General features: G+C 35.2%; 1 protein-coding gene, 1 long non-coding RNA gene and 1 pseudogene across 2 annotated transcripts; all 3 read left to right on the top strand.

Annotated features, from left to right (window-relative positions):
- The first annotated feature begins 32,435 nt into the window (after positions 1 to 32,435).
- On the top strand, positions 32,436 to 33,839 carry LOC128241021 (uncharacterized; annotated as a pseudogene).
- An 8,233-nt stretch (positions 33,840 to 42,072) lies between these two features.
- Positions 42,073 to 71,531, top strand: LOC128239988 (neurogenic locus notch homolog protein 1-like). The gene is made up of 10 exons (XM_052956469.1): positions 42,073 to 42,127; positions 50,335 to 50,370; positions 51,455 to 51,493; positions 54,247 to 54,264; positions 61,385 to 61,465; positions 63,305 to 63,322; positions 63,680 to 63,760; positions 67,885 to 67,995; positions 71,042 to 71,209; positions 71,428 to 71,531. Coding segments are annotated over exons 1-10 (570 nt in total). The 5' UTR covers positions 42,073 to 42,111; the 3' UTR covers positions 71,430 to 71,531.
- Positions 57,406 to 59,652, top strand: LOC128239991 (uncharacterized). Its single transcript, XR_008261988.1, has 3 exons — positions 57,406 to 57,475; positions 58,623 to 58,829; positions 59,328 to 59,652. It is a non-coding gene; the product is annotated as an uncharacterized LOC128239991 (long non-coding RNA).
- Positions 71,532 to 72,089: the final 558 nt, after the last annotated feature.

Genomic DNA, 72,089 nt, shown 5'->3' with positions numbered 1-72,089 from the left:
ACAGTGTGGAAGGGGTCTTAGTTAGATTAGTACATAATTTTAATAAATAAATTTTGTTTGCATAGAATGTCGTAACGTTTGTCGAGCCATAATTTATAGCTTGAATCAAACTATTTACGCACTTGATGGAAGAGAAGCTCTAGTCGCCAAGGTAGATCACTACAAATCAAATTGCATTTTTCAGTTCTTCCTACCACCTATGGTAAGTTTTGCTTCTTTGTGTTAATATAATTTAAAGAAAGTTCATCACTGGTTCATTCCAACTTACAGTTTTAAACACCGCTAATTAGTTTAAATGACACAGCTTGGTTATCTGTCAGCGAGTATGCAGTCCATCAATCAAAAATCCGCATAGTTTCGCCTGTGGAGTCCAATTACTGCCTAGTTGGTTGGATATTTTGCAGACTGCGGTCACCGCCTAACGGCTTATGAGGTGACTTTGTGCAGAGATGTATACAAATATGTGTAAAAATAGCTTTCAAAGAAGATCTTATAGATTTGAAATCAAGCCATGTTCGTTCATGTTAGCTGTTATCCATATTAGTATTTTAAAGACTGTGGTCAACACGGCCATTGGAGTGATACTGGACATCATTGTGTATGCTCCTCGGGATACATCGGAAGTAAATGTGAAAGTATGTTTAGTTTTTATTGATATTATCTAGATGGTTGAGTATTTTGTATTGCTTTCGGAACTTGAATAATACTACCTTTTCTTTGTAATAAATATAATGTTGACAACTTATATGTACGAGTATGTATACCTGAATGTCGTTTTGACAGGACATTGGACATTAAAAAATGTATGTCATGCTATGCAAATATCCAACGACATCCTGGAACATATAGAAGTTCATTTTTAAAGGAACTGGTTATTTGAAAAGGAACAGTTTCAGTTTATATATAAACTATGGTTAATTAGTGTAATGAACTCATCTCTACATTTATTGCCTTTGGCTTTGTGAATTTAGCAAAACATCCGACATTCGACATTCAAAAGATGAGTGTCGAGCGTGAACTACATTGACCATTTAAAATGAGTATCGTACTGGTATGGCATTAGACATTCAAAAACAAATGTCATTCTGGGAGGACATTGACATTCAAAAAATGTCGTGCTGATATGACATTCGACATTCAAACACAACTGTCGAGCTGGCCGCAATTTGTTAACTTCATAAATATTTTATGAATACAACAATTTCTTATAGAACAATTTTTATTTTAGTGCACACTTATTTTTTTTATTAAACAATCTTTTCTTTAGTCCATAAACATTTTTACTGAATGAATATACAAGTAAAAAAAAAAATATTTTTTTAGATAATTTCGTTCATATTTTTATTGGATAAATATATTTGGCATTGGGTGTTGTAACGTTTGTCGTGCCATATTATATCGCCGGATTTCAGTTATTGTCGCAGGTTATGGTAGAGATAAGCTCTAGTCGTCAAGGTAGATCACTTCGTATCAGATTGTATTTTTCAGTTGCTCCTATTACCCATGGTAAGTTTTGCTTCTTTAAGTTTATATAATTTAAGAATAGTTCATTATAAAAGGCACTGGTTAATTCCAAATCACAGTTTTAAACACGGTTAATAAGTGTAAATGACACAGCTTCGTGATCTCTCAGCGAGTTTGCAGTCCATCAATAAAATATCCGTAAAGTTTAATCCATTGAGTTCAATCGCTGCCTTGAACGTTGGAATTCTTGCTGACTCCGATCACCGCCGTTTGCCGTTGGAATATTTACAGACTGCGGTCACTACGGCGTATGGAGTGATACCCATCATTCTTGTGTTTGCTCCCAGGGATACACCTGAAGTAAATGTGAAAGTACGTTTAGTTTTTATTTCTATTATCTAGATGTTTGTGTTTTTTGTATTGCTTTCGAAACTTGAATAATACTACCTTTTCATTGTATTAAATATAATGATGACGACTTATATGTATTTATACCTATCAATAAGTAATCTACCATCTTTAAGGCTATTTAATCTAACAGATGATATGAGAATAAATATGATAGAATATCGAGAAAACAATTAACATGAAATAGAAGTCATAAAACAACGTATGCGCTGAATGGGTCATTTACATTAAATAATGGAAACTAGAGGTACAAGCCCAGTATACCGATATACCTCAAGTATATAGATAATAGTTGGAATGTTGTGCAAATGCAAAATTCATTATTAAAAGCACTGGCTATTTCAAAATTACATTTACAGTTTACATACAAACTAAAGTTAATTAGTGTAATGGACTCATATTCCTATCTATCAACGAGTATGCAGTCCATTGACTTAAGGTTCGTGCCAGCCTTTATATTTATTTAATAAGTCAAATATCTCAATACTAGCAATGATCATGCCTGCCAGAAAGCAACAGTTACTTCGGAGTGTTCGGTCTAGAAACTTCAAATTTGACCATCTCTACATATATTGTAGACCTTAAGCTGCCGATTGAGCCTGCTCCCCCCACGCGGGGGAAATAAATTTTGAAGGCTATGATTTTCTTAAACGCCACAAAATGAGATATGTTTACGCTCTGAGGGAGGGGGCATAAGTGAGTAACGGACTTTTAAACCACGTTACCCTAAGTAATTAGTTTTAAGTTGTATCTGTACAATTATTCCATGTATTATGATCGTTTATGAGATAAAAGTTGGTAAATCATCGTTCTTAAGTTCGATGAACTTTTTCTAATTCATAGCGCGCGAATTGGTGTAAATTACGTTACTGTTAAAAAGTATCATAAAAAGCAACGTTTCAATAGAAAGTATATGTTATACAGAGTGCTTATACAAATAAAGTCATGTTATTTTGCTTGATGAATGAGGTATAATTTATCTTAAATACGTATTAGACAATTTCATCAATAAATTCCTAATCTTTCTTATGATTGTGCAGACAACGAGTGTGTTATTTACGTTACTTTTAGTTGTATTTTGCATTATAACAATTGATGCTGGTAAATTATGAATACCCTTTAGGCAATTAATCGCTTTAGTTATACACACATTATATTCTGGTTTTATTTCTTATTTGAACCAGTTATAAAACCTACGTAACCATGATTCCGTTACTTTGACAAAATATTTGAATGCTATTGTTAAGTTTCATCTGAAAAATGGGTAAGATCAAATAGAGTTGCAATCAATTAAATGTTAAAACACAATAATATAAAAACATATGTATTTGTTCAACAGACTTTGTATGAAGGAATAAAAATAGATATTTTTAATTCATACCCAACGAATAGAAAAAGAGCGGGAAAGTTTTAGTCAAGACTTCAGGAAAACACGGTGTTGTTTTTACACGCGGTTCTATTCTTCGTATATCACACTATGGCGGGGTTAATGACGTAACAGTGTGAAATGGGCCTTTTCGTCGTATATGACAGCATGACGGGTGAAAAATCTTGGCAATGTGACAGGAATCTTTTCGTCGTATACGACAGCATGACGGGAGAAAGATCTTGGAAATAAGACAGGAATCTTTTTGCCGTATATGACAGCATGACGGGAGAAAGGTCTTGGCAATAAGACATGAATCTTTTTGTCGTATATGACAGCATGACGGGAGAAAGGTCTTGGCAATAAGACAGGAATCTTTTCGTCGTATATGACAGCATGACGGGAGAAAGGTCTTGGCAATAAGACAGGAATCTTTTTGTCGTATATGACAGCATGACGGGAGAAAGATCTTGGCAATGTGACAGGAATCTTTTTGTCGTTTATGACAGCATGACGGGAGAAAGGTCTTGGAAATAAGACAGGAAACTTTTCGTCGTATATGAAAGCATGACGGGAGAAAGGTCTTGGCAATGTGACAGGAATCTTTTTGTCGTATATGACAGCATGACGGGAGAAAGGTCTTGGCAATGGGACAGGAATCTTTACGTCGTATATGACAGCATGACGGGAGAAAGGTCTTGGCAAAAAGACAGGAATCTTTTTGTCGTATATGACAGCATGCCGGGAGAAAGGTCTTGGCAATGTGACAGGAATCTTTTTGTCGTATATGACAGCATGACGGGAGAAAGGTCTTGGCAATAAGACAGGAATATTTTTGTCGTATATGACAGCATGCCGGGAGAAAGGTCTTGGAAATAAGACAGGAATCGTTTCGTCGTATATTACAGCATGCCGGGAGAAATGTCGTGACAGTATGGAAAGGGTCTTTTCTTCGTATTTCACAGCATGCCGGGAGAAAGGTATTGACAATATGATAGGAATCTTTTTATCGTATATCACAGCATACCAGGAGAGAGGCATTAAAAGGGGTCTGTTCGTCGTACATCACAGTACGTCGGGGATAATGTCATGACAGTGTGAAAGGGTATTTTCGTCGTGTATCACAGCATGCGGGAGAAGACTTAACAGTGTGAAAGGAGTCATTTTGTCGCATTTCACACTATGTCGGGAGAAACGTCTTGACAGTGTGAAAGGGATCTTTCGTCGTATATAACAGCATTTCGGGAGAATTGTCTTGACAGTACGGTGTCATTCCGACGTATATCACATCATGCCGGGTAAAGTCTATACAATTTGGAAGGGGTCTTTTCGTGATATATCACAACATGCCGGGAGAAATGACATAATAGTGTGAAAGAGGTCTTTGCGTCATAATCACAGTTCGTCTGATGTCCTGTCGTCGTGTTTTACAGCATGATGAGAGAATAGTCGAACTTGAGAAATGGTTTTTTTCTTTGCATTTCACACCATGCAAGGAGGAAAGTCGTGAAAGTGTGATAGGAGTATTTTCGTCGTATATCACAGCATGGTCGGGAGAATTTTCGTGACAGTGTGTTAGGGGTATTTTCGTCGTATATTACACAATGTCGGGGAAATGTCATGACAGTGAGAAAGGGGTCCTTGCGTCGTAATCACAGTTCGTCTGATGTCCTGTCGTCGTGTTTTACAGCATGATGAGAGAATAGTCGAACTTGAAAAATGGTTTTTTTTCTTTGCATTTCACATCATGCAAGGAGGAAAGTCGTGACAGTGTGATAGGAGTGTTTTCGTCGTATATCACAGCATGGTCGGGAGAATTTCTGTCACAGTGTGTTAGGGGTCTTTTCGTCGTATATTACACAATGTCGGGGAAATGTCATGACAGTGTGAAAGGGGTCCTTGCGTCGAATTTCACATCATGTCCGGACAAATTTCTTCACTATACCACAAGGGTCTTTTTTACCTATATCATACCTAGGCCGGTAGAAATGTCGTGAAAGTGTGTAAGGGGTCTTTTGGTTGTATATCACAGCATGCCTGGAGAAATTTCGTAAAAGTGTGAAAGCGGTCTTTTCGTCTTATATCACAGCATGCCGGGCGAAATGACGTAACAGCTTAAAAGGAGTGTTTTCGTTGTATGTACAGGCATGCCGGGAGAAATCACGTTACAGTGTGGAAGGGTTCTTTTTGTCGTATGTCACGGCATACCAAGAGAAATGTCGTTATAGTATGACAGGTAACTTTTCGTCGTTTGCACAGCACACCAGGAGAAATATTGTAGTGACAGTGTGATAGCGGTCTTTTCGGTATATCACAACAGAAATAATGTCGTGACTCTTTTGCAGAAATATAATTGATAACAAAAGTAAAGTATCTCTTTACACTTGAGGACGACTGTTCAATAAGCAATGCAACAAGTTTACACCCTGACACATATTTGCCAAATTACGAATACATTCAGCATAAAATGCTCTACCCTACTAGAAAATCTGTGTTTGTTTTCGTGCATTTATTAATTCACATATCAGTGCAGTAAGGAGTATTTAGACGTCCGGACGTGCAAAACAAAGTATGCATATAAGTTGCAGCAATTTCAAAATACGTACGGTGCATAATTAACGTAAACAATATGCTACAAAACAGTTTCTTCGACCACTTTTCTTGTGATTTACATTTAAACAACTCGTGCTTTATGCTCGTATATATTTTATTTTACTAAGGCAGCCTCACTCACACGGATGAACCTTCTTTCATCTGCAACAACCACGGCTCGTGGGACGGAAGTTCCTGTCATTGTTTTAATGCCTGGGCAGGGGCGACTTGTTGGGGCAAGTGGGGTTTCTTTTTATCGTAAAGGAGTTGGGTTTTTTTGCCACGGCCGAAACTATCCGCTGGTGGAATTATAATTTATATTAAAGATATTTGAAATGGTGTGTATTTATTAGAATATACAATTAATTGTCATGTTTTGATAAGACTAGATAACATTTTTTTTAATTGTTGATGATCAATAAATTTGCTTTACATACATTGCCCCGGAGTCATCTCAGGTTCATAACATGTATAATGGTGACTTTTTGAACCAGTTAGAATAAGATAATTTATTGTTAAGTCAACGTGGGAAAATGTTTTACGGCTAGTAGTAAAGCGGATTTATTCAATGTGATCGTAGTATGTTAATGACGTCATTGCCATAGTTGCATCTACACCTCGCGTCTCTCGAGATTTCACTTTTAATCTCGTTGGTGAATACTTATTTGATCTGTTCAAGGCAACCAGTAAGCTTATATTATAAATGACCAGGAGACCGTTGAAATTTCACCTGTATAACCTACAACGGGGCATGTTTAATTGATTATTCAACACAACATAATAATTTTGATCTGCTTGCAAAGTTCACAGTTGGGGATTTTAAAACGTTTTCTAATCATGCATCTTGTCGTTCTAAATTAAATAAAAACAGTTCAGCGATAACCAAGCGATGGAAGTAATGAATTCACATTTAATGAATTCGTACAAAATACAACATATTGATACGATGCAGAGTTAGAAAATAATGTTATGTTTGGTTCATTGGATGCATCTTCTTTAAATGATGACATTAAAAAGGCAATTGGGAAGGCATGCTCAAATAAGGCAGCCTCTATTGACAATGTTTTATAGGAGTATTTTAAGTTATCAGTTCTACCAAACATTGGGCCATTGAATTCCTTTTTTGATCATATATTGGACATTAAGTCCTGTCGAAGTTCTTGGGCATCTGGTGTTATTATACCAATCCATAAAAGGGGTGATCAATCAGATCCAAATAATAACAGGGAAATAACTCTTGCCAGTTGGTTTTCTTTCAAATTATTCACTGTTACATTGACTGAAAAAAATCAGAGCATAACACAATACAAGGTAACGAAAAAACAAGTCCATTGTAGATAGACATAGATGAAATGAAACAGCACACTACAATGCAGATGTGACAGTGAATTCAATTTTCTTTTTGAAAGAGCATATGTTGTCGTGAATTTGCAAGTCGTTTAAATTTTTGTATGAAATTGATTGTTGTTAAGGCCGCATTACACACGTCGTTTGAAGAACCAAAATTTGTAATGGTTAGAAAAGATAAAATTTATTGAGTTTTGAGAATCAATATTTAGCAAGCATATTGTAAATATTCGTTGCAATGTAAAGCTGTGGTTAGGAGTTTAGCCATTTTTTACGAAAGAGATTTCATCAGATTTCCAATCAAAAAGCATTTACATTTTTCGGGAAAGGTCTTTATACAAAATGAATATGTTTATCAGAAAATTATCGAAACTACCCTATCAAAATGTCTTCAGGCGTTGTGGTGATTGCAGCAGTTTTTAAAAAGGTATTTGCATTTTTGTTACCAGGAAATGCATTTCATCCACCATTTGTCCTTATGTTTTTTTAATAACTTTCATATTAGAAACAATATCACCAAGAACTCTCACGATATTGTTGATACGGTAGTCTGGGAAATTTTGACACAAAAAAACAAACAAATAATGTCGCCAGACTTTTCCGAAAGAATGTGAATGTTTTTTATCCAAAATCTGATAAAACGTTCTTTTGTAAAATTTGTTTAACTCCTTACAACACCAAACCATGTCACCAAGAATGAAATATTTACTCCTAAACAAAAAGTTCCTCAAAACTATATAAAATATGGACTTTTGAAACGTTTTCATTTTTGACCTTCCCCACTTAATTGGCCTGCCCTTAAAAAGTCGTTTTTGCATCGTTGGTTAGATTCAGCAAAAACTATGTATTGTGATATCGTTCAGACTATTCTCATTATATGTCATTCCATAGAGCCAATAACAACTGGCGCACCAAAGCTGGAAACCACTACCAGTAACACCGGAACAGTGGGCGCTACATGTGAGGACCTTGATGCACTAGCATGTCAAAGGCAAACGAATGTCTATCAGGATACAACGATGGCCAAACTTGCCTGCCCCAAACCCTGCAATATGTGCTGTAAGTGACAATCATTAACAATTTTAAGGATATTAATTTTCAGAATTTTCATCTTCCAACCAGATAATGAAACACCAATCGATGGCCTTCTTACTGTTTGTTTGTATCTGAAAGTTTGAAAAAGATTTGTTCAATAACGACAAAGATGAATCCCGGACAAAAAAAACGGACGGACAGACGGACGGACAGACAGACGGACAACCCGATTCCAGTATACCCCCCCCAAACTTTGTTTTGGGGGGTATAATAAGCATATCCTAATAAGCCTAGCTTTAATATTATGAAGTATTTACTGAATCAAATAGACATATATAGGCAAATGACTGAAAAGCTACCATAATTAAAGCTGCACTATCACAGATTAAACATTTCGACAACTTTTTAATTTTTGTCTTGGAACAAGCCAATTTTTGCTACAATCCATGGAAACCAGTTAATAAGACTGCTGACAAAAAATTAGATCGCGGATTTTTATATTTAAGTTCATAAATTGATGTTTTATGCATTTTTCTTAAACCGTCAGTAAGGTTTTAAGCTCTAACATTTTCGAAAATATGAAAATCTAAGATCTGTTTTTTAGCAACAATCTTACATCAATGGGTTGCAGATATTTACGCAAAAATTTGCTCTTTCCAAGACAAAAATAAAAAAGTTGTAAAAATGGTAAATCTGTGAGAATGCAGCGTTAAGAGTATTTTTTAAACTTATAATGAAAGTCATATGCATTTATTTTACATAAGCACGAAAACTAATGTGTTATTTATTCTGAACTCCTTTATAAAAATGTAGGACAAAACATCCCATGTCATTTTTGACTAAGGGGACAAAACACGTCCAACCCATTTAGACAGGGTTGACAAAACAACCCAGATCATTTTGACATGGTGGACAAAATAACCAGGAAAATATTGGCAGTTCAAAAAGTTAAGACCCCCCTCCCATCCTACCAACACTTGAAAGATTAAAACTAATTGGCCATTATCAAGATGTGTTTTATTACCCCCAATAAACACCCTTTTTCACTTAATTTATTAGGTTTAGAAATGTTACTATGGAGATCTTTATCACAGCATAAGGAAGACACAGTGACTTTAATCATAAGGATTTGCTACAAAGCTACAGTACAATATTAAGTTCAGCATTATGATAATCCTTACTTCAAAACACTCTTCTTAAAAAGGTGTTCAAGGCCAAAATCTAATATTCATATTCATTACAGGCTGCTTTGCATGACAATTATTAATTTCAGATATTTGCTTTAAGCAATTTATTTTTAATTATAAAAACACTTTCTCATAGTTTTCATCTTCTTTTTGATATTGACATGTTAATATTAAAGGGGCCTCATTTGTTTTTAATATTTACGTTAGTCTTATATTAAAGCTGCAACCTCACAGATTGAACGTTTTGCCAACTTTTTTTTAAATTTTTGTCTTCGAACAAGCGAATTTTTGCGTAAATATCTGCAAACCAGCGATAAAAGACTGCTGACAAAATATCAGATTGCAGCTTTTCATACTTCCATCCAAAATTGATGTTTTATGCATTTTTCTTAAACTGTTAGTAGCAGTTTAAGCTGTAAAACATTAAATTTGGAATGGAAATATCAAAATCTGAAATCTAATCTTTAGTCAGCAGTCTTTTATCACATAAGCAGGTATTTACACAAAGAAATTCTAATACATAAAGTTTAAACAAAAAATAAAAAAGTTGGAAATCAATACATACACAAGTTGACTAACATATATTTTGAATAATAAACCTTAAATTACTTTCCAAAGAATGCATTTAAGGAAAAGTTACTTACTGAAAACAAGACTGTAACAATGCATGTATTTTAAAGTGAAAACGCATATATATTATGTATTTTAAAAATGTAATCCTTTATACTTTTTACTCTTTCTGTTTTTAAAAAGGATGTAACCCTAACCAAATCATTTTATTTTTGGCCCAACTTTAACACAATCAAGAATTTAGCCCCACATTCCAGAATGCAGGGCTTAAATTGTGTTATCATTTTGATCACTGACATGACATCATTGACAAAATAAGGATTCAAAAATCTTTGTTTCTGCCCAACTGACCCTATTTTTATCCTTCTGATCCTTTTTTGTTTTTGGTGTTTTGATCAATATGTGCTTTTTTAGTAAAGACCTTAATAATTCCCTGATATAGGTCAGTTTGCCAAAGAAACATGGTCCTAAAAAAACAACAGTTACCGTATGCCTACCTTTTTTGATATTTAACTGGAAACTATGAATACTTTTTTTTGGCCTAAGCAACAATTTTTGTTTGAAGCCAGTGTGCATGTGCATACTGTGTATTTTTTTACTTAATTACATTGTATTGTCTGCGAATTACCAATATCAAATCCATTGTCCTATTTAACAGGATAATGGTTTTGATATTGGTCCCATGTATTATCATTATAAAAAGTGTAGGAATTTTATTCAAGACCATTTGCAAGATGTGTCATGTTTGGTGTCAATATTATGCTTGAATGATCATATTTTATATTTGTCATTGTTAGATATTTAATTTGTATAAAAAAATGAGCAATAATAAAACCTCTAAAGTTTTTTCCTCAGTTGGTAAGAATTACACCTGTTGTTGTTGTTGGGTTAATAAAAGTCTGCTTGCCTATGGCTCCATTATGGCTTGACCCTGTCACACCCCCTAGTGTGACTGAAACATATTTGTGAGGCCAAAGGGGGATCTATCTTCATTGAATGTCAGTATTTATTTTAGCTCCACCCCTTTTACTTGACCTGGCATCGCCCCTTTCACTGAACCTGACATCTGATTGGCTGAATGAATATGCCTTTTAAAGGTTTCCTTATGACTGACAGCCCCCACCCCCCACAGAGAAAGACTGGTCATTTGAGACAATCACTATCATATTTTGAAAAGGCGGCTATATGCATGACTATGAATTGGCTTGTAATTGATTTAAGATAATGATCATTATCTGCAGTTATGCACTTAAATTCATAAAAAATTCATGTTCCTTATACTATGAAAATTTTGGAAGAAATACATGATTGTCAATTTAGAATTGAACTTAATTTCCATGTAAATGTCCTTAAATTGTATAACATGTCGAAGGCAAAATGTAGATTTTCACAGATTGATACAATTGCTAAAAGGCATGTTCATTTTTTCAAGATAATGACATTAATAGAAGGTTTCTACTTTGTGTAAGGTTTTCTGAATTTAAACATTTTTTTTTGTCTTCAAGTCTCTTAACATTACCAAATAAAAAGAACTGTCCTCCAGTTTGTATTATGTAGAATAAGATGTAATTTGGAAGTAACTGTAATTTGTTACAAAGATGGTTTAACCAAAACTTAATGAAAATCCCACATTGATTTCGTGCATAAAAGGCGAATTTCGAGCTATTGAAATTCGTGTAACAGTCCAATGACTCTATTGTTTCCTACGTATAATTCCGGGCTACAACTATTAAGAGCATATACTATCACACTCATCTGATATATTGGGGATTAAATTTATGTACCAGTACATTATCTTACAGAATGATAGTGATAGTCATTATCAAATTATTATCCTGATTAATAAGTAAGTTGTTGAGTGAAAACTATTTTTAAATTGAGACAATAAGGTGGATGACATGTTAAGTTATTGAAAGCTTTGAAGATTTTATACAAAAGTTATAAGTTGTCTCAATTTATGATTTCGAAAACCATTAAATTGGCAGGCCTAAGCATCATGAGCCACTCACAGACTTTGATGGAATTGGTAAAAGACAACAAAAAATAAATATTTACTTTCTTAGTGTTGCAATGCAAAAGATACTGGGCCTACTTTCTATCGAGTAAAACATTCTTAATATATATTTAGCTTTTTTCCATTTGCCAAATAATGGAAAATTATTTGAACTTGATTTTGAAAAATAATTATTTTTTATCCTGACTATATAATTATTTAGTCTTTAAAACAGACTCTCTTCCTTTTAAACTCTAAAATATCTTTAAAAATAAAATAAAATACATTTAAACCCATTAAGATTTAATTAATTATTTAAACAGGCCAGTCTGCACTGCCTTTTCAGTAAGGATTTTAGTCAAAATCATATCTTCGTAAGAACAAGACAGTACACCATAGGTAATTATGACCCCCCCCCCCATAATTATGCATATTATGCATATTTGTATACATGTATTAGCTAGACAATATACAACGATAAGTGTATTGTATATATTAGTGAGCAAATAAATGCATTAATAAATAAATAAATACAGATTTATACTGGTAAATAGATTTATAAATATAAATATTTTAGGAAAGATAAACATTAGATAAAAAATATTATCAAAGCCTTTTTAGCCATATTGTATTGGCTGGTGGGGTTACTCAAAATTACCGTGCATGGTCCGCTTACAACCAATTAAATATTTTCAATAGCTCTGAGAATGATTCATACAATCTTTGATATGATGTCAGTTTTTTTTACATGGCATGGCTTGACTTGATCAATATAAATTTTATATTATATGACTTGCACAATTCACATGACTTTTCATATATATCCTTTAAGTTTTGTGTGATAATAGATCTTTGATCTAAATTTGTGATTCAAAACTTAAAGATACATATATATATATATATTTACTGCTTCGGAATCACACTTTACACACAAGACATGTTAAAATAGATTATTGTACTCACTGTTTTTTAATTTAAGTTTATTCATCAAACTCTGTCACTCTAGCTGTTTCTGTATTATCAGCATCACACATCAACTAAAACAAAAAATAATAAGAATTATAACAAGAAAGGTTCAAGTAGTTAAAAAATATATGGGCTGTCATTGGACATATAATATAACAATTTACCATGATTCCATGAAATATTTTTACAAACTAGCAAACCTGAACTCCTTTGTATTTTTTTACATCTTTGTGAGATTTTGCATAAAGCATCTATCTAATTCTTTGTTAATTTACCACATTAAAATTTATTGATTAACTGTACTTTTATTTATTTTATAAATATCTTATATGTTGTGCACCAGTCAATTGTAACCCTGGCGCCCCCAGGTCCAGGGAAAAGCGGGGACTTTGACTTTAGGTCCAGCCAACCCTGGGTCTAATCCCCTCCCCTGCGGGAACGAACTGATGGTAAAACCCCGGCCAAATGCCCCTGCACACCAGAGACTCTATATAAGGCCCAATCTCAGCTAAATTTGGCTCAAAGACAAAACCACTGCGGTCACCCGGCCCTGCGTGGCCACATAGAAAGTAAAAACACGGCCCATTTCCCGACTATTCCCAGTATACCCCCAGACCGGGGGGTGTGCGTGGTTAGTAACCGTTACAATTGACTGGTGCATTGGTTATAATAACTGAGAGGCCTCAAAGATGCTCACATGACTGTGACCTTTTTGACCTTTTAGCAGATTAGAACAAAGAAAGGATTTTTAAGAAATATACTCAATGAAACAGAGTGAAACTTTATTCAGGGGCTATACACCGTATGATGAAATAGCGAAAGAAGAGAAAATTGTCGAAAACTGACATGAATTTGGTATCAATGTGTACAATGCATTGAAACTAACTAACTGAAGTACCACATAGTTTACAATTAATTGATTTTTCACATTTTTTTTCCATTAAAAAAGATTACTAGGTGGGTATACCTAGTATAATTAATTTTTATGTGTGATTGGCTAGTCGATGTTATCACTTAATGTTACCAAGCTAGGTATATATTAAATCAAATAAACAAATGTAAACTTTCATAGCAGTGGATACAACACTGGACTGCAATTTTGGCGACCACAGTTTGAACCCGGTCTCTGTTATTTTTTCTTTACATTTTGATATTTTTTTTACCAATTATGATATCAAAAGGATAAACATTTTATTGAATAATTGTCCTGTATACTGGGACTGACCCTACTGTTTGTATGGTCCATTGGTTAAAGAAAATAGATGAAAAAAGAGAAAAAAATAATTGTAAAGTGTGTGTTTAAGGTAGCACTACCCTAATGAAAACCTCCACTTGAAATGCTTCATTTTAATGTTTTATCCTTTATTGTTAAGCACATACCTACACATCTTTTGTGGGTTCATGTGAGCAGTTCAACTTCAAAGCAACCCAGAAGCTGACATACATGCCATATCCCCCGGAGGGGGAAAAATCCCCCGGAATTTCGACCCATCCCCCGGCCTCCCGGAGGGGGATGAAAATCCCCCGAAATTAAAAAAAGTGTGTTTAAAATTACGCAAAATTATCACAGGGTTTAATTATATATGCCTGTTTGCAGTTATAATGCCCTTCTTGTCTTAATTGGATTATCAACTGATGGTGTGTTTTAACAACACCAATTGGGTGACACTTAATAAGTCAGCAGGGCACATTTCATGCATTGTTTTGATTGAAACTGTCAGAATTTGCATAAGAAATGTCAATTAGACTGGTCAGATAAAAGGACGATTTTCATTGGTTAAAACTATAGGTTTTATCCAATCAGAGAGGATGTAACAAATTAAAGTGTTTAAACATGTGTCATTGTCATCAAAATGATTTATGATTTAAAGGTGACAGTACATTATTTGGTAAAGAAAAGGATTAAAATAACTAATAGACAATGCTGTTCTTTGTTATGACCCACTAATATGTTTACATACATGACATGACCTTCATCTCAAATATTGGAAAATAACAGAACTTCCAGAAGAGAAACTGAAAGTGGACAATTCGGATGAAATGACTTTTATTTATTTTAATATTATGGTGGTGATGTTTTTTATTTTTTGATGAATGCCAAAAGATGATATGTTTATGAACTTAAACAATAAATTATGCATTTGCTTTTTATCAGAAGCAAACAAATCTGACTATTTGGGAATTGAAATGAAAAATATTGATAAATCATTCCATTCTCTCTATTAGTCTGAAAGTCATCATTTATGATCATAATGAGCAGATTTTGTATCCAATTTTAGAGGAAGGTAAGTCCATTAAATTGTTTCTGAAACATATTTTTCTGTGAAGTATTCTATTTTGCAAGTGAGTGCTTTTATTATGCAATATGGCTGTGTCTCATTAAAATATAGATGAAGTGCTGGAAAAAGGGGTAGACAAGGTAAATTGGCACGTGTGTCATGCCCGTAATGCTACATGGCGATGATGAAAATTCTCTGGTATGTGACCCAAATCCCCTTAAATTCTGGACATAATCCCCTCGGGAGTCTTTCAAAATTATGGCAATTTGTTTTTTTGTACTTGCGTCTTAAAATACTCTGAAATTTTGTCAAATTAGACCTGCTAAAAAAAAACCCTGAATACTACCAAAATCCCCCTGAATTTTCAGACTTTTGAACATTAATCCCCCTGAATGGTCTCAAGAAAATATGGCATGTTTGGAAGCATCTTTTTATTTTCCATTTCATTAGCTTACATTTTTCAACAGTAGTTTTATTAGAAAATAGTTATTTTCTTATACCGAAGGTAAAACATACTGTTGTTTTTTTTTGCATAATGTTCCTAAAAGTTTAAAGATATTTCATATTGATAAGGAACAGGTGTTGAGTATTTTTTTAACTTGTTGATTTCGCTGTAAAATGACATTCACAAGCTAAATCTTAGTAGACCAAAGAATTGTACGTTTACGGATTTTTGTATCGTTTTTGATATGGCAAATCCTTCACATACAAATTGTTTAGTATCAAAAGTGGGTAGTTATTCCGATCGGGATTCTGGGTTAAAGCATTTAACATCTCAAAAAGATCATAAAACAAGAAATATTACCAGATTATGTAATTTTATATCAGTTCCATACATAAAAATGTCATATCCTATGAATAATTATGAGTTTGACGTTTATTTTTCATTTCTTGCTGTCAAAACATAGCGATATATACATGAAGGGCACCTGCAAGGCTTCAGGGCACAATTTTTAAACAATTGGAACATTTCGGCCATGGCTGAGTTGTTACGATTGTATTTACGAGGTCTATCTAGAAGCTTGTCAGTGGTGGCCGAGTTATTACGATTGGGTCGAGTTGTTCCGCTTGGCATAATTGTTGTCTGTGTCAGTCAACTTTTGTTTTATTGGAAAGGTAAATAATGTGTTTTAATGCAAAATAACTTTTCACTTACATGGTAAAGTATGAATATAAACCTTTATGATCAATTTAAACCATAAAATACTTCACTTAATACAATTTCAATATTTTTCAAAACACCCCCGGTTTTTGCACAAGCCCGTTTAGACGTTACTGGCTAAGGTCACAAATCCGAACACTTTCTGATGTTTTTTACAATTATCTTGGAGAGTTTATGTTGTAGTAAGTTAAACTTTCGTATGAAACATCTTTGGTTCATGTGAAAACAGCTGTCAAAGTACAGATTCACGATCTCGTCAATATTATGTCGAAAATCGTTCAATTTTATGGATAGTAAATCACCCTTCAAAATACGCTATGGAGGGCACAAATACCGAACTCTTGAAAAGCGAAAATACATGGTCATACAATTATAATTAAAAAGTATGCTATAATAAATAAATGGCATTTTTTAGAAAAATGCTTAACAAAACAAGATGAAACTTCGCAAGTGTGACCAAGGCAAGCCTCTGTATTGATCTAGATCATCTAATAATCGATCACGGTAAACAAACGCGTGTTTTAGCCGGTGTTCAGGATTTGTGCCCTGTTAGGAAATGTACCGTCAACCAGTAAGGATTGGAAGAATGTATTACACGTCTATAATTTTAGACTGGGGGGCGGGGGGGGGGGGGAGCTACAATAATAAGCGATAAGGGATATTTTTTTTATTATTTTGACATTTCATGTGTATCCCTGTAACTGCCATAGTCTTAAAATCGTCAAAAGACCCATTGACGGTCATTTAGGTGGACTATGGGGGGGGGGCATGGTTACAATTGACTGGTGCAACCACTGGGACACCATTTTTTATTATTTTGATATTTCTTAAAATACTCGTTGACGGCTATTTAGGCAGAGTAGCCCCACTCCCTGTCGAAGTGTGGATAAGAAGAGGACTGTTTCAAGTGAACGTTCTTTACGAGATGTCCTACTTATTGACTGTTTATATATTCAAAAATCAAGACAAAAAATTAAATGGAAAAAAATAAATGACTTACCAATGGGTGTTTGAGATATCCATTTGGCACCACTTTAGTGCCATTCATCGCTCTTCAAGGCTCCATAAAACAAAATCATTCGTCTAACACATTCCCGACATCTTAACACAGATGGTATTGATTACTGTGACATGTTGGTGTTAAACCGGTTTGAAGGTGCATTCACTCGAGTAATAAAGTCAAAGATGCACTCTTAAGTACTGCCAGATAAGGTTTACCACAATTAATAATGTTGTTTCAATATTCCTAAAAGAATGAATAAATGTCGAAAACAATGGTTCTTATGAAGGATATCGAGTTAAATTTGAAAGAAATGAGCATTACACACGGTATTTCTACCTTATGAGACTATAGTAGACCACAATAAATCTTTTAGCATTTACCAATCATTTAATATTTTTTGCGCTTTCTGCTATTAAAAACACGGTTACAATCTTGTTATCAGTAATAAATATTTTCAATAAATGCATTATTTAGTATGTAGTTAAAGGTTTATCAGTCACAATTGATGTTTGTTATATATGTGTATGTATTGATTTTGAATAACAGTGTCACTAAACAAAAAATAAACAAATTTACGCAATTTCACAACCTTTTTTCCAGTTCTTCTGGATTACCCTGTATCCCCTGCCTCGAAACGAAAAGTTAACTTGGACGACATCGGTACGTTGTGGTTGGGGGGGGGGGGGGTCCCCCCTCCTTCTGGCCACTAGTGCAATTGCAAAATTAATTTTGATGCGTGAGGGATATACTTAAGCGACGATGTTAACCATTGCTTCAATATTTATGCATGCATATATGTACTTGTTGGCATTTTGGGTGCCTCATTTCTACATCAAAAATGCTCAACCAGGTATGAGTTTATTGTATAAGTTATAGCTCGTAGTTTGTAAAATGTGGTTCTTTAGCAAATTTGTTTTAAATACGAAATAAAAGGTGTTGCTTCCAAGGTATGCATGATCAAAATATCCATAAATTATGTATGAGTCCCTTTTGCTGAGTGGTTATGCTATTTATTTGTCCATGACGTAAAAAGCGTAGGTTCACCCCTGATTAAAACAAGACTTTATTTTCATACTTTCATTGTATTTTGTTCTGCAATTTCAGTATCAAAGAGTTAACTAATTATTTCAGACACATTACCTGGAAAATGATTATTTGGTGCCAATGAGGTACGAGTCCCTTTAAGAATGACAAAGTGTTTTTACAATCAGCTAGATAACAAGTTCATTTTTTCCACATATACAAGATGATTTACAAGTAATCATCATATGTGTATTTTTGCTTCACTGCTATCTTGTAGGATGACTGGCTTATATACTACTACCGGGTATGTAGTAAAGTGACAACATGGCATTAATTACCAATAGCGTTTATTTTGTAATGCAAAATTCACCAGCCTTACATGTTTGTACAGTTCGATATTTTTTTCTAAAACATATACTAGTATTACTGTTTGAGGAAGGCATTGGCACATGGTGCATGTTAACATTCTAAAATGCCTTGCAGCATTTTTAATGGTGTTTAGCTTGGACCAGCTCAAAACCAAATAATAGGGGTTGGAAAGTCTTTGGTTTAGGAGTTAAAAAGTCTTTAATATGGTTATTAAAATAATTCAACTAGGGGTTGAAAAGTCTTTGTTATAGGAGTTAAAAAGTCCAAACAGGTAGGGGTTGAAAAGTCTTTGAAATAGGGGTTTAAAAGTCTAAGGGTTGAAAACTGAAAAGTGTTCTTTTTTAGAAGGGTTAAAAAGCCTCTTGGGGTTGAAAGGTCCTGCTCCCCTGCAGAACAGTGTGTATGAAATAAACTATTATCTTAGGTAAAACATTTCATATGGATTTCCATCAACTAATTACATCTTCATTAAAAATCAAGAAAATGGTACATTTTCTGTGTAAAGGTACTGACAACCGAAATAACATTTTCAAGCGTAAAAGTGAGTATAGCTTTGAAAAAATGAATAAGTTCTTAGTCGTTTGTAACCACAACTTAATCGATTAAAAATGGCGTCTGAGGAGATGAAACTAGTGTAAAGATATTTAAAAAATGGAATTTGTGTCACTGGTTGAGTAAGAATACTTCAGGTAATTTTTGATATGATTTATTGCATTCAAATTCATTAAAAGATGCTTAAATCTTATCGCTAAGATATCAGCACAGAAGTATTAGCTTGGAATTGGATGGATACAATGTCAGGACACAGGTAAACAATAAAACAAAACTTCAAATATATTCCTAAATAAATAAATAGGTGTTCTTTTAAGAGATTTAGGAAAGTTGAAATATTTTCCCATTAAAATTTATTGCCAGAACCTCCAATTGGATTAAGCCCATTGCCAATGTTACCAATTGGAAGATTCCAATGGGACAATGTTCCAATTGGAGTTTTCCAATTTCCTGACTTTTCCCATATTGAATTGTGGGAAATATCCAATTGGAAAAAATGGTTGACGGGATTTTTTTTTACAAAAAATGATAAAAAGTACTATAAACGCACTTTTTCTAGATAACATTATAACCATTAATGATAATGATTGTTATTAATCACTAATTCCTTTTTTGAAAATGTGGGAGAATTTTCCAACAAAAAATGTTGGGCTGATTTTCCAATTGGAAAAACCATTTTTCCAATGGGAAGGCCATTTTCCAATGGGACTCCCATTGGAAAAGTTGACTTTAAATGCCAAAAAAACATATTTCTAAATTAAATTTCAGGAAACAAAAAATATCTCTTATTAGTATTACCTAACACATTTTAAAAATACAAAAATAAAAAACATTGGGTGAAAAATAAAAAAAATAAGTTTGCAAAAATTCCGGATTTGCAAACTTAATCCGGATGCTGTTAAAAGACTCTGAGTATAAAAAACACATTACAGTTAAACGGTCTAGTTTCACACTGAAATGCAATTAAGATAAATTCTTAATGATGTAAATATAGCATATTTACTATGTTTGTTTCCTATTTGTGTAGTTTTTAAACTGACTATTCTCTTCTCTCCGCAGGAAAACACCTACAATGAGCTAGAATCCGACAATGGACCAATTTCTGTTTGAATGAAGTTCTTTAACAATACACTATTGATATGCTTTAAAACCATCATATTGAAAACTTATTCATTGTTTCCTGTTTGGTTCAATCTGAATGATTGCCTAAAACGTGAATAAAAACCCGTAATCGATGACGAGCCTTATGTTATTATTGGCGATAAACAGGTTTTATTTCATTATCTTATGTACCAAACACACAATCAATCTCTAAGGCTAGTTTTAACAGTTTTTAATATGAACACAAATCATATGTTTTTTGTTTCGATTATTAAAGTCATATTACTTATAATGATACATGATAATCAATCGATATGATTTTTTTTTCATTCACAAATAGTGTGCCCCTTAAAAACAATCACTATTATCGAACGGCCGAAAGGAACGAAATGTACTTATGAGGGGAAACAATTAATTGAACTGGTACAACAGGTTTTGCATAAATTGGCTCCCTCAAAGACAAAAAATGAAAGAGTTGTCAAAACGGTTAATCTGTGATATAGCTTTTATAAACTACCACTGATAATCATACGAAATTTAGTATATATGTGCTACCTATTGCCAATAGCAATACATATAAATATGAAGCAAGGCACATAACTGTGGATAGGATAAGTGTTTACCTCATACGGATATCCTCGGCCATTTTAATCGAAAACAACCTCGGATATAATTAGACGGTAAACATACTACTAAGAAATTGGTATGTTTAACATGCTGCAAGTAGATCGCGTAGTTATTTCAATTTTGCAGTTAAAGTTGATGACTTAGATCATGGTTATCTTAATTGTGTTTGCAATGATACACTTTAATGCCAATCAAACTAAACTTAGACCAACAAATATAAGCTAAACTTATACATTTAATTAATGATATTAGTCTAAATTTTACGAACTACTTCTACTGATGTACCGGCATACATCCGAGGTTGTTTGCGATAAAAATGACCGAGGAGTTCTGAATGTGTTTAAGTTTGTCCCTTTAGAATTTGCATTCCTTTCCTTTCTAGCATAAAACTGTGGCATAATATAATATGCCGATATGTATTTGGTTTAACAAGTATTTATTTCCGACATCAATCATCAGTTATGAGACTTGAAACGAAAGAAAATGATATATTGAATGTGGTACAATATGCTACCCAACAGTTCCTACACTCACTGTCCTCAGAATGGGGTACAATAACTACCCAACAGTTTCTACACCCACTGTCCTCGGAATATGGTACAATATGCTACCCAATAGTTTCTACACTCACTGTCCTCGGAATGTGGTACAATATGCTACACAAGAGTATCTACACCCACTGTCCTCGGAATGTGGTACAATATGCTATGCAACAGTATCTACACCCACTGTCCTCGGAATGTGGTACAATATGCCACACAACAGTTTCTACACCCACTGTCCTCGGAATGAGGTACAATATGCTACCCAACAGTTTCTACACTCACTGTCCTCGGAATGTGGTACAATAAGCTACCCAACAGTTTCTACACACACTGTCCTCGGAACGTGGTACAATATGCTACCCAACAGTGTCTACACTCACTGTCCTCGAAATGTGGAACAATATGGTACACAACAGTTTCTACACCCACTGTCCTCGGTACGTGGTACAATATGCTAACCAACAGTTTCTACACTCACTGTTCTCGGAATGTGGTACAATATGCTAACCAACAGTTTCTACACTCACTGTTCTCGGAATGTGGTACAATATGCTAACCAACAGTTTCTACACTCACTGTCCTCGGAACATGGTACAATATGCTACCCAACAGTTTCTACACCCAAGGTCCTCGGAATGTGGTACAATATGTTACCCAACAGTCCCTACACCCACTGTCCTCGGAATGTGATACAAAATGCTACCAAACAGTCCCCACACTCACTGTTCTCGGAATGTGGTACAATATGCTAGCCAACAGTCCCTACACCCACTGTCCTCGGAATGTGGTATAATGTGCCACACAACAGTCCCTACACCCACTGTCCTCGGAATGTGGTACAATATACCACATAACAGTCCCTACACCCACTGTCCTCGGGCTGTGGAACAATATGTTGCACAACAGTCCCTACACTCACTGTCCTCGGAATGTGGTACAATATGCTACACAACAGTTCCTACACCCACTGTCCTCGAAATGTGGTACAATATGCTACCCAACATCTCTACACCCACTGTCCTCGCGGTACGTGGTACAATATGCTAACCAACAGTTTCTACACTCACTGTTCTCGGAATGTGGTACAATATGTTAGCCAACAGTTTCTACACTCACTGTTCTCGGAATGTGGTACAATATGCTACCCAACAGTTTCTACACTCACTGTCCTTGGACCGTGGTACAATATGCTACCCAACAGTTTCTACACCCAAGGTCCTCGGAATGTGGTACAATATGATACCCAACAGTCTCTACACCCACTGTCCTCGGAATGTGGTACAAAATGCTACCAAACAGTCCCCACACTCACTGTCCTCGGAATGTGGTACAATATGCTAACCAACAGTCCCTACACCCACTGTCCTCGGAATGTGGTACAATATGCCACACAACAGTCCCTACACCCACTGTCCTCGGAATGTGGTACAATATACCACACAACAGTCCCTACACCCACTGTCCTCGGGCTGTGGAACAATATGTTGCACAACAGTTCCTACACTCACTGTCCTCGGAATGTGGTACAATATGCCACACAACAATTCCTACACCCACTGTCCTCGGAATGTGGTACAATATGCTACCCAACAGTTCCTACACCCACTGCCCACGAAATGTGGTACAATATGCTACCCAACAGTGCCTACACTCACTGTCCTCGGAATGTGGTACAATATGCTACCCAACAGTTCCTACACTCACTGTCCTCGGAATGTGGTACAATATGCTACCCAACAGTTCCTACACCCACGGTTATCGGAATGTGGTGCAATATGCTACACAACAGTTCCTACACTCACTGTCCTTATGATTTACAAATACACAACTCGTACATCATGCATGTGTATAAATTCGTTTGCTCAGGTAACCAAACAGACACGGGTGAACCCTCTTTCATGTGTAACAACCACGGCTTATGGGACGGAAGTTCCTGTCATTGTTTTAATGACTGGACAGGGGCGACTTGTGGAGGCAAATGGAACTTTTTTATCGTTAATGGGCTGTTTTTATTGCCCTTCGGTTTCGACCAATGTTTCACACTGAAGAAACAGTATACAGCAAAGTATTGTTATGTTTAATTATAGTTGTCTTTCTTCGCTAGTGTTCCTTGAAGTGTTGTTAATATAAATACAAGAATTGTAAGATTTCGATACTTTTCTAACAGGCTATCATGATTACCCTATACATTTCAAAAATGCCATATGCTTTAGATTGTCGCTTTGCGTTTCCCCACCTTTTTAGACCGGTCCTTTGTTTACACCGCTTATTAGTTTAAATGACACAGCTTCGTTATCATTATTAAAGGCACTGGTTATTTGAAAATAACAGTTACAGTTTACATACAAACTATGGTTTATTAGTGTAATGAACTCATCTCTCCATTAATTGAATTTGGTGCGTGAATTTGGCAAATCATCCGACATTCGACTTTCAAAAGATGAATGTCCACCGTGAACGACATTTACCATTTAAAAATGAGTGTTGTGCTGGTATGGCATTCGACATTCAAAAACAAATGTTGTGCTGGCAAATAATATTTACGAAATACTGTGATATATTGCCGGACTTGAATGTATCTATACACATGTTTAGCTTATAGCATGGTGTAATGATATTGTTTATATTTTGTTTTAACTTGTAGCCGAACGTAAGAATAATGAAATATGATGTACATTATTAAATTTCTTCTGTCTTAACGACCAAATTTATTTTTTGTCTGATCTTTTCTTCTCGACTCGTGTCGTACAATATATTATATTATGGACCACATGTCCCGCATTTTAAATTTATTTACACAAAAACCAAAGACAATTGACACACAAAAGAAACAGAAAAGGGTGTTATATGGTATTGATTTTGAAATTTCACTATAACAGCATACGTGTGTGGAGACCATGGTCACCCTTCACCGACTGTCTTGTTTGGCGGGCACTCGTGCATTTGTGATGCGGGTTGGTCAGGGCAGACGTGCAGCATCCATAACACAGGTAATAGCACAAGCAGAATGTTCTACGAAACCGCTGCTTAGCCTTTTTTCATCTAGCACTATCCTTAAAAGTTTAACCAAATAGCGCTTTCCGGTTTTACAACGACAATTTTTACCGATAGAAAAAGTACGAGAAAAGTGTACGTCCCGAGTAAGTTGAGCAGGCAGATTTTCTTTGCAACTGCCTCAATTAATTAAAGTGCCTTCCGCGAGACTGAACGATTTTAGACACAGTGATATACGGAGCGCACTGGGCTTACTTACTGTTGCACAGGATTGACATTTGAGAGGCCCATTGTAGGCAACACAATCAGTATTATATTCAACGGTTATAAAATCCCTTCCTAAAGGATAAAGATCGATTTGATATTTTTTGTTCTCGTGAAAATTGTGTCATATTTACATTCATAAGCGTCTTTTTTTTTTTTTTTTTTTTAATGTATAATACATATAAAGTTATACTTTTGAAAGTTGAAAGTATATATTTGATAAGCCAAAGGTGTTCAACATGCTGTTCCACACACATTAGTTATTACTTAAACAACTATAATATTTGCAGGCACCAGTAGGCTCATTAACTGCTTAGAATATTTTTTCAATCCAGAATAGTTTTTATGAGTCAACTTGAATTTCCATCGACATATAAAGTAAATGCCAATATAATTTAAGAGAAGATGAGTTGTTTAAAAAATGTAAAACACATACAGGCAATGAAAAATGGTTTCACTAAGATAAATACAAATAAATATGCAAGCAAGTCCAGTCGGAAACATTTTATTTATGTGCAATGTGTTGTACACTGTGTTAATGTTATTTTAACAGTCAATAGGGTATCAAAAATATATAGATTAGTCAGACATTAAGTAAAGAGTGAGTGATATTTCAAGCTTTAAGTTCTCGTTGCCAAATATTTAGCATAAGAGCTTAAAACAATACAAGGTAACGAAATAACAAGTTCATTGTAGATAGACAAAGATGAAATGAAGAAGCACACTGCAAGGCAGATATTGTACATAATTTAAGAAATTATGATTTATGCAATAACACTAGTAGTATATCTAACGTACAATACGTTATTATTATAAGTATATACTCTGTAAAGATCCCATTTTGCATTGGAAAGAATATGAGTATTACAAGTCAGACCTTCACAAAGAACATCTATCATTTATTACTCAAATAAATAAATCTTGGCGTTTTTAATCTTAGTTTTGAATAATTAAAAATGACAGCAAACGTTATGAGTATAATAGAACCACCGATAGTACATTCAACACTTAATTATTGGTGTTCATACTTTTATATGCGGACCAATGGCAATCTCAGATTTACCCTATTAATGTAGCTCCATTTAATGTAGATCAGATGTTACGATGAATTAAATTTTCATTTTGATGGAGCATATATTGCCGGTTTTCGTGACATGGCAAGTCGTTAATATGTCTGTATGAAAATGATTGTTGTAAAGATCCGGCCACAATTCAAACGTCGTTGAAAGGACAAACTTTTGAAATGTTTAAAAAATCAATTTATTTAGTTTTGAGAATCAAAATTTTACTAGAATATTTTTAAATATCCGTTGCAACATGTTAAGCTGTGATTACGAAAGAAGATTTAATCAGATTTCAAATCAAAAATAATTTTTGTTTTCCTGGAAAGGTGATTATGCAAAATGAATATGTTTATAAGTCAGATTTATAGATTTTACATTATCAAACATGTCATGAGGCTTCGTGTTTATTGGAGCTATTTAAAAAAAGTATTTGCATTTTTGTTACAAGGAAATGATATTCATCCACCATTGATTAACTTTCTTATTTTAAACAATATCATCAAGAACGTTCAAGGTATTGTTTATAAAGTAGTCTAAGGCATTTTGACACAAAAACAAACAAATAATGTCGACAGACTTTTCCGAAAGAATGCGAATGCTTTTTGATCCAAAATCTGATAAAATATTATTGGGTAAAATTTGTTTAACTCCTTACACCCCCAAATCATGTCACCAAGAATAAATATTTGACTCCTAAAGGAATCGTTCCTAAAATACTAAATTAAACATGAACTTTTGTAACGTTTATATAATTGACCTTCCCCACCTACTTTTGCACTGTGGCCGGCCCTTAAAAGGCGTTTTTGCATCGTAAATTAGATTCAGCAACCACTCTGTATTGTGATATCGTTCAGACTTTTTTTCAATATATTTACCTCCATAGAGACAATAACAACTGGCGCACCAAAGCTGGAAACCACTACCAGTAACACCGGAACAGTAGGCGCTACATATGCTGACCTTGATCCCATAGCATGTCAAAGGCAAACGAATGTATGTCAGGATACAACGATGGCCAAACTTGCCTGCCCAAAAACATGCAATATGTGCTGTAAGTGACAATCATTAACATTTTTATTGATATTAATTTTCAGAATTTTCATCTACCAAGCAGATAATGAAACACCAATCAATAGCCTTCGAACTGTTTGTTTGTATCGAAAGACGCTGAGTATCAAACACACATTACAGTTAAATGGTCTAGTTTCACACTGAAATTCAATAAGCATAAATTGTTAATGATATAAATATCGCATATTTACTATATTTCTTTCGTATTTGTGTAGTTTTCTAAACTGGTTATTCTCTTCTCTCCGCAGGAAAACACCTTTAATGAGCTAGAAGCCGACAATTGACCAATTTCTGTTTGAATGGAGTTCCTTTACAATAAACTATTGATATACTTTAAAACCATCATATTTAAAACTTATTGGTTGTTTCTTGTTTGGTTCAATCTGAATGATTGCCTGAAACGTGATTAAAAACCCGTAATCGATGACGAGCCTTATGTTATAATTGGCGATGAACAGGTTTTATTTCATTATCTTATTTACCAAACACACAACCAATTTCTAAGGCTAGTTTTAACAGTTTTTAATACGTACACAAATCATATGCTTTTTGTTTCGATAATTAAAGTCATATTACTTATAATGATACATGATATCAATCGATATTATTTTATTTTTCCATTCACAAATAGTGTGCCCTTTAAAAACGACGGTTATTTGATGCTTCCTTGTTCATCATTAGAAGAGACTCTCTTATTTTACAACACTATTATCGACCGGCAGAAAGGAACTTAATGTACTTATTAGGGAAAACAATTAATTGGACTGGTACAACAGGTTTGCACCGCACAAACTGATGGATCTGGTAGAAGCTCTTATTTGAATTTAGTAACATATCGAATTGTGAACAATACTTACAGTACAGTGCATATATACTGTATAAAATACTGGGTATGTTTATCAAGGAGTGTTAGGTATTGCCTTGGAACAGTCAGTAACATCATTCCAAGACTGTTTAAAAGAAAATTTCTTGAACATTTAGATAGAACTTAAATTACTGTAGTGTTCGAATTTCTTTCATCATAATTAAGGTGAATCTATTTTGTTTAATTAAAACTGTTATCAAGCGCGAATTATTTCACTGAGTTGTTGCTTTGATTTCACCTATATATATATATATATATATATATATATATATGCATGCATCGATTACAACATGAACGCATTTAAGTTTGATATTTGACATAATTACTTCGTGGTGCAAAGGCTCATATGAGTGTTATTCCGACAGATTGTTTGACTCTTTCTATCGTTGTGTAAGTGTTAACTGTCAACTGAACAAATTCACATAACTCCCAATGAATAGTAAAAATGAACCAAGTATCATTGTTCTGTTCTGTAATGGAAGCGATTGGCACATATGACACTATGAGAGCATTCATTTCTAATGTCATTAAATGTAAAATAGTGCAAGTAGAAAACATATTGCTTACTTAAAGGGTCTTAAACAAAACAAAATTCTAAAAGAGAAATTAAAATATTAAGTTATTAAGTCATAACGATTTAGTTTCTTCATTGACTTAGGTGTTTGCCAAATCCATCCCGAAATATTATCATATGTCCTAAAATCAGCTTTCTATACACATTTCATCATAATACAGTGTTCCTAACCCAATAATATAAATGCAGAAAGGGAGCATCTTCTCCAAATGTGCTCTCTTAATAATAAATTATGATAACATAATGCATTCCCTAAACCAACAAATTGTCAGTAATTTTAGTTCTAAAATATTTCCTTGACATTGATCCCACTGACCCCATAAGTATTCCCGATGCACACCTCCGCATGATCTTACTATATATCATTTTTATTAATAATTATTTATACCTAACGTATAAGAGAAAAAATGTTTTGTTTTCATTTTGAGAAGCAGTGACTAATATATATACATTAACCTACTGACCCCAAATGTGATAGAAAGATTTATCCGGTCACTGGCATACAAATCGGTCCATTAACAGGGTGCCGTGTAAAATACTTATATTAGGATAGTTGACTACGTGATGTTTATCTACAGTCAGCTGCTCATGTGACCTTGAAAACGGACTTCTTTTCGAATTGAAAATGTCAAATGTCATGAGGAAAGGCACAAAAGTGCTACAAATATTATCATAAGCCCGCCAACAACCTACCTCAACAATCACTTTCCTGGAAAGTTCAATCACTCTGCATTATAACGACACTGGCAAAGAAAATCGGCCAGAAAATCTAAAAACTTGCACAACCAGCAAACACTAAAAATGTGCAGCATTCAATGACAGTTAATTCCATTTCTGTGGTAAATGACAAAATCTCACTAACAACAGAAATGAATTCTCTTTTTGCAGCACTGAAAATCCAACCAGTTATTTTTTAACATCAACATGAATTAAATCAATTGAACATGTGTCGAGTGTTTGTAGACACTCGTGATCTAGAACTGTGTAGTCTGCGACTTGCGAAATAATTGTTGCGTGATTAGATAATGTTTGGTGACTGATTTACGTTTATGCACGTTTAAAGCTTTAAATCTACAATTTTTGAATTGATATTGATATATTAAAATCCAATTACTTTGACTATAAACGTATCGAGTAAAATTAAACAGTATTTATAACTACTTTTGGGGCACATTTGAACATGTGTACGTTGTCTCAACATGAAAAGAACAACAGTTGCCCCTCTTTTTTTAAATAGGACCTCGATAGCGAAGTAATTATTCATGTTTTTAAAAAATAAAGTAAAAGGATCAACCAAATACTATGGTGGCACAGAGGAGACCTCCACAACACTTAGTAACTTAAGGCCACAACTAAGTAAAATGTGGCCACAACTTAGTAACTTGTAACGGAGTATACACAACGACACATACTGTTATAAAATGATTATTCGTATTTGTCAATATTTTGAAAATATCAAATCTTGATTGTATATGCTCAAGAATACGAACTTGCTGTGAAAAGAGGTCCATCAACATTTCTTCATGTAGCCTGGCATGATGCTGATTTTCATCATAATCTATTCATGTAACCCGACGTGATGCGGTTATCCATAATAATTTATTTATGTAACCAGGAGTGATGCAGCTACTCTCTTTTTTCCATGAAACCGCATTACACAAGGCTACATGTATAAAGAAAGACGAATAACCCCATTGTGCCAGGTAACATGAAGAAAGAAGGATGAATAGCCACATTACGCTGGATTAGATCAAGAAGAAGGATTGATAACCACATAACGCCAGGTTACATAAAGAAAGACAGATGAATGGCCGCATTACGCTAGGTAGCAGGAAGAAAGAAGGATGGATGACCGCATAACGCCAGGTTACATGAAGAAACAAGGATGCATAACCGTATTACGCCAGGTAACATGAAGAAAGAAGGATGCATAACCCTATAACGCCAGGTTACATGACGAAAGAAAAATGAATGACCGTATAACGCCAGGTTACATGACGAAAGAAGGATGAATGACCGTATTACGCCAGGTTACATGACGAAAGAAAAATGAATGATCATATTACGCCAGGTAACATGAAGAAAGAAGGATGAATGACCGTATAACGCCAGGTTACATGAAGAAAGAAGGATAAATGACCGTATTACTCCAGGTTACATGAAGAAAGAAGGATGAATGACCGTATAACGCCAGGTTACATGACGAAAGAAAAATGAATGACCGTATTACGCCAGGTTACATGAAGAAAGAAGGATGCATAACCGTATTACGCCAGTTTACATGAAGAAAGAAAAATGAATGACCGTATTATGCTAGTTTATTTGAAGAAAGAAAAATGATTGTTTGGATATATTATTCTTCATATATTTTTAAATGCAATGCAAGTGTCATGTCAGCCCGGATACACTGTATTGGTTTTATTTAGTTTTGTATTGGTTATTTTTTATCATTATATTGTCTTTTAACAAACGGATTAGTAAATGTTTTAAACACAAATACAACAACTACCATCACTACGACTACCGCCTACTACATCACACAGGAAAGCAGAGCTTTCCCTGAAAGAGTGCTGAAGTTTCAACTTACTATGCCTCACAGGATAGCGGAGCTTTCCAGCAAGAGCATAGAAGTATACGCATTAAATTAACTTAATCTTATCGTTCAACAACAATATTATCAAACACTCGACGTTATATACGCCGCGAAAAGCGCTCGGGCAAAGCGATGCTCGCATTGGTTATTCAAACTGAGCGTCCATTGGTTGAAAATCAAGGACTTTGATTGGTCGCAATTAGCATTCTGAAAGGATAAATTTTTTTTATACAAATGACTATCAACGATGGCTTCACCATGCATTTTAACATAAGGTTACCGACTTATGCAAAAACCTTATTAAAAGTCAAACAAACAAAATGGCGATTTATATCAATCATAAAAACCTTTATCAAAGTGCTTCAGTCCTTAATATGATAAATAATAAGATAATAACGTTTTTTAACTTAAAAATTTCGAGAATGACGATTTGGCAATCAAAACAAAAAGGGAAACAACCTCTACGTTACAGTCAACGGTTTTACACGGCTGTGGTAAAATTCCGCACACTTGCATTTTAAAGATGCAATCCTTGGCCAATATTTCAGCTTTGCATTGTTTCATTAAAACCGTCAAGTTAAACTTTTGGCAAGAATTGCATCATTAAGATACATGCACATCTTAAATAGTTTTTACGAGAAGAGGCAGAAATAACATGGCATATTAAAGGCTAAGAAATACTGTCATATCGTTTCTTTCCAAAACGTTATATAAAAATAACGCCACGTACGTGTTTGTTTACATAGAGTATGACCCGCGGTGACCCATGTAAAGTCACGTGATTCCTCACCCTGTGTTCAAAAGAAATTTTAAACAAGCTGTTTTACTAAAAAAAAGGTCAATACTAGATCACGCGATGTCCAAGTATTTATTAATAATCCAATAAATAAATTATGTCGTTAGCATCGGTGCTGCCCTTGGCAAATGGTAAATCCCAACGGCATGCCGGCTAAATCTGCAAACCTTGTTCCCGGCTTGCACACGTGCCCTTGTGTCGGATATTTTTATTATACCCTATATTAATTGAAAGAGTTAAGAAATATCCTTTCGCCTTTGAGGTCAGTGGGTCAAATGTTAAGGTCGTTGTGACCGTGAAAATACGCAGTTTTTATCACTAATTGAAAAATGCTTATCCCTTGAGACCTCGAACTAGATAGAAACATGACCCGCACCCTTACCATTTCGTTCAATAGACGATTCTATTTAATAGTACAGTACGAATTATGTCCCCTGTAAAATACTCTTCAATTTACTCGTCCGCCATTACGAAAGTGAACAACCAATTATCTTTCAAAATCTATCGAATCGAAGACATATTGGACAACTTTGCCATATAAACGAGGTGAGGAAGGCAGTGTGTTTGGGTTATTTGTAGCAATAACCAGAAAAAATACTGGGAAAGTCCCCCTGCCAGTATCATAATGATGTAAATGGCAAAGATTGCCCATGTCGTGTACCGTTCAAATTCCACTGCATACCGACATCGGGAGAAAATTGCATCCAGTGGTTAAAATCCATCAACAGGAAAGGTTTTGACCCTCCTACCAAATCAGTGTCGACTTATGCTTTATTATATAAATAAATGTCTAGATTACCTGAGTGATTTTTTTCATATTATATAATTTTAAAAGTACCCTACCCACTAGTATATCAATGGTAAACAGCCTACCTTTAAATGGAAAAGAGCAATATATATTGTCGGCAACATTCAATCAAGGACTGATATTAAAACTTTTTTTAATTGTTAAGGTGTAAATAAATTTCTATTTTCAGGTCTGTTCAAAACACTTTATAGATGGTCGCCCTACAAAGACGCCTGGGCGTAGACCTTTGAAGGAAACCGTCTAGAATCCGATGAAAATTAAAGTCCAATACAGTCACAGTTACAGCTCCTGTAAAACGACAGTCAAAAAGTGAGCTGAAGAAATGTTAACAGCTGCCCCAATCACTTATACTGATGAAGCGCTTACGGACTGTGAGCAACCTTTAAAAGCATCTTTTGTCAGAAATATCCCAAACAATGCCATAATGTCAATAAGCCTCAGCAAGTAGACAGCAGTACACAGACTATTGATTTGGTTGCCACACTTACTGGTATTCTCCGTAAACAAAGACTGTATCTACTCAGCATTCTTTTGCGGATATTGTGTGGAAAAACCCCAAACAGACTCGTTTTTACATAGGATTGAGCCTTTCAGTAATCATGACATTAATTTCAACGTTGTCGACTTATGGAAAAGGTTTCCCATACAGAATAAGTGGTTCAATACTTCAGAAACAAGCCCAGTAGCCAAAACATAAGCCCCGTTTAATGACAACCAAATCCCTCGGTGATGTGAAGATTAAGGCTTGCACTTACAATCGAATACATCGGCTGACGCTTTGGTTTGTCTCACCAACTCATGAGCAATGCTTTTAAGTCATGGGTCAACATTATGTCCCAACATCTTTCACTTTGTGTGGTTTGATTGCTCAGAGAACATTCGAAGAACATTACCAAATTCCTTCAAAACAACATTTCAAAAGACAACCTGTATTATAGACTGTTCTGATATTTTTAATCAAAGACCATTTTCATTAAAAGCAATGGCTCAGACTTGGCGTACTTACAACAGTAATAATTATGCCAATTTTTTATTCCGATTAATCCAAGTGGATTTATAATGTACATTTCACCACTGTATGGTGGGCGGGCAAGTGACAATGTCATAACTATAAATTGTGGATTTTTGGACTATTTGCTGCCTTGGGATGAAGTAATGGCTGATCGCGGTTTCACAATAGGCGAGGATATGTATTATGCAGCGCATTTTAAGCCTACTTAATGTTTATTTTTAACAAATAAAAACATAATTGTAATTATTTCAGGAAATCATAATTAAATATAAATGGCATTTCCTAAAAATACTTAGATATTTCTTTTAGGACACATACGTTTCAAGTACCACTTCTCACATCTAAGGTTTAGACAGAATCTAAATAATCACTACATGATCTTTCAGTAATTGACATATTGTGTCAGTATTTAATTTGCTTGGAGACAAATAATTTCATTTTTTATTCTTCTGATAAGCACATCCATCACCACCTGTCATTGTTTTTATCAAACTCTGTATCACATTTTAGGAGTATATAAACCCATACATGTTTTCATTTAAATAGTGATGATTTAGTAATCAATAACGCAACAACTTTGTGTAACTTTGTAAAAGACATTATACTCTATTTCTCTCTGTGTAAAACTTTGTGCTTTACATTGTGTGTGCATCGTAAACTGTGTGAACATTCTAAGTTATGTCTACGTAATGTAGATAAAACTGTTCGTTTAGTTGCAGCTTTATGCAACATGAGAGATTCGTCAATATGGATGATGTTTTCGACTAATTTCACAGTAATTGATGTTGTTTACTGTATATGCAAAGGATATGTACGTAACCCCTTAGTCAGTGCCCAATGGTTAGGAACATAATTTCAATAGCCAAATGGCTGTTGGTTGTTTCTTTAATTCATCACACTATGCATGTGCAAAATCAATTTCATATTAAATGCTGCAACTAAACGAACAGTTTTATCTACATTACGTAATGTTTTCATACTGTTTAACACTAATCAATGCCACTATATCCTACCTCCTAATCTCACGTATCAATTAAACTCAATCCCACTACTCAATCCCACGTATCAACTCTACTTAATCCCACTACCCAATCTCACGTATCAATTCTACTCAATCCCACTACTCAATCTCATTATCAATTCTACTCAATCCCACTACTCAATCACACGTTTCAATTCCACTTATTCCCACTAATCCATGTACTCAATCCCACATATCAATTCTACTCAATACCACTCAACCTCACGTCTCAATACCATTCATTCCCGCAACCCAATCTTACTTTTCAATTCCGCTCAATCAAACTACTTAGTCTAAGGTTTCAATTCAAAACAATCCCACTACCCAAACTCGCGCCTAAATTCAACTTAGTTCCACTACTTAATCTCACTACTTGATTCCACTCAATCCCACTACCAAATCTTACCTGTCAATCCTACTCAATCTTACTCATTCAAACAATCCAATCCCACGTCTTAATCCTACTCAATCCTACTCAATTCCACTCAATCTCACTTCTCAATCCAACTCAATCTCACTTCTTAATTCCACTCAATCTTTCTCAATCCCACTTAATCGTACCCAATCCCACTCAATCCTTCTCATTCCCACTCAATCATTCTCAATCCCACTCAATCGTACTCAATTCCACTCAAATCTTCTCATTCCCACTCAATCTTACTAGATTCTTCTCAATCTTACTCAATATCGGTCACTATCTATTTTATCGGCTTCTTTTTTTTCAATGCAAACTATTCGAATATGTAACATTTTCAATATGAACATACCACGTGGTTTGTGACGTCACAATTTGTTATTGCACGAAGCAAAATACATTTCGATTCAGGTTAGATAACAGCTGTAACGTCCTTATTTTAATATAATGTTTTACAAAAAAAGGCTAAGGGAAAAAAGTACACTATACTCGGTTACTGAGCGATATGTTGAGCAATTTAAATTATTTTCAAAAATCGTGGGCAAATGCTCGGAATGTATAAAATATGTATTGTTATAGCGAAAAGCAAAGTACGTTTCTGGTCCAAAAATATGTTTATATATATTCACCATGTTTGTCTTTAAAACAGAAGTCTCGGAAAGCATATTCTATCCACAAGGTATATACATTCCAACAAATGAGGCTCATATAATTTGTTGTTTGTTTTCACGAAAACCAAATACTATTTGGTTAAAGCGAAAACCAGTCGTTTGGAGTACAATGGCCAATCTCTCTGCTTCTTGCCATGAGCCCAATGAAATCTTGTGTTTGTTGTTGTTTTTTTTTTTTGAAAAGATTGTAGAATGTTTTACAGCAACTAAAAGACAAATAAATATGACAAATACATATCGCATTCACTGCTTAGCATGTCACTCAATTCATTTATCAGAAAACGTACATAAACAACACGTTGCATGTTATTCATAAACATCTACCGGAGGTGACAATATTTTAAACGAATATTTCATTGAAAGTGCCGATATATTGATCGAGCCCATTTGCATCCTCTTCAATAACATTCTCGACTCTGGAGTTTTCCCCCTAAGTTGGTCCCAGGGAGTGATTGTGCCGGTATTGAAAAAGGAACCAAAAGATGAAGTTAATAACTACAGGGGGATAACCCTGATTAGTTGTTTTGGGAAATTATTTTCTAACGTCATAAACGAGAGACTTAAAACATGGTCAGTAAAATATGACAAAATCACGGACGCACAGTTCGGTTTCAAGTCTAACCACAGTACAACGGATGCAGTGTTCATTCTTCAAAAAAATATTGAATTATATCTTAACAAGCGGAAGAGAGTATATGCTGCTTACGTGGACTATTCGAAGTGTTTCGATAGGAAATATAGAAACGGGCTGTGGTTTAAGCTAATCAAAGAGGGAATAGACGGTAAACTATTACAAATCGTACGTTCTATGTACAAAACTGTCCAGTCATGTGTGAAACACTGTAATAACTTGTCTGAATTCTTCGATAGCGGTATAGGCCTCTTCCAGGGGGAGATAACTTCGCCGATAATGTTTTGCCTCTTCGTGAATGGCATTGAATTCCATATGCATCAAAATATTAATTCAGACTTACCTTGGACCAATTAACAATATTCCTTATTATGTTTGCCGACAATTGTGTACTATTAAGTGAGACCGCCGAGGGATTACAAAAACATAAAGACTGTCTAAGGGATTACGTTGATCGATGGCGTATGCAAGTGAATGTGGACAAGACGAAAATAATGATTTTTAAACGGGGTGGTCGAGGAAGAATTAACGACGTATTTATATATAACGGCAAACAGATTGAAATAGTGAACACTTTTTGCTTTTTAGGGTTAGTCATAAGTTCAAACGTTTTTTTCGCAAATGTTTAGACGCTGTGGCAAGTAAAGCTATAAAATCAGTCATTTCTCTCATAAGCATTAGGTCTGGAGGGTATATACCAGTAAATATACAATTTGAATTATTTGACGCGTATGTGCTCCCTGTGCTCGAATACAGCTCAGAGTTATGGGGCTTTGCTGCAGCTGAAAATCTGAAACGACTTCACAAAAAGTTCCTTAAACAGATTTTAAATGTCAAAATAACGACTAATAATTTGTCGTTATATGGAGAAACGGGACTCTTTCCATTAATAATAAATAGAAAAGTGAAAATAAACAGGTTGTATTTCCTAATCATATTTACCGAACAGATATTCAATCTCTTAGGCTAGTTTAAAGACTTGAGTTGTTTATCTGTACACAAAACATATGATTTTAGTTTTTATTATTAAAATCGTATATGTTATAATAATAATGAATCGTAATTATAGACATATTTTGAATCATGTTATACTGTGGCCCTTAAAACCTAGGCTTGTTTCATGCTTCCTCATTCATCGTTGGAAGAGACCCTCCTATTTGACAACCCTATTAACGGCCGACCGAACCGAACTAAATGTATTTATGAGGGGAACCAAATAATTGGACGTGTACAACATGTATGCATCGTACAAACTGGTGGATCTGGTAGAAGCTCGTATTTGCATTTAGTAGCCTATCGAATTGCGAGCAAAGCAAAAACATTCCAAGATTGTTTAAATTGAAATTTCTTTAACATTTAGATGGACAATTTTAATTACTGGAGTGTTCAAATTTCTTTCATCATTACGTAAGTGAAACTAATTTTAATTAAAACTGTTATCAAGCGCGAATTATTCCACTGAGGTGTTGCTTTCATTTCACCTATACCTATGTGCATGCATCGATTATAGCATGAACGCATTTAAGTTTGAAGTTTGACATTGTTTTTTTGTGGTGCAAAGGGCCCATTATAAGAGACATTTCGCAGATTGTTTGACTCTTTCTATCGGTGTGTAAGTGTTGACTGTCAACTGAACAAATTCACATAACTCCCAATGAAGACTTAAAATGAATCAAGTATCATTTTTTTTCGATTACAGCATTCATTTCTAATGTCATTAAATTTAAAAGAATGTAGATGTAATAAAGAAGAAAACATATTACTAACTTATGAGATCTAAAACAAATCAAAATTCTAAAAAAGGAAATCAAAATATTAAGTAATTGAGCCATAACGATTTTTTTAATTGACGTTGGTGTTTACCAAACCAATATCGTAATATTATCATATATCCTGAAATCAGCTTGTTATACACGTTTTATCATAATACAGTGTTCCATACCCAATAATAAAAAGGCAGAAACGGAGCAACTTCTCCTCATGTGCTCTCTTAATAACAAAATAACCTTCAAAGTTATGACAACGTAATGCATTCCCTAAACCAACAAATTATCAGTAATTGTAGTTCTAAAATGTTTTTCTTGACATGCACTCTAGTTCATTGAACCCACTGACCGAAAATTCCCGAGGCACATCTCCGCATGATCTCGCTATATATCGTGTTTCTTAATAATAATTCTTACATAATGTATGAGTGAAAATAACAATCTATTTTGAGAAGCAATGACTAATATATATACTTATATACTTATATACTAATTTTGAGAAGCAGTGATTAATATATATACTTATATACTAATAAACCAATTTTGAGAAGCTCAAAATGCTTCAAAAATGTATCAAAATGCTGTACACAAAAACAACCCACTTAACGTACACTATTACAGTATTTTTGTTCTTGAGTGGAAATCGTTTTATTTCGGTTACCGGATATAGCTATTGGCAAAGATAACAATTACAAAAAGATTTCTCTTTCAACATTACCATGTATATTTTATTTGGATAGGAACTGCAAACAGCCAACAGATGAAAGCCCACGGAATTCTAGAATTTATTATTAAGTATATGTTACAGTTAGATTGTGAAACCAGGGTTTTCATGAAATCTCTGAAAATTTCAGTAATTTCACGAAATTACTGTTTCACTCAGGGATTTCATGAAATCCCTGAAAATTCCAGTTATTTCATGAAATCCCTGAAATATGGGCAGGGATTTTACACTATCTTACTGGCTGATTTCAGTAAATCTGTGTAATTCTGTTTTAGTTAACTTACTATACAGTTGTTGTTTTTTTCTGATTATTACATCACTCATTAGCACAAACAGTGTCAGGAAGTCACTTCTACTGATGTGCACTACCAGGAAAAAGGTGTTGGTCAGGACAATAGGGGTTGTCTGTCTGACCATATGTCAATTATTTCCAGTCAGACCAGGTCAATAGGTGTGAGCCTGGCAAATGGCTTCACCTGAGGTCTGTCCTATTAAAAAGGCATCCCATCCCGGTTCAGCCCATTCAGTATAGATTTACTTTCATGCAAGATGGCCAAACACATCATGAGGTCCTATTCCCGTAGCATTTTAGAGCAAATCGTATTAGTTTCATGCAAATGTTTAAGTTTTAGACTGACATATTTTATTGTCAAATATGTGAGGAGTGTCAAATATTATAATCTTGTTCGTACTATACAAGGCGTAAATATGACAACCGAATCCCTAGCCAACACAAGGCTAATAATGTATGTCACCTTATAGTGAGATGCCATTATAGATTTATGCCCCTTTGTATGTAATGTGGATTTCTTATCAGGGGCCTACAGACCGCCAAATGATAAACTATGGTGGCATATAACTGCCACAAGATAACCTGTTAACCTGTTAACGTTCGCGGATTGTTTCGTGTTAACCACTTAATTTTTCGCGATATTTCTCTAGCTATTTCTCTAACCTTTTCAATAATATACATATCATCAGATTGAAACTGGCTTGAAAGTGCCTAGAACTGCCATCTGTTACATTTCTTTAGCTGTACTTCATTTAATGGTTAACTAGTTAATGTTTGCAAATGACACTTAGTAAGTAACGTACTAACTAGTTAACTAGATAAGAATCGTGTTACCCTTCGTATACTAGTTAACATGTTAGTGTTGTATAGCTAAAAGGGTAATAGGTGGCAGTTCTGGGCACTTGAATGCCTGTGTTTAATCTTATGATATTTATCTTACCAAAAAAGTATCGAAACAATTCGCGAACGCTATCAGGTTATTTTACGGCAGTAATATGCCACCATAATAAACCCCTCATTTAACTTTAATGTTACATTATTGCTTTTGCAAAACGGAGTCTACACATCGAGACATACAACTGAAGAATGATGATTCGTATTTGTCAATATTTTGGAAATATCACATCGTGATTGTACATGCTCAAGAATACGTACTAGCGGCCAAGGATATATAAAAAACAAATCATGAACAATGTAGTATAACTTTAGCTGCAAATATCATTTTGGAATAATTTTTCATCTTAAACAAATGTTATCTCTGGGACCCGGGACCGAACCATTTATAGGCTAATTTATTTAATATCAATCTGATATTGATTAACTATTTAGATAGGGCCCAGATGAATAAGAATTGATTGTAAACGGGATAAAGAAATAACCATTCTTGTATGAAAGCACAACACATATTTTCGAAATTGATCAATTCATTTTCAACACTACCGAAATATGTAAACTTCTGAAATTAATTCACAATTAATCACAGTATATGTGGCATAAACTCCCATTAGATGGCAACATCTCCGACTTCATGTTTTTTTCACCCAAATTGTTTTATTCGAGAGAAATCCGGAGCAGTCCACAAAGTTTTCACACATAAATTGTTAATACTCTGCCAAATTTAACAGGTAACGTATAATAACTTAGTTTAACTCTACAATACTAATGGTCTTTCCGATGGGACCTCAATTCTGGTCCCATGTGACAGTGTTATAGCAGGGTAGAACTAACCATGGTTACCTTTTTCTGTGTACTATCCTCAATAGATAACCACCTAGTATATTAAACTCATAAACACCCAGATAAGAAGCTTGGCTTTTGCTGTCGGATAGCTTGGTTTGGACACAAAACAGCCGTAATTTGAAAGGGCAAGTATTTATCCTTCTTTAAATAGCAGCGAAAAAGGAAATTTATTACCGGCTGGATAGAAATTGTTTACTATATAATAGTATATAATAGTTACAATATAGAACAAATGATGTTCACGAGGTGTTTACGGTCTTTTTACTATATGCCTAAAATTGGAGTTAAAAATGATTAACGTTACGTCATTTCGGCATGCACGTTACATTTATGTTAACAAATTTACAAGAACGGAGACCAAACTTCTTTTGTATCAAACAACTGTTTATATTGAATCATATCATGTCAACTGAACTTTTGTTTTAGACAGCGATCGATCACCTTTTGACAGCTTCCAGTAAGACAGTAGCATTACTGTTGGGACTCAAGTGGCGCATCGTGGTGTTCAAAACTCATGGTATTTTTCGTTTCAGTTATAATCATGTAATGTTGCAACTATTTTCGGTACGTATAAGGCCAAAAGGAACGAGGGACCCTTTAGTTTTTCATCGCCGTTTCTTAGAATATGTCCATTAAAGATTAGTTCACCGGTAGAATTATAAGTGTGTCTTGTACGTTTTGCATTTACTCATTTCCATGAGTGAGATAAATCGACCTTTGTTGTTTGGACGTTCTCCTTATTCAGCTCATTAAATGCAGGTTAACACATTGCCTTTGAAGTTAACGGAAGAAGTGTTTCCTGCTTTTTGCGCTTAGTACTTTGTATCACTGACGTCATGTTTCTGCCTGCTGGCACAACTCTCGTCTAGCTATCTTTTAAGTCAAATCATTTTTACAGACTGTTGTACGTTTTCTGCAAAGTATATCAAAGAAATATAACAATAATAATATAATAACATTTGTGACTACATGTACATTATACAATTTTTAGCAAGCATACACTAATTTATATCTCCGTAGTCTTCCTTTTGTCTAATGATCAACTTGCTAAACATTACAAAATTCAAAAACTGGCAAACTTTTAGAACTCTACAGTTCCTTCGTCCTAAAATTCATATCTTTAAATACTACATGTACAAACGTCTGAACCTACACCGTATTTGGAATCACAGTGCACGATTCTTATCCAAGCTTGCATGCCAAATCTATTTGCTCTCAGTTATGGATATCAAAACAGGTTTGTTTATTTGACCAAATGTTTTATTTAATAATGATGGTTTTTTGATATTGGCAATATTATTTTGTACATAAAAAATTGATTATGTTTTTGCATTTATCTGTTTTGTCAATGTCAAGGCTTGTTTTGTTTCCAGGTCAAGCTTTGTGCCTCTAAATGGGTTTTTTCTTAAAAGTAAGCTACTGGACTTGTCCCTGCTTTAGGCTCCACCAGTAGGCGAGTAGTTCTCGGACACTTTTAGAGGTTTTATCGATAAAGTATCCTTATTTTAAAAGATATATGATATTCCAATATTTATAACAAACTTCAGCTTTTCTTCTGTTGAAATAATGCAAAATCAAGTAAAATTAAACAACTTAGCTCCATTCTCACAGGCTCCGAATGTGGTGCTCAAAAGAGGTTAAATTTTAGTTCGACAGAAGTAGTTCTCGGACACTCCCTTAAATGATCAACAAAACCGGGAAACATGCGCTGAAGTGATTTTTTATTTAATATATTTAAAAGTGGAATTTTCAAACCAGTAGGTAATATATATCTTATTATTTTTCATTAAAAACTAATCAAATTGTACCTATATACAGATAACATGAAGCTCATAAAAATGAAATAAGTGGTATATATTTTTAGCACAAGTGTAATGTAAACGCTCGACTTATAATAACATGAATATTTTCGTAAATGCAGAATGTCGTCTGCGTCAAAAAAGGAAGTATACCAAACAATTCGAATTTTTGCGGATGCGCACTATAATTTTGATTCCAAGCGGAGGTAAAATGTGATTTTGTAAACAACTGGAAACTTTTGGAATTCAACGTCTTATAATCCTTACCTAAAGAAAAGATTTGGTACCTGCTGAAACTTTTCAAACACCTGATTGATTTAAATCAGGTGCTTGATATGTAAATTCCAAAATGAAGTGAAAATCGTGAGTGTCCGAGAACTACTCGCCGACTAGTAGCGTTTTGCCTCTCAACATGAGTTCTATTTGTATTAAAGCTAATGAGCTTGACCCTGCTTTGGGCTCTGGCTCACTGCCTCTAACCAGGAGTTTTACTTGAATGTTAGATACTGGGCTTGACCCAGCTTTGGACTCTATCTTACTGCCTCTAACCAGGAGTTTTGCTTGAATGTTAGGTACTGGGCTTGACCCTGCTTTGGGCTCTACCTTACTGCCTATAACCAGGAGTTTTGCTTGAATGTTAGGTACTGGGCTTGACCCTGCTTTGGGCTCTGCCTTACTGCCTCTGACCAGGAGTTTTACTTCAATGAATAGCTACTGGGCTTGACCCTGATTTTGGCTCTACCTTACTTCCTTTAACCAGAGTGTTGATTATTTGTAAGCTACTGGGCTTGCCCCTGCATTGGGCTCTAGCTCATTTCCTCTAACCAGGAAGTTTGCTTGAATGTTAGCTACCGGGCCAGACCCTGCTTTGGGCTCTAGCTCACTTCCTCTAACCAGGAGTTTTGCTTAAATGTTAGCTATTGGGCTTGGCCCTGCTTTGGGCTTGACCCTGCTTTGGGCTCAAGCTCACTTCCTCTAACAAGGAGTTTTGCTTGAATGTTAGCTACTGGGCTTGACCCTGCTTTGGGCTCTACCCTACTGCCTCTAACCAAGAGTTTTGATTGTATGTAAGCTTCTGGGCTTGCCCCTGCTTTGGGCTATAACGTACTGCCTTTAACTAGGAGTTTAACTTGAATAATAGCTACTGGGCTTGACCCTGCTTTGGGCTCTAGCGTACTTTCTCTAACCAGGAGTATTACTTAAATGTTAGCTACTGGGCTTGACCCAGCTTTTTGCTCCACCTTACTGCCTCTACCCAGGAGTGTTGATTATATGTAAGTTACTGGGCTTGCCCAAGCATTGGGCTCTAGCTCACTTCCTTTAACTAGGAGTTTTGCTTGAATGTTAGCTACTTGGCTTGACCCTGCTTTGGGCTCTACCTTACTGCCTCTAACAAGGAGTTTTGCTTGAATTTTAGCTACTGGGCTTGACCCTACTTTGAACTCTACCTTAATGCCTCTGACCAAGAGTTTTACTTGAATGTTAGCTACTGGGCTTGACCATGCTTTGGGCTCTTCCTTACTGCCTCTGACCAAGAGTTTTACTTGAATGTAGGCTACTGGGCTTGACCCTGCTATGGTATTAGCTTATTGGCTCTGACCAAGAGTTTGACTTGAATGTTAGTTACTGGGCTTGACCCTTACTAAGGCCCTACCTTAATGCCTTTAACCAGGAGTTTTGCTTGAATGTGAGCTACTGGGCTTGACCCTGCTTCGGGCTCTACCTTACTGCCTCTGACCAGGAGTTTTACTTGAATGCTAGCTAATGGGCTTGACCCTGCATTTGGCTACACCTAACTGCCTCTAAAAAGGAGTGATGATTATATGTTAGCTATTGGGCTTGCCCCTGCTTTGGACTCCAGCGTACTGCCTCTAACCAGGAGTTTTTCTTTAATGTTAGCTACTGGGCTTGACTCGGCTTTGGGCTCTAGCTCACTCACTACCTCTAACCAGGAGTTTGCTTGAATGTAAGCTTCTGGGCTTGACCCTGCTATGGACTCAAATAATTGGCTCTAACCAGGAGTTTTTCTTGAATGTAAGCTACTAGGCTTGACACTACTTTAGGTTCAAGCTCACTGCATCTAACAAGGAGTTTTGCTTGAATGTTAGCTACTGGGCTTGACCCTGCTATGGGCTTAGCTTACTGCCTCTGACCAGGAGTTTTGCTTGAAATTTAGAAACTGGGCTTGACCCTGCTATTGGCTAAGCTTACTTCCTCTGACCAGGAGTTTTGCTTGAATGTAAGCTTCTGGGCTTGACACTGCTATGGGCTTAGCTTATTGCCTCTAACCAGGAGCTTTCTTGAATGTTAACTACTGGGCTTGACCCTACTTTGGGCTCTAGCTCACTGCCTCTTACCAGGAGTTTTACTTGAATGTTAGCTACTGGGCTTGATCCTACCTTGGGCTTTAGCTTGCTGCCTCTAACCAGGAGTTTTGCTTGAATGTTAGATATTGGGCTTGACCCAGCTTTGGGCTCTACCTTACTACCTCTGACTAGGGGTTTTACTTGAATGTTAGCTACTGGGCTTTACCCTGCTTTGGGCTCTAGCGTACTGCCTCTAACCAGGAGTTTTGCTTGAATGTAAGCTAACGAGCTCGACCCTGCTATGGGCTAAGCTTACTGCCTCTGACCAGGAGTTTTGCTTGAATGTAAGCTTCTTGGCTTGACACTGCTATGGGCTTAGCTTATTGCCTCTAACCAGGAGCTTTCTTGAATGTTAGCTACTGGGCTTGACCCTACTTTGGGCTCTAGCTCACTGCCTCTGACCAGGAGTTTTACTTGAATGTTAGCTACTGGGCTTGACCCTACCTTGGGCTTTAGCTTGTTGCCTCTAACCAGGAGTTTTGCTTGAATGTTAGATATTGGGCTTGACCCAGCTTTGGGCTCTACCTTACTGCCTCTGACTAGGGGTTTTACTTAAATGTTAGCTACTGAGCTTTACCCTGCTTTGGGCTCTAGCGAACTGCCTCTGACCAGGAGTTTTGCTTGAATGTAAGCTTACGAGCTCGACCATGCTATGGGCTAAGCTTACTGCCTCTGACCAGGAGTTTTGCTTGAATGTAAGCTTCTGGGCTCGACCCTGCTATGGGGTTAGCTTATTGCCTCTAACCAGGAGCTTTCTTGAATGTTAGCTACTGGGCTTGATCCTGCTTTGGGCTCTAGCGTACTGCCTCTGGCCAGGAGCTTTGCTTGAATGTAAGCTTCTGGGCTTGACCCTGCTATGGGCTTAGCTTGTTGCCTCTAACAAGGAGTTTTTCTTGAATGTTAGCTACTGGGCTTGACCCTACTTTGGCCTCTAGCTCATTGCCTCTTACCAGGAGTTTTGCTTGAATGTTAGCTACTGGGCTTGACCCTATTTTGGGTTCTAGCGTTTTGCCTCTTACCAGAAGTTTTGCTTGAAATTTAGACACTGGGCTTGACCCTGCTATGGGCTTAACTTACTGCCTCTGACCAGGAGTTTTGCTTGAGATTTAGATACTGGGCTTGACCCTGCTATGGGCTAAGCTTATTGCCTGTAACCAGGAGTTTTCTTGAATGTTAGCTACTGGGTTTGACCCTACTTTGGGCTCTAGCTCACTGCCTCTTACCAGGAGTTTTACTTGAATGTTAGCTACTGGGCTTGATCCTACCTTGGGCTCTAGCTCGCTGCCTCTAACCAGGAGTTTTGCTTGAATGTTAAATATTGGCTTGACCTTGCTATGGGCTTAGCTTACTGCCTCTGACCAGGAGTTTTGCTTGAATGTAAGCTTCTGGGCTTGACCCTGCTATGGGCTTAGCTTACTGCCTCTGACCAGGAGTTTTGCTTGAAATTTAGAAACTGGGCTTGACCCTGCTATTGGCTAAGCTTACTTCCTCTGACCAGGAGTTTTGCTTGAATGTAAGCTTCTGGGCTTGACACTGCTATGGGCTTAGCTTATTGCCTCTAACCAGGAGCTTTCTTGAATGTTAACTACTGGGCTTGACCCTACTTTGGGCTCTAGCTCACTGCCTCTTACCAGGAGTTTTACTTGAATGTTAGCTACTGGGCTTGATCCTACCTTGGGCTTTAGCTTGCTGCCTCTAACCAGGAGTTTTGCTTGAATGTTAGATATTGGGCTTGACCCAGCTTTGGGCTCTACCTTACTACCTCTGACTAGGGGTTTTACTTGAATGTTAGCTACTGGGCTTTACCCTGCTTTGGGCTCTAGCGTACTGCCTCTAACCAGGAGTTTTGCTTGAATGTAAGCTAACGAGCTCGACCCTGCTATGGGCTAAGCTTACTGCCTCTGACCAGGAGTTTTGCTTGAATGTAAGCTTCTTGGCTTGACACTGCTATGGGCTTAGCTTATTGCCTCTAACCAGGAGCTTTCTTGAATGTTAGCTACTGGGCTTGACCCTACTTTGGGCTCTAGCTCACTGCCTCTGACCAGGAGTTTTACTTGAATGTTAGCTACTGGGCTTGACCCTACCTTGGGCTTTAGCTTGCTGCCTCTAACCAGGAGTTTTGCTTGAATGTTAGATATTGGGCTTGACCCAGCTTTGGGCTCTACCTTACTGCCTCTGACTAGGGGTTTTACTTAAATGTTAGCTACTGAGCTTTACCCTGCTTTGGGCTCTAGCGAACTGCCTCTGACCAGGAGTTTTGCTTGAATGTAAGCTTACGAGCTCGACCATGCTATGGGCTAAGCTTACTGCCTCTGACCAGGAGTTTTGCTTGAATGTAAGCTTCTGGGCTCGACCCTGCTATGGGGTTAGCTTATTGCCTCTAACCAGGAGCTTTCTTGAATGTTAGCTACTGGGCTTGATCCTGCTTTGGGCTCTAGCGTACTGCCTCTGGCCAGGAGCTTTGCTTGAATGTAAGCTTCTGGGCTTGACCCTGCTATGGGCTTAGCTTGTTGCCTCTAACAAGGAGTTTTTCTTGAATGTTAGCTACTGGGCTTGACCCTACTTTGGCCTCTAGCTCATTGCCTCTTACCAGGAGTTTTGCTTGAATGTTAGCTACTGGGCTTGACCCTATTTTGGGTTCTAGCGTTTTGCCTCTTACCAGAAGTTTTGCTTGAAATTTAGACACTGGGCTTGACCCTGCTATGGGCTTAACTTACTGCCTCTGACCAGGAGTTTTGCTTGAGATTTAGATACTGGGCTTGACCCTGCTATGGGCTAAGCTTATTGCCTGTAACCAGGAGTTTTCTTGAATGTTAGCTACTGGGTTTGACCCTACTTTGGGCTCTAGCTCACTGCCTCTTACCAGGAGTTTTACTTGAATGTTAGCTACTGGGCTTGATCCTACCTTGGGCTCTAGCTCGCTGCCTCTAACCAGGAGTTTTGCTTGAATGTTAAATATTGGCTTGACCTTGCTATGGGCTTAGCTTACTGCCTCTGACCAGGAGTTTTGCTTGAATGTAAGCTTCTGGGCTTGACCCTGCTATGGGCTAAGCTTACTGCCTCTAACCAGGAGTTTTGCTTAAATGTAAGCTTCTGGGCTTGACTCTGCTTTGGGCTTAGCTTGTTGCCTCTAACTAGGAGTTTTCTTGAATGTTAGCTACTGGGCTTGACCCTACTTTAGGCTCTAGCTCACTGCCTCTGACCAGGAGTTTTGCTTGAATGTTAGCTACTGGGCTTGACCCTACTTTGGGCTCTAGCTCGCTGCCTCTAACCAGGAGTTTTGCTTGAATGTTAGATACTGGGCTTGACCCAGCTTTGGGCTCTACCTTACTGCCTCTAACCAGGAGTTAAATTGAATGTTAGCTACTGGGCTTTACCCTGCTTTGGGCCCTAGCGTACTGCCTCTAACCAGGAGTTTTGCTTGAATGTAAGCTAATGAGATTAACCCTGCAATTGGTTTAGCTTACTGCCTCTTGCCAGGAGTTTTTCTTGAATGTTAGCTACTGGGCTTGACCCTGCTTTGGGCTCCACCTTACTGCCTCTGACCAAGAGTTTTACATGAATGTTAGGTTCGGGGCTTGACCCTGCTTAGGGCTCTAGCGTACTGCCTCTAACCAGGAGTTTTGCTTGAATGTAAGCTTATGAGCTTAACCCTGCTATGAGCTTAGCTTATTGCCTCTAACCAGGAGTTTTGCTTGAAATTTATATACTGGGCTTGGCCCTGCTATGGGCTTAGCTTACTGCCTCTTACCAGGCGTTTTTCTTGTATGTTAGCTACTTGGTTTGACCCTACTTTGGGCTCTAGCTCACTGCCTCTAACCAGGAGTTTTATTGAATGTTAGCTACTGGGCTTGACCCTACCTTGGGCTCTAGCGTACTGCCTCTGACCAGGAGTTTTGGTTGAATATTAGCTTCTGGGCTTGACCCTGCTTCGGGCTCTAGCTTACTGCCCCTTAACAGCGTTTTTCCCTAACATTTAAGCTACTATGCTTGTCTTATGTGGCTATGGCTTAGTGCCTCTTATCAGGAGTTGTATTTGATTGTTAACTACCCGGCTTGCCCTTGTTGTTGTCATTGTTTTCATATGAAACGTCTGTTTTTTATTTATTGGGGTGTGGGTGGAAAAGTTTCCTTCTATACCATAAAAACGCCTCTAACGTTCTTGCTGTATGTGAACATTTACGACAATCAGAGCAATTATTTTCTACTACATAATTTACATTGTTACAATACTTGGTAATGACTTAGTCTTATGTTGTCATCAAGGTATCTAACCCCAGTCTTATCAGCACGAAGGTCAATTATCTTCATTCATTTTAAATAACGCCCGAATTCGCCACGTTTAAAGTTCTCTAATACATACGCTTAATTTTATTTTGTAAATTATTTAAAAAAATCCTTTTACATCTACTTCAGACCTTCCCTTTAAATTAAATTCATTTTTGAGAGAAACTGGAATAAAACAAACAAGATTGTGTTGCAATTGATTTTTCTATTCTGATTCCTCATCAAATAAATCCAAACTTGATCAGTACAAATCATTGCACGCTTCCTTTTCATGTATTGAATATCATGATTCAATTCAGTAAAAATTGAAACAACTTTCTGATCTTAATTGAAAAAAGCCTTGTAAATTTTATATCGAAATACATTTACAATGTTCATAGTTTTGAAAACTTTTAATTCACTTCTTCTTTGATTTCCTTTTATTTTCAATGCCAACGCTAAATAAAAACCGTCACTTTTAGTCTAGGCTAGTAATCGACCACCAGCATACTTCATAGACTCCGTACGCGTTGACTCCATATATAAGTTTAAGTTGTTGTTAGAACGGATCAATTAAATATGATTATGTAGTTAATATTGCTGTCCTGGATATGGCCGGTCGCAAATTTGATTTTTAATCTAAAATTTAATTCACCTGTTAACGTTCCACAGGCAGACAGCAAAATTTTAACCGCTTATCGGCTAATGGAGAACTTCTGATTATCGTCGCGTTGTGAAACAAATAAATAAACGTACAAAGAGTATAGTTACATTTATTTCATTCGTGTTTTTGGTTCTTTTTCACATGAAATCCAACTTAAAATGACCTAAGTTATCATATATCTGGGAAAATAACTTCTTGTGGTATTTTTGCTATACTTTTGAACGTATTATTTATCTATTTCAAATAACATAAATATTTTAGGGGGTCAACAGGCATCTAAACGCCACATACTTGTACAAACTTAATCACTCACTACGTACGTCATGCGTTCTTAATGTCTTTCTTGCAGTCCTCGTCATTGTCGTTGTGTTGCTGGAGCATAAAGGTAAAACACAAGGATTCTATTATTTTTTCTGTGAAATAATATTAGTATTGTATAATTTGAACATCGCTTTTATAATCTTTGCAATTCTTAGTTCTAAATGATCGATAAAAATGTATTTTTTCATCATCGCTGAAAGCACACCCACTAGTTGAAAAAATTTGTAGCATAGTCTATAAAATGCTAAAAGATTAAATTTTAGTTACATTGGTTGAATTTTAAATCCAGTCTTATATTCATTGAGTCTTAGTTGTTATATTTATTTAGTCAGTTATCATTGTGCGCTCTTTACAGTCCTTGAACTAGCATAACGGTCACCATATTGAGATAATATTAAAAACGCCCAACACTCAGTGTTAAGATTAACTGGCTACGTTGGAAACATTCCTATCCTATGTTTAACCTACGGACCGCTTCAATTGTGTCCATGTTGATAAAAAATAAACGTAAACCAGGGGGCGTGGCTATGTGGTCTACTATTGAGAGCTATTCAACCAGACATAATGCAACGCGAAGCAAGCTTTTAGCGCCACCTAGGTCCTCGTGGATATAATGTTGTTGACTCGCGGATGGAGTTTGCACTACATAGAAAACATGCGTCCTAAAACTATGTGGACTGGGCTTGATTTCCCCCTATGTTTCTAATAGTTGTGTAATTGTTGTTTTGTTGTTTTTTATCTTGAAGGATATTTGCTATTTTGTATTACATTTGTCGTTGGAAGCCATTTGATAATATTCCGACTACTTTGTAACCTTTTGATGTACATGATGAATACCTTTGAATTGTTTGTCAACGCTTAATGATCATAAATTATTATTTTAAAGATGACGCTTAGATATTTGAGACGTCTATTTCAAAGCAATAGCGAGGCTACCTTAAAGCTTCTAATATCAAACAGAAGGGGGTTCAAATGTTAGTTCCATACGTTTTAACCTAAATATATTATAAATCTCAAGTTGATACAGTAAATATCATTTTTTTGAAATCATAGACTTCAGCACCTAAACGACAACCCCGCACATGACTTTTTAGCTTCGTTTTTCAACCATTATGCACTTGTAAATGTACCATGATGACTTATTGCAGATCTAAGATGCTGTGGCCAAGGTGGTTCTCATCAGCATGGTAAGTTTTGCTTCCTCAAGTGAACATAGATAATAGTAGAGTTGGAGTTCTATTCAAATGTAAGGTTCATTATTGAAGTTTATATCATAATCACAGTTACAGTTACATACACAACATAGTAAATCATTGCAATGGACTCAGATTCGTTATCTATGAGCGAGTATGAAGTCCATTGATTTAAGGTCCGTGCCTTCGTATATCTTAAATTATGCAACAGTGACGTCAAACAGACACTTGCGAAATCTCAATAATAGCAATGTTTATGTGTATAACATATTGCGCATGATATTAGAATACAACATTTACTAGTATTTATCCTTGAATTTTCAAATTTGACCATCTCAACATGTGTTAGATTTGGTTGTATGAAGTGTACGAGCACGAGATAGATGTTGGAATGTCCAATGTCGATGACGTGTCAGCACGACATTCATCTTTTGAATTTCTTATAGGGACAATTATATGTTTTAGCAAACTTCACACATTAATTTATCAACCTATAGTGAAACGCATCACTCCTTCTAATATTCAGTATTGGTTTTATCATTGTTCATTCCAAATGATGGGCGCTTAAAGAAGGCCATTTTCAATTGGTCGAAATCTAGTATCAATAAATGTTTGTCTAACCGCATTGAAACTGTCTGTGAACACTAGAGTTCTTCAATCAACGTCAAATATATATTTCCAGCCTTAACTTTCCACGCTAATCAAATAGTTATAATGGATATGTGAGAAAGGCATGGGTTCGTTTTAATCTTTATAGCACCGTTTCAGTAATTATATACATTTATTTCCATATAGTTCGAAGAGCGTAATAACGTATAATATAAGAGAGCACGTTCTAAACATAGAAAAGAGTTACTTATTACAATACATATATAACTGTTCTTGTAATAGAAACATAATGTAGTAAACAAATAATATATGCGTTGTAATTGTCACGTGGCGTTAAAAAGCCATAACATACAATGACATAACAAAGTACATATACCACTAACAAACATGTACAAAACAGTTTACATCAATCACCTACCAAGTCTGTGGGGCTGAACTCCTCACTATTAATCATACATCTCGCAGGTGAATGCAGTTCATGCTGGTTATAACTGAAAACTCAAAAACATGAATGCAATATTAGATCTAAAGAACAATTTGCAGATTATGCTATATTGAAACCAATCCTCAAAAGTCTACTAACACGAAAATACAAAATTCAGCCTGACAAATCTACCAAATGCATGATTTTATTTCCAACAAATTGCAAACACAAATAAAGTAGTTAAAAGATCAAATGCAAACAATACTGGCCATTATAATTTTCCTTTACTTACACCGACTTAAAACTAAAGCTTCAGTCACCTGACCAATTTCAAAGAAATCACTCAACCATATAACATATCAAGGGAAACAATAACAAATAACAGGTAAAACATTAATGTCAACCTGCATGAATTGTCTCCCTTAAACTATCAGAATTTAATCTGGGTTACACATACAGCATGTATTTTTCAGACTCCATACAGTGGTTACTTCCCTTGCTTAACAGTAATCACTGTTATCGATCATATCACATGACGGCATTCAAAAATTTCGTATCGTCATTAAAAGGACGTTTTTCCTCATTTAAAATTTGAAGATTTGTTATAAAACATTGAAAAAATGTTGTTTTTGTAACTTTATTATAATAGTTATAATATACATGCCAATTTTTTTTGTAGTTGCTTTCGCATGTGGTGGTAGAGATCAATTATGCTTGTCAAGGCAGATAACAACGTACATGATTGTATTTTCTCGTGGATTTACTAAAAAAAGTTTTGCTTCCTCAAGTATATATAAATAAAAGAAAATATCGTATTTAAGACACTGCTTTATTCCAAATTACAGTTTAAAAAACGGTAAATTAGCGTAATTGACAGCGGTTCGGTATCCATCAGCGAGTCTGCAGTCCATCAATGAAGTGAATGCAGAAATATTTTCATTCGTGGTGGCAGATACCTGCTCTACACGTCATGGGAAATCACTATTTCATAGATTGGTACTTTTGCAGATTGCGGTCATCACGGCTAATGGAGTGATGTTTTCAAAGATGTAAACAAATACGTTTTAAGTTAAGTTTTCAAAGAAGATCTTATGAAGCTGAAATCAGGCTTTACCCGTTCATGGTGGCTAATATCCATATTGATATTTTACAGACTGTGGTAAACACAGCCATTGGAGTGATCATTTTCATAAATGTATATGCTTCCCCGGGTACAGCGGAAGCAATTGCGAAAGAATGTTTAGTTTTTATTTCAATTATCTAGATGTTTGTGTATTTTTGTTTTTCTTTCCAGACTTGAATAACACTGCCTTTTCTTTGTATTAAATATAATGCTGACCACTTATATGTATTTATACCTATCAATAATTAAGGTACCGTCTTTAAGGCTATTTAATTTTCCAGAGGATATGAGAAATAGCATGATATGATATCGTGTAAACAATTAACATGAATAAGACGTCATAAAACAACGTATGAGCTGAATGGATCAGTCTATAAACATTTGTATTGAATAAATATATTGCAAGCATAAAATACATATTTTCTTAGTAAAGTTCGTATATAATTTTAATAAATAAATTTTGTTTGCATAAAATGTCGTAACGTTGGTCGAGCTATTATATATAGCTCGAATCAAGCTATTTACGCACTTGATGGTAGACAAGCTCTAGTCGTCAATGTAGATCACTTCGTATTAGATTGTATTTTTCAGTTGCTCCTATTACCCATGGTAAGTTGTCCTTCTTTAAATTAATATAATTACAGAAAATTTAATTATAAAAGGCACTGGTTTATTCCAAATTCCAGTTTTAAACACGGCTAATTAGTTTAAATGACACAGCTTCGTTATATATCAGCGAGTATGCAGTCCATCAATATAAAAATCCGCATATTTTAGCCAGTTGAGTCCCATCACTGCCTAGTTGGTTGGATACAGCTTCGTTATCAATCAGCGAGTTTGCAGTCCATCAATAAAACAATCCGTAAAGTTTAGTCCATGGAGTGATGTATTTAAAGATGTATACAAATACGTGTAAGTTAAGTGTTGGCGTTTACCCAGTGCCATTAAACTAGGTTTATGTTTAAACTTTTTGTTACCGAACTTGTTTTTAGACTGTCGGCTGCAAGCCGACAGTCTTTAGAGAGCGGTATTTCAGAAACGCGACTAGTCGCCTGACACGACATATTGAACATGAATATATTAATACACACCACCTGCGTAGCAACAGAACTACTTACGTGAATGTGGGGCGTCAAGTACCTGCTTATGTGTATTTAACGCGTTATTGCCTTTTTTATGACAAACATTGCGTGTTACTCTTAGTATAGTTGTACCGTTGCAATTTGGTGAGTTTTATTGAACAAAATAATGAAAAATAATGAAAGTATAGCATTTACATACGAAGTCATTTTACCCTACATCCAATAGTAAGCTACACCACATGTTTGCACCCCGTGTGACGTCACACATATCCCGTCATTCAAGACTGACCCGGCAAACCCCGGCAAAGAACTTATTTTATGAATGAAAGCTATTAAGAAATAAATCATACGCGGTTAAAGAGTTCATGTCATGTAATATTTTGTGAAATAGCTTTTATGTTTCAAAATATTTTTTTTTCAGCAGCAATCGAACTATTGTATTTGTTTGAGTAAATTATCTGGATTATACCTATCACAGTGTGTCAACGTTATGCCTATTGTTATTTTGGACTATAGGGTGTAGTTTTTAAAGTCATACACAATATGGCGGCGATTATGCGGAAATGAAATTGAATGTTACTTCGAAAACGTTCTTCTACAAAATAACCGACCTGTATTTAGTGCTATTGCTTTAACATCAATCGAATCAAAAATGGCATCAATGTATGCGTCTAAAAATGTTAAATTTAGATGGAGACAATCCAGAAATGAGCTGCCAGGAAGTGATCGATTTCGGACACGAAGGTACATGTACATTAGTCTGAAATAATAGACGTGTTATACGGGATTCTTCCAATCCCTGACGTCTAAACGGTTTTGTGCAAAAAGCGGGGGTGTTTGAAAAATATTGAAATTGTATTAAGTGAAGTATTTTAAGGTGAAATGAATAATGAAGTAAAGATTTATATTCATATTTTACCATGGAAGTGCAAAGCTATTTTGCAAAAAACAAGCATCTAATGCATTAAAACACATTATTCACCTTTTCATTAAAAGGAAAGTTGACTGACACAGACAACAATTATGCCAAGTGGAACAAACTTGACCCAATCGTAACAATTCGGCCACCTCCGACAAGCTTCGAGATAATACAATCGTAACAACTCGGCCTTGGCCGAACAATCTGAACACCTTAGCCAGTATCCAACAGGGATTGACTATCTCGAAGCTTACCGAAGATGACCAGTTGTTACAATTGATGGCCGAAATGTTCCGATTGTTGTAAAATTGTGAACTGCAGCCTTGCAGGTGCCCTTCATGTATATATTGTTATGTTTTGACAGAATGAAATGAAGAAAAAACCATCAAACTCATAATTATTTGCTTGATATTACTTTTTGGTTACGGAATTTATATAAAATAACATTATCTGGTAATATTTCTTGTTTTTATGATATGTTATAGATGCAATATGCTTTAACCCGGAATAACTACCCACTATTCGTACAAAACAATTTGTACGTGAAGGATTTGCTGTATCAAAAATAGTAAAAAAATCTGTCAATGTACAATTATTTGGACTAGAAGGTACATCTAGCTGATCTACATCTCTTAGTCTAAATATTTGTACGTTGACGGACTCTTTTTACGATTAAAAAAAATGTATATATATATATATATGGCAAATCCTTCACTACAACATCTTCATGTTACTTTCAATTCAGAGTTGATTATTCACTAAAATTATTTCGCATTTTTAATTGTTGTTTAACCTGAAACGTCTCAACCATCAAAAAAGAACATATATGCTTCAATAGTCTAAAAAAATAGACGTGTTATATGGGATTCTTCCAATCCCTTACGTCTAAGCGGGTTTGTGCAAAACAGGGTGGGGGTTGAAAGATATTGAAATCGTAGTTAGATAAGTATTATATGTTTGAAATAGATATTAAAGGTTTATATTCGTATTTTAGTTATTACCATGTAAGTGCAAAGATTTTTTTCACAAAACAAGCATTTAATGCATTTAAACACAACCATTTTACATCTATGTACATCTATGCACCGCAGCCTTGCAGGTGATCTTCATGTATAACAGTTTATATCATTATGTTTTGACAGTATGAAATGAAGAAAAACACTCATCAAACTCATAATAATTCGTCAGGTTTTTTTTTTTTTTTTGTGAACATAACTCATATTTTAGATATATATAATTACCTGACCCGGAATCCCAATCGGAATAGCTACCCACTTTTGGTACAAAAAAATTGTATGTGAAGGATATGCCATTTCAAAATTTGTAAAAAGATCAGTTAAGATACTATTATTTGGACTAGTGCTTCAAGTGTTTGATTTATTGTCTCTATAATGTATAATGCACCTGTCAATTGTAGAGCCAAGCTGGGAGCTGCCTAAAAATCAGTTACCCAGTTAGCTCAGTTTGACAGATCTCTATGCAAGTGTTCACATGGTCGTGGGTTCAAGCACCATACCAGTAGCATCTTTTCTCAAAGGTTTACTTTAGAACCCATCATCCAGGAGTAAACAATTATGATTCTTTTATTAAATATTACAGGCCATGTTCTTTCGTAAACTTTCAGATTGAGAATTGCCTGGATACAAGGCTAGTATTGTTAACATCATCTGATACAATCAACTGGAACAAAGCTGAAATGGCTGCCTGACCTGACTTAAAAATTGGATGGCAGTACATCAGACTAGAAGTATTGAGGTGGACAAAATGAAACCTGAGCCTACCAAAGCTGACAGATTGCACAAGAAACACATAAATGCAGGTATTTACTGAGATATTGTAATTATTTTTTGAAACTTCTCATTCATTTAGGAAGTTCAGTTGAAACAGAGTTGGCAAAAAAAATGAATTCAAATGAGAACTTTACTGGCCAGCACAGAATGGTAAAATGCTAGTCTACCAATATAAATGTGCCTGATTCGAATCAGTAAAGCTGATGAATGTACTGGTTGTGTAGCCAGGATGTGAGTAGGTCTGCACTTGGCTGATAATGCATATCAGATGTTTAAGCTGCACTCTCACAGATTGTCTGTTTTACGAACTCTTTTTTTATTTCTTGGTCTTGTAATGAATTATTTTATGCGAATTTCTGAACACTGGACATAACAGACAACTGGAAAAAGGGGATCGCTGCTTTCTTATATTAATTCAGTCAAAAAAGACAACTGAAAATATTGGAACGCTGTTTTCTTATTTTAATACGGTCAAAAGATGATGTTCTGTGCCAAAAATCTCATTATTAGTAAAGCGTAAGTAATGCTTTTAACCAAAAAAAAAACAATAGTTACAAATGTAAATGTAAAAAACATGATCTTATCTTTTGTCAGCAGTCTTATTTCATCAGTTTTCATACTGCTTTTCATTAGCTTATTCCAAGCCAAAAAGTAAAAGAAGTTGTCAAAACCTTCAATCTGTGACTGAGAGTGCAGCACTCTTACAGATTGAATGTTTTGACTACTTTATTTATTTTTTGTCTTGGAACGGGCCAATTTATGTGCAAATGCATGTTAACCATTCATATAAGATTGCTGACAATAAATTTGTCAGAAAATGTTTATATTTAAGTTCAAAATGTTTTATGTATTTTTCTTAAACCGTTAGTAACGCTTTAAGCCATAAAACCTTTGTTTTCGACCTGAAATATGGAAGTCTGCAATCTAATATTTTGTCAGTAGTCTTATATCACTGGTTTGCAGATATTTTAGCAAAAAAATAGGTCATTCCAAGACAAAAAAATACAAAAGTTGTAAAAATAGTAAATCTGTGAGAGTGCAGCTTTAAATGACTAAATGTTTTGATTTGGCTCAATTTTCACCTAAAATCTTATAGTTTTGTGGCATATAAATGGTTTGTTTTTAACAACATTACATGTGCATATGTATATATTTGTTTTTATATTTGTAATTTAGATTGGAAGATTCATTCTCTGGAAAGTAGAAAAGGGCATGTTACATACTGTTATCACTGCCATGACAGAAACCATATTGAGGAGCTGGTCCACATGTAGGAAGAATTGTGCTATTGGTTGGAGCAGCACTATTCCCCAGCCATACACCAGCACTTAGTTTGTCATAGGGAGCATTTCTGAGCTGTTATGGAGACCACTAACTATGCAGGTATGTCATAAACAAAATCTTGGTTTATATATTTTTTTATAATTTAGCATATGTTGAGAAGAAATTTATTTCTAGATTGAAGGCACACACTATAATTTGATGCCCAAAAATATATTTCTTATTTTAATGCGTTATCATGTCTAACTCATTTTACTTAAATAATCAAAGCAAAAGAAATGCAATTGATTAATCTGCAGATATGCAAATGTAAACTTTTTAACAGGGGAAATTGTTGCCACTTGTCTATTTATTAAAGAACATATTTATAATTATTAAAGAACATATTTATAATTAATAATGTTTAATCTGTACACAAATCATATGCCTTCTTTGTTTTAACCATCAATGTCAAAGAGTCCAGCATGATAATGCATTAAATTGAAAAAAATGCATTAATTTATATGAACCCTTTAAAACAAAGACATTTCCTAAATCCAATAAAAAATAATTGAATATTGATGCAGAGTTCAGTTAGAATATAATATGACTTTTTTGCAGTTGTTGCAGTGAAACTTGCACCAGTGTGTTTTCTGTGGAGATAAAGAGATAGTGTCCAGCAATGAAGACCCAACTCAAGATCTGACCTTGTAAGGCCAATATGAAATAACTGTGTGGGAAAATGGGAAAAACCTGCAGTCAGGAATGCACGGAAATCATCAAAAGAACAGTGTTAAATTAATCTTGAATAACTTGACATTTATTTTGTTTGACATATTTATTCATGGTGCAGTGAAAACATTCTTTTTTTCTCATGGTTATTTAAATTTAGAATTGATAGGAGGGAACATCACTATGTAGTTTCATGTTCATAGTCAGATCAAAACCCATGTACCTGCCCAAATGAACATTCGAAAATATCAAAATGGTACTTGTTGTATGTAGTGTAAGTTAATTAACATAATAAACAAAAATATTTAATCAATTTCAATTTATTATGCCCCTTTCAAAGAAGAGGAGTATATTGCTTTGCACATGTTGGCCGCTACGTCCGTCTGTCTGACAGTAGACCAAAGCTTTTCCGGGTGATAACTCTACAATTCCTAGACCTATTGTCAAACTTGACATGAAAACTTGGTTTAACCAGTAGTTGACCCCTTTTGATTTTAGGGGTAATATGGTCAAAGGTCACAGTGACCTTGAACAGGAAGGTGTCAAACCATACATCTGACTGATAAGTTGACAATGCCTGCACCTATGGCCCTCAAACTCAACATGGAGGCTAAGTCTGACTATTAGAAGATCCTATTGATTTAAGGGGTCATTGGGTCAAAAGTCAAGGTCACAGTGACCTTGAATGCTAAAAGGTTGTACTAATAATGACTGGAAAAAGCCTGCACACATGGCCCTTGAACAACTTGACTTTGGGGTTGGGTCTGACCAGTAGGTGAGCCCTATTGATTTGTCACAGACCATTGAACGCAAAAAGTTTGCCTGTGTGACAACTCGACAAAGTCTGCACCCATGGCCTTCAAACTTGAAATTTAGGTTTGGGGTGACCAGCAGATGACCCCTTTGGATTTGGAGGTCAAGGTCACATCTCCAATATTGGTCATTAAAACTGTCATTTACTTATTCCCTGCTGCTAAGAGGATACATGTTTATCAGCAAATATCAGCCATCATCTGAATATGAGTGAAAACTGTACCAACTACCCTCATACTTTGAATAGCATAATCTTAAAACTGCCTCAAAGGCATCTTTTGTCAATGAAAAACCAGCTGTCATTTCGGTCCATGCATATTTCATTCAATTGTCCAGATATTCTTGACAACATGGCGCTAATTAATGCTGCAGGTTTGAAATTAAGACATTAGTTTTTTTTCTTCAGCACCATGCAGATTTATTAACACTTTTATAATAAAAACAAACTAGAAAACAAATTTTAAAGATATTAGTTTTTTTCATTGTATGATGCCACAGCACCATGCAGATTTGTTTTCACTTTTATATCAAAGAAAGTAACTCGAGCACAAATTTTGTAGATATGTGGACTCTGTTGATAGAAGTTCTGGGAGGCATTTTTAGGCTTGAAAGAGCATCATTTTAAAGTTATATTTTTATTATGTCCCTTGAATCTTGGGTATAGTTTGTATAGTATTTGCATTTTAAAGACATTGGCTTCAACAGACCCTAATGAAATGAAGGAATGTAATTGCTTGCTGAAACTGTTATAAGCGACGACATAAATTGAAGCAATTTTAACATAATGAATATGCATTTAACTGATTTAAAGCGGTTCAAAATTAGGAAATTTGAATTAAGAATCTTGTAGGCAATTGGATACATGATTAAGTAGGGCCAATATATTTGTGCTTATTATAATCACATTTATCCTTCTTCATCTACCTTAAAGAGTGTTCATCATTTGTATGAAATCATTTGATCACGTTTCATTTGAAAGAACTTTGCGGTAGTGTTTGCTTGCTTCAGTTACGTCACCGACAGTCTTGCAGCGCTTTCAGCGCTTTGATTCACATATGTATTCAAAGAAGATCTTATAAACCTGAGATAATGTACATTCATGTTGGCTGATATCTATATTGGTATTTTTACAGACTGTGGTCACCACGGCCATTGGAATGATAGACATAATTATTGTGAATGCTCCTCGGGATACAGCGGAAGTAAATGTGAAAGTATGTTTAGTTTTTATTTATATTATCTCGATGGTTGTGTATTTTTGTATTGCTTTCGAAACTTGAATAATACTACCTTTTCTTTGTATTAAATATAATTTTGATACCTTATATGTATTTATACCTATCAATAATTAAGGTATCATCTTAAAGACTATTTATTCTTACAGAGAATATGACAATAAACATGATAGAATATCGTGAAAACATTTTCATGAATTTGACGGCATAAAACAACGTATCAGCTAAATCGAGCTTTTACATTATTCAATAGAAATTAGTCTTACACGCCCAGTTTACCACGTTACCTCAAGTAAACATATATAACAATAAAGTTGGAATTTTTGTGCAAATGTAAAGTTCATTTTTAAAGGCACTGGTTATTTGAAAAGGAACAGTTACAGTTTACATACCAACTATGGTTAATTAGTGTAATGAACTCATCTTTACATTTATTGCCTTTGGTGTGTGAATTTAGCAAAACAACCGACATTCGACATTCAAAAAAATAATGTCGAGCGTAAACGACATTGACCATTTAAAATGAGTGTCGTGCTAATATGACATTCGACATTCAAACACAAATGTCGAGCTGGCCTGACATTTGACATTCAAAGAGAGAATCTCGTTTTGACACGACATTGGACATCAAAAAATGTATGGCATGCTATCGCGAATACCCAACGACATCCTAGAACATTTGTTCGTCAATTGTTGTACAAGTACAAGTTATGAATGACAAATGTCGAATGGCATATGTCGAACGCACGATATTTTTTTAACGTTAAACGGCCGATGTCATGCAAGAACGACATTCTTTCTTAAATGTCCAGTATTTAATTCTTACCATCACAGCATTAATCATTTGAATGTCTTAAATCGAATGTCGTACGTTTAGCTAACTTCACACAATAAGGCCATATCAAATCCTGTTTAAGATGAACTTCCGCGGACGGGAAGAGTTATTGCTCTCCGATGGAAAAAATAACACATTTTATATGATCAACGATACTGCCTTATACTTTAATTTTCTTTTAGTAATATTCGGCTTAAAGAACACAGGCGTATAAACAACTTGCTTCAAATAATGTATCATAATTTTTTGCATTGGATATCAGAAAATTATGTATTCTGTATGATTTCCATGTTAAACATTCTAATTTACATGTTTTTTTGTAACTAAGTTTGAAAAGTAAAATATTTATATGCAGTATATTGGTTAAGACCAAACAATATGAAAACTCTGAATCACAGTGGCTTAATGACATGAGCTCATATAAGACCATTAAGCCTTGATAAATCAGTTCAACTAGACAAAATTATTATTTATCATGGCTAGATGAGCTCCTGTCACCAAGCCACTTTGATTCTGCGCTCTGATGTTGTTTTGCCTCAACCAATAAACACTCCTGTTACAAGATGTAGATAGTATCCAATGATGGTAATTACACGAAATATATTTTTTTTAACTTCATATACATGTTTTATTGAACGTAATTTTTTAATGCGATATAATTTGTTAACTTCATAAAATCTTTATGAATAAAACTATTTCTTATAGAACAATTTATATTTTAGTGCATACTTATTTTTTTATTAAACAATCTTTTCTTTAGTCCATAAACATTTTTACTGAATAAATTTTATTCAAGTAAAAAAGAGATATTTTTTTAGATAAGTTTGTTTATATCTTAATTGGATAAATATATTTGGCATAGGTTGTTGTAACGTTTGTCGTGCCAAATTATATCGCTGGATTCCAGCTATTGCCGCACGTGATGGCAGATATATACTCTAGTCGTCAATGTAGATCACTTCGTATCAGATTGTATTTTTCAGTTGCTCCTATTACCCATGGTAAGTTTTACTTCTTTAAGTTAATATAATTACAAAAAGTTTATTATAAGAGTTGGTTTATTTCAAATTCCAGTTTTAAACACTGCTTATTAGTTCAAATGGCACAACTTCGTTTTCCATCAGTGAGTTTGCAGTCCATCAATAAAAATCCGTAGTTTAGTCCGTGGAGTCCAATCGCTTGCCTTGTACGTTTAAATTCTTGCTGACTGCGATCACTGCCGGTCGTCTTATTGGGTGATTTTATACTAAAATTTTTAAAAACTCCTGATAGTATAAGTTTTCAAAGATCATCTCATAGATCCGATATATTGTTATATTTCTTCATGGTGTCTCATATCCAAATAAGAATATTTGCAGACTGTGGTCAACACGGCGTATGGAGTAATACCGGACATCATTGTGTATGCTCCTTGGGATACAGCGGAAGTAAATGTGAAAGTATGTTTAGTGTTTACTGATATAATATAGCTTGACAACAGAATGGAGTTCATTGTGCATGTAGCCATTATATCTAAATTTCTTCTTTAAAATAATGACACTGCAGATGAACTCAATGGTGTTTCAACACATAGGTTGGATCACTGCCCGCAAAGTTGTTTTTTCTTAATTGAGCTGGTTTTCGGACGTAAAAGGCCGACGAAACCGCCTTCGGGTGAGGGGTCGATAGTTTCAAGCGATAAATCTGGTGTTTATCTTATTTCAAACTGTCACAATAAAAACCCTTCGCTGAGCCAATATAAAATCAAAACTAGTTTGTACCAACAGAAACGACCTTACTTACAAATAGTGCATGTCAACGCGTAATGTTATTAATGACTTCAGTACGCTCATTAACTACGTACACGCATTCTCATTTTCTTACTTTAAACATTACTTTGGGAAGTCAAGTTGAAATGATATTGATATAGCTTGGAAAAAATTAAGTTAACGCCAATATAATAAAAGTTGCCTATGTCAGTCTTTATTCAAGAGATGCCTAGGTCAATCTTTATTCAAAAGATTGACGAAAAAGTTGCAACAATGTTTTGATATAACTAGTATCTCTGTCACACTCTTAAGATATTAAAGGAGTTGCGGCGAGATATAATCATAATTCTATTACAAAAATGCAGGATATAAAAAGTTTGCCGTTTATCAAGTTACTGTTTGTTTCTTTGTGCCATTTTTAGCTAATTCAGTATATTAAGAACTTTCTAGACCTGTCTACGAAAAGTGTAATAATAAATTGTTAAACTTGTTATTTTAAGGGGTTAACAAATCTTTTATGTTTATATATGTATGCCGACCCAGAACAAAACTTATCTTAGCTTAAATTATGAACCAAATGTGTGGAAAGGCGAACAAAAGACAAAAACAAAAACGGATGGAATATTAGTGTGATTATGCCTTTCTGTTATTTTACTTTGATAGCCTACTTGTTGTGTGGGGGCCACGGATTCCCACTTGACGGTTACTCGTGCACATGTGATGTGGGATGGTCAGGAGAGACGTGTACCACCCTGGACATACGTAGTAGTTTAAGCAGAAAGCTCTCCCATACCGCTGCGCAGCAATTTTGTTTATAAAGCACCATGCTAGAACAAAATAGCGCTATTAGGCTTAAACGGAAAACGGTCCACTTATATACAAAGTGAAGTACTGAAGTGTTATTTCAGAAAAATCCGTGTTGTTTTCACACGTGGATTTTCTATGCAACGGCCTACATCGATAAGAGTGCTTTCCGCGTTATAGCAACATTCTAGACATTAGAACATATGGATTGCGCTACGCTTACTTGTCGTTACACGTTAAATTATTCAATTCTGGTGCCGAACATAATGCAATATGACGTAAAATAGTGACAAGACAAGACAGTGATTAATTGAAATGTGGACTCATCATTTACCACTTGGTGTTACAAACCTAGTATCCCTGTCAGACTGTCACGAATTCTGCTACGATTTGCAGCGATTTCATTTAAACCCTTCACTTGTAGTGTTCCCTTCTTGTAGTGTTAAAGTCGAAGTCGTGATATAAAGTAGGACGTTGAGCTGTTTCGTCTTTAATTTCATAGTGTCGAAGTGATATAATTTTGTATGCATTACGGAAGAACGGTCGTGACATTGTGACAGGAGTCTTTTTCATTGTATATCACAGCATGTCGGGAGAAATGTCATGACAGTGTGAAAGGGGTCTTTTTGTGGTTTATCAAAGCCTGCCGGGGAAAATGTCTTGATAGTGTGAAAGGGGTCTTTTTGTCGTTTATCACAGCATGTCAGGACAAATGTCATGACAGTGTGAAATGGGTCTTTTTGTCGTATATCACAGCATGCTGAGAGAAATGTCTTGACAGCGTGAACGGCATCCTTACGTCGTATTTCACAGCATGTAGGATGAAATGACGTAACAGTGTGAAAGGGTCTTTATTCGTACATTAAACTATGTCGGGGAAATTGTCATTACAGTGTGAAAGGCGTCTTTTCATCGTATGTCATATCATTCCGGGATGAATGTCTTAACAGTGTGGAAGGTGTCTTTTCGTCGTATATTACACAATATCGAGAGAAATGACGTGTGTGTAAGTGTGAAAGTTGTCGTTGGGTCGTATATCACAGCATGCCTGGAGAAAATTCGTGACAGTGTGAAAGGGATCTTTTCGTCGTATATCACTGCATACCGGAATAAATGTCGTAGCAGTGTGGAAAGGGTCCTTCCTTCGTATATTACAGCATGCCTAGAGTAATATTGTGACAGTGTGAAAGGGGTCATCACACCATGTTTTGGAGAAATGACATAGTAGCGCGAGAGTGTTTTTATCGTCGTATATTACAACATGCCGTGAGAAATGACGTAACAGTGTGATAGAGGTCTTGTTGTCGTTTATCACAGCGTGCTTGCGAAAATGTCGTCACGGTTTAAAACGCATCTTTTCGTCGTATATCAAACCATGTCGGGATAAATGACGTTTAAGTATGAAAAGGTCCTTTCTTTGTATATCACACTATGGCGGGAGAAATGACGTTACAGTGATAAAGGGGTCTTTTCGTCGTATACCATATAATGCCGTAAGCAATGACCTTTTTCTTGTGTATAACAGCATGTCGGGCGAAATGACGTGGCAGTTTAGCAGGCTTGTTTTTATTGAATATCACAGTTTATCGGTAGAAATATCGTAATGACAGTGTGATAGTGGTCTGTTCGATGTGTATCACAACATGCCTGAAAAATGTTGTGACAAGGTTGTATTAAAACAAGTCATTACAACATCATTGTTTCTTTTTAGTTTTAACGAAAGATGATGGACTAATCAAAACGCAATGCAACCATTTTACACTCGGACACATATATGTTTAATAACGAATCTATTCAGCATACAATGGTCTACCCTATTTGAAAACTTAAGTATATTCAAAGTACAGCGATGTTTCAATATAAGTACGATACCTATTGAATGTGTACACTATGCTACACAACAGTCCCTACACCCACTCTCCTTGATATTTATAAATGAACAACTCGTACATCATGCATGTGTATAAATTCATTTGCTCATGTAACCAAACAGACACGGGTGAACCCTCTTTGATCTGTAACAACCACGGCTTATGGGACGGAAGTTCCTGTCATTGTTTTAATGACTGGACAGGGGGTTTTTATCGTTAATGGGCTGTTTTTATTGCCCTTCGTTTTCGACCAATGTTCACATTGAAGAAACAGTATTGATATGTTTAATTATAGTTGTCTTACTTCGTTAGTGTTCTTTGAAGTGTTGTTAATATAAATACAAGAATTGTAGGATTTCGATACTTTTCTAACAGGTTACCATGATTACCCTATTCATTGCAAAATGCCATATGCTTTAGATTGTTGCATTTCCCCACCTTTTTAGACTGGTCCTTTGTTTGCAACGCTTTTTAGTTTAAATGACACAGCTTCGTTATCATTGTTAAGGGCACTGGTTATTTGAAAATAACAGCTACAGTTTACATACAAACTATGGTTTATTAGTGTAATGAACTCATCTCTCCATTAATTGAATTTGGTGTGTGAATTTAGCAAATCATCCGACATTCGACATTCAAAAGATAAATGTCGAGCGTGAACGACATTGACCATTTAAAAATGAGTGTCGTGCTGGTATGGCATTCGACATTCAAAAATAAATGTCCGGCTGGTAGGACATTCAAAAATGTCGTGCTGATATGACATTCGACATTCAAACACAAATATCGAGCAGGCAAATAACATTTACGAAATACTGTGATATATTGCCGGACTTGAATGAATACACATGTTTAGCTTATAGCATGGTGTAATGATATTGTTTATATTTTGTTTTAACTTGTAGCCGAACGTAAGAATAATGAAATATGATCTACATTATTAAATTTCTTCTGTCTTAACGACCAAATTTATTTTTTGTCTGATCTTTTCTTCTTGACTCGTGTCGTACAATGTATTATATTATGGACCACATGTCCCGCATTTTAAATTTATTTACACAAAAACCAAAGACAATTGACACACAAAAGAAACAGAAAAGGGTGTTATATGGTATTGATTTTGAAACTTCACTATAACAGCATACGTGTGTGGAGACCATGGTCACCCTTCACCGACTGTCTTGTTTGGCGGGCACTCGTGCATTTGTGATGCGGGTTGGTCAGGGCAGACGTGCAGCATCCATAACACAGGTAATAAAACAAGCAGAACGTTCTACGAAACCGCTGCTTAGCCTTTTTCATCCAGCACTATCCTTAAAAGTTTAACCAAATAGCGCTTTCCGGTTTTAAAACGACAACTTTTACCGATAGAAAAAGTACGAGAAAAGTGTATGTCCCGAGTAAGTTGAGCAGGCAGATTTTCTTTGCAGCAGCCTCAATTAATTAAAGTGCCTTCCGCGAGACGAAACGATTTTAGACATAGTGATATACGGAGCGCACTGAGCTTACTTACTGTTGCACAGGATTGACATTTGAGAGGCCCGTTGTAGGCAACACAATCAGTATTATACTTCATATTCAAATATATTATGAAATCCCTTCTTAAAGGATAAAACCAATTTGATACTTTTGTTCTCGTGAAAACTGTGTCAAATTTACATTTATAAACGTGCTTTATTTTTTACTTTTAGAGTATAATACATATTAAGTTATACTTTTGCAAGTTGAAAGTATAAATTTGATAAGTTAGAGGTGTTCAACATGCCTTTCCACACCCCTTAGTTATTACTTAAACGACTATAATATTTGCAGGCACCAGTAGGCTCATTAACTGCTTAGAACAATTTTTCAATCCAGAATATTTTTATGAGTCAACTTGAAATTCCATCGAGATATAAAGTAAATGCCAATAAAATTTAAGATAAGATGAGATATTTAAAAAATGTAAAACACATACAGGCAGTTAAAAATGGTTTAACTAAGATAAATAAAAAATATATGCAAGCAAAGCCAGTCGGAAACAATTTATTGATGTGGAATGTGTTGTACACTATGTTAATGTTCTTTAAACAGTCAATAGGGCATCGAAAATAAAAATATAAGTCAGGCATTCAGTAAAATGTATTCCTTCTTCTGTTAATTGTATATTCCTGGTAACACTGTCATGACTTTTTCTGTGTGTTGTGACAATATGTATGCAAAAAGCTGCAGAAACAAGCTCAGTAGCAAAGAGTTTTAACAAAAAAAACCAAAGATATAAAACACAAACAAGAAACATAGAAGAACAGGACAAAATTCCACAAACAACACAGTGCATACATACTATATATATAAAAAAAACTAGGTATGTTTATCATGAATTGTTAGGTACCGCCTTGGAACGGTCAGTAAAATGTAAATTTACTGGGGGTTTAAACCAGTTTATGTGCACAAACCTCACTCTTATCCCAACAATTCTTAATAAAGATAAAACGCAAAAGGTAAATCTTATTAAAGTATGCATTAACTTGAGGAAACTAATCAATAAAACAAATAATAATAAACGTATAGGTAAACCCCGAGTACATCTATTATTCAGAGCACCTAAAGCAAAAACCTTTCACAGATACGATGCAGTTATTGTTTGAAACTAATAACATTACACACAGTCTGCCTTATAAAATGAAAGGTTTAAAACTGTGTGATAATATAGTTTTATAATAAAAACACTATTGTACTAAAACTGGGAACAAATAAGGAAACATTATCAAAAATAAAAGCGACATGTATTAGCTAATCTTTCCTTCCAAATGATTTGAAAATGTAAAATATTTGAAGAAGTTCATTAATCTTACTTTTTGTTAGGAAGTCGACGAGTTCATATAGTATGGACTCGTACAGGTGTCGTCGGTTATCCCACAGTGTCGGAAATGACAGCGAGCATTTCAAAATACATCTTCTCGTACAGCAATACATTGTCGCTCAACTACCGTATCAATATCATGATACGATTTGTTGCGAAGAGTGATATTTCAGGTTTTCAGTTCTCGTTGCCAATTATTAAGCATAAGAGCGTAAAACAATACGAAAACAGGTAACGAAAAAAAAGAAGTTCATTGTAAATGAACAGCACACTAGAAGGCAGATATCCTACGTAATTAAATTTAAGATTTATGCAATTACACTAGTAGTATATCTTGGTACAATGATCTATTATAATAATTATAATTATACTCTGTAAAGAACCATTATGCATTTGAAAGAATATGAGTGTACCAAGTCAAACCTTCACAAAGAACATCTATCATTTATGACTCAAATAAAAAACCTTAGCGTTTCGAATCTTACTTAAGAATTATTAAAAACGACAGCAAACGTTATGAGTATAATAGAATCACCGATAGTACATTCAACACTTGATTATTGGTGTTCGCACTTTTATATGCGGACTAATGGCAAACTCAGATTTACCCTATTTAGTGTAGATCAGATGTTACGGTGAATTAAATTTTCATTTTGATAGAGCATATGTTGTCGGTTTTCGTGACTTGGCAAGTCGTTAATATGTCTGTATGAAAATGATTGTTTTTAAGGTCCGGCCACAATTCAAATGCTTTGAAAGGACAAAAATTTAAAATGTTTAAAAAAATCAAATTTTATTTAGTTTTGAGAATCAATATTTAGCAAGCATATTTTGAATATCGGTTGCAACATGTAAAGCTGTGGTTATGAAAGAAGATTTAATCAGATTTCCAATCAAAAATAATTTTCGTTTTCCTGGAAAGGTCTTAACGCAAAATAATTATGTTTATAAGTCAGATTGAACGATTTTACATTATCAAAAATGTCATAAGGCTTTGTGTTTATTGCAGCTATTTTAAAAAAGGTATTTGCATCTTCTTACCAGGAAATGAATTTCCTCGCCAATTAGGTTTTTTTGAATAACTTTCTTATTTTAAAGAATATCATCAAGAAGGTTCAATGTGTTGTAAAAACAATTAATGTCGACAGACCTTCCGAAAGAATGTGAATTTTTTCTTTTATCAAACATCTGATAAAATGTCAGTTAAACCTTGTTTAACTCCTTACACCCACAAATCATATCACCAAGAATAAATATTTGACATCTAAAGGAATCGTTCCCAAAAAAACCTAAATTAAACATGAGCTTTTGTAACGTTCATATTGTTGACCTTCCCCGCGTACTTTTGCACTGTGGCCGGCCCTTAAAAAGTCGTTTTGCATTGTTGGTTAGATTCAGCAAACACTATGTATTGTGATATCGTTCAGACTATTTTCAATATATGTATCTCCATAGAGACAATAACAACTGGCGCACCAAAGCTTGAAACCACTACCAGTAACACCGGAACAGTAGGCGCTACATGTGCTGACCTTGATCCCATAGCATGTCAAAGGCAAACGAATGTCTGTCAGGATATAACAATGGCCGAACTTGCCTGTCCCAAAACATGCAATATGTGCTGTAAGTGACAATCATTTACATTTTTAATATTATCAATTTTCAGAATTTTGATCTACCAGGCAGATAATGAAACATCAATCAATAGCGCAATATCGAAAGGCTCAGTATATAATGCATATTACCGTTAATTGCAAGAGTTTCACACTGTAATGTAATTCAAGATGAATTGTTAACGATATAAATATCGCATATGTACTATTATTTTCTTCTCTCCGCAGGAAAACACATACAATGAGCTTGAGGACGACAATTGACCAATTTCCTTCAGAATGGAGTACTTATATAATAAACTATTGCTATACTTTAAAACCATCATACTGGAAACTTATTTGTTGTTTTTTATTTGTTTCAATCTGAATGATTAGCCGAAACGTGAATCAAAAACTCATAATCGATGACAATCATTATATAATAATTTGCGATAAACAGGTTGTATTTCCTAATCATATTTACCAAACAGATATTCAATCTCTTAGGCTAGTTTAAAGACTTGAGTTGTCATGTGATTTTAGTTTTTATTATTAAAATCGTATATGTTATTATAATAATGAATCGTAATTAAAGACATATTTTGAATCATGTTATACTGTGGCCCTTAAAAACTAGGCTTGTTTCATGCTTCCTCGTTCATCATTAGAAGAGACTCTCTTATTTGACAACAATATTAACGGCCGACCGAACCGAACTAAATGTATTTATGAGGGGAACCAAATAATTGGACGTGTACAACCAGTTTGCATCGCACAAACTGGTGGATCTGGTAGAAGCTCGTATTTGTATTTAGTAGCCTATCGAATTGCGAGCAAAGCAAAAAACATTCCAAGATTGTTTAAATTGAAATTTCTTTAACATTTAGATGGACACTTCACTAATTTTAATT

The sequence above is a fragment of the Mya arenaria genome, chromosome 7 (genome assembly GCF_026914265.1).
Source record: "Mya arenaria isolate MELC-2E11 chromosome 7, ASM2691426v1".
NCBI lineage: Eukaryota > Metazoa > Mollusca > Bivalvia > Myida > Myidae > Mya > Mya arenaria.
The sequence above is the reverse complement of the archived record's forward strand: the minus strand, read 5'-3'. Positions and strand labels throughout refer to the sequence as shown.

Excerpts from the sequence above, each read along its gene's own strand:
- LOC128239988 (XM_052956469.1), top strand. Across the intron at positions 50,371-51,454 it reads TGTGTTGCTGGAGCATAAAG|ATCTAAGATGCTGTGGCCAA; the intron begins GTAAAACACAAG and ends GACTTATTGCAG. Across the intron at positions 67,996-71,041 it reads GTGCAGCATCCATAACACAG|AGACAATAACAACTGGCGCA; the intron begins GTAATAAAACAA and ends GTATCTCCATAG.